The sequence below is a fragment of the Ovis canadensis genome, chromosome 2 (assembly GCF_042477335.2).
Source record: "Ovis canadensis isolate MfBH-ARS-UI-01 breed Bighorn chromosome 2, ARS-UI_OviCan_v2, whole genome shotgun sequence".
Taxonomy (NCBI): Eukaryota; Metazoa; Chordata; class Mammalia; order Artiodactyla; family Bovidae; genus Ovis; species Ovis canadensis.
The window spans coordinates 42960133-43031545 of record NC_091246.1 but is presented as its reverse complement, the minus strand read 5'-3'; the positions used below and the strand labels follow the sequence as shown (position 1 = coordinate 43031545).

Below are 71413 nucleotides of genomic sequence, written 5' to 3'. Positions count from 1 at the left end.
GCCTTGGCGTGGGCATGGGAAGGGCCAAGGGGCTCGGGGAGAGGACAGGGTCAGGGCCCTTGCAGTGGACCACCGCCAAATGCTGGACAAAGACAAGAAATAACAAATGTCATACCTTAAAGTTCCTAAAGAGCCAAGAAGGCCCAGAAGAGTGACCCGGACTGTGCCGTCCAGGTGGGGGAGGGGAGGGGGTGGCTCGCCCAGCACAGACTGGACTGGTTTAAACCTTCACTCCCGGCTCAACTCACAGGAACAGCGACCTCACCACAGTTGTTCCTGGCACTTTCCTTTTAGAAGGAAGAAGGGAATCACAGAACAAGCAAAAACATCCCCATGGGGGATTCCTGGTGGTCGAGGATGCCAAGGGCCCCTCTTCCTCCCCACGGCTGCCTGAGCCGGTGTGTTGGACGTCACAGTCACCCATCTCCGCTGAAGGGCAGCCTCCTAGGTTGTTGGAAGGTTGGCCTCAATGAGGCCAAGCCTGGGGTCCTTAGCTCCCCTCAGAGGGCTCCCAGGCAGCACACCTCCCCAACTCACCCTGACCCCACAGCTGCCACCTACCCCAGAGGGCCCCGTCACTGCCATCAGGGAATTAGGGGTGCCACGTCTCAGGCCTGAGGGTGGTTGGCACGCCTCCATGCCATCTTGTGTGTGCACCCCAACTGGCTCATGGTCCAGCAGGAGCTGTGGGGAGCATGTGTACATGACAGGGACACACAGGACGGCTTCCAAGCACCGCTGGGCCAGGAAGCCGCAGAGCCCCGGTGGGAAGCCTAGTTCGGACTCTGACCACCACAGGGGACTGGTCAACTTCCCCCATGTGCCCTCGGCTTCCTCAGCTCTAAGGATAATACCACCACTTGGAGGGCCTCTGATGCCAGGGCCGCTGTGTGGGAGAGGTCGTATTCTCAAATGTGTTCAAGGCACGTGATGCCTGGTTAGTCCCTAATGACCGGGTGCATTCTTGGCAGCCCTGGGTCCTGTCTGCTCTTTCTGTTGGCCCCGGGGTCCCACGTGGGTGTGAGCTGAAATGCTGGTTCCAGGCTGAGTCTGTCTGCTTAGGTGACAGACGTGCCCCCCGGGAGGGAGAGCGTCTGCCATGGGGTGGGCCTCATCCCCTCCTTCTGATCAGCGCCAGGACCACCCTCCTTCCAGTTCCTGGAGTTGGAAGACAGGGGCCCTTTCTGGGTCACCTGAACGTGTCATCTCACAGGAGCCTTCGTTGAGGATATTTGCTGAGTGATCCATGGGCTAGGGGCACAGTCCTGCTGAGTTCCTACTGTGTGCTGGCCGAGGATGCTCCTGAGGTCCTTCTCCAACCTCTGGCAGCATCCTCGGGTTCATTTTAATACTTGTGGACAAGGGGGCAGGCTGGGACTGCCACTGGGGGCTGACCCTGACTCGCTCACGCCTGCCTTCCACCTGGACGGCTCCCGAAGCGGACAGCAAAGTGCTCAGTCCCTGGGAAAGGATCTGCAGGGAGGCATTTCTGCACTGTGGTTCCTGCTGACCGCGTCTGCACCACCCAGGAGGAGCAGTCACATGGGGTGCTGGCATAAGCATGCTTTCTCCACATCCTGGCCATGGTACCCTTGACTGTCTCCAGTGAGCCAGGACCCAGAACGCAGTCTCTGAGGGAGCTGGGGCTGCAGGACCGGCTGGGGCAGATTTACCACTCAGCTTCGGCATAGGGTCTGGCTCCTAAGGCCTGGCTTGTTGAAGGAATAAAAGACATGTATTCATTCACAGTTCTGCTGTGATGATTGGTGGGCAGGTTACTCAGATCCACCCTCTCATAGAAAACAAAAACAATCAAAAAGTGTCACGCCTTAAAGTTGCTGAAGACCTGAGAAGACCCAGAGGAGCAACTGCCCAAGAGGAGGAGTCCAACAGAAGACCCCTCTCTCCCCATGGAGCTGGACTCCCAGGAGACGATACTTTCAGGTGACCCAGAAAGGACCTCACTCCTCCAGCCTCGGGAATGACAAGGAAGGTGGTTCTGGTGCCGAGCAGGAGAAGGAGCAGGTGAGGACCCCAGTGGGTCCAGGCATGTCAGCCCTAGGATCTAGGCGACCCTATCCATAACACCCTCAGGTGAGTGGAGAATGCAAGTGCCAAGTCTTTCTGGATAAGGACACCTTCTTCCCAGGCTTGGGAACTGCCCCCCCGGGTTATGGAAGCGTGGTGGCCGTTGTGGAAGAGTGCCAGGCACACCAGGATGAAAGACAGCTGGGGGAGAACCAGCAGAAGTGACCCCCTCAGCTTTGGGATTCTGAGAGGATTTGATGGATAATAAATCTAATAAATCAGCCTAGCTCATCTCATTTCGAGAAATGAACCTCAAGATAGAAAGGTCCTGCAAAGGACAGCAAACCATTAAAGAAAATGACACAGCCAACTTGGAAAAGAACCAAACAGAACGAGCAGAAATAAAAAAGTGTCCTAACGAGAAGCGAAAATACACCAGACGCGTTTGAAGACACTTGGCCTCTTCAGGAAAAGGAGACACGTGGCCACACAGCAGGGGCATGCTGATAACATATGCAGGCCCCTGCCCAACCCCCTGCTCTCCAGGAAGAAACCCTGATCTGTAGCTGCATCATTTGCCCATTTCCGTGGTGTAAATACTCCCGCTGTGGCCTGTTTCATGTACCAAAGGGTTAACACCCGGCTGGCAGAGTTCCCGATGAGCCAGAGAGAGCTGACTCTGGCGCACAACCTGCCTAGAGACATGGGAGGACATCAGAACCGCAACCAGAGGGGCACAGAGTTCAGCCGGACTACCTGGGACCAGGGAAGAGCCGTCCTTGGGGAACTTTAAAGACAAGCCTCTTAAAACATGTCCAGAATTCACTTGATAACTTTGCCATTTCCTTCTCCAGTTTAGAACAAGTACGCTCCCACAAAGCCAAGAGAGGCCCAAAGGGAGACAGGTGGGGTGTAGAAAAGCCTCAGCACTTAAGACTCAAGAGACATAAAAACTTTACAGCCAAAGAAATGAATGTGCAATGGTGGAATTATGAATAGAGATATGAATAGCTTCGGGACTAGACAATGGCCCCTGACACCTTACTGAAGGAGAGGCTCATGGCATAGGCACTAAGCCTGGGGGTAGGAGTGAGATGGAGGCTGAAGACCACATTTTGTTGTTGTTCAGTCACTAAGTCACGTCCGACTCTTTGAGACCCCATGGACTGCAACACACCAGGCTTCCCTGTCCTTCACCACCTCCCAGAGCTTACTCAAACTCATGTCTATTGACTCCGTGATGGCATCCAACCATCTCATCCTCTGATGCCCCATTTTCCTCCAGCCCTCAATCTTTCCCAGCATCAGGGTCTTTTCCAATGAGTCAGCTCTTCACACGGGTTGGCCAAAGTACTAGAGCTTCAGCTTCAGCTTCAGCATCAGTCCTTCCAATGAATATTCAGGGTTGATTTCCTTTAGGATTGACTGGTTTGATGTCCTTGCAGTCCAAGGGACTCTTAAGAGTCTTCTCCAACTCCACAGTTCAAAAGCATCAATTCTTTGGCACTCAGCCCTCCCGACAGTCCAGTTCTCACGGTTCAGGGCCAAGAGCCTGACATGAGGACCCAGCACCCAGGTTCAGCTGCCCCTGTTGGGCCCAGTGGCCTTGATCTCCTTGCCCCACCTCTCAGAGCCTCAGTTCCTTCCTTTGGTAAAGGGATTTGACCCTTGTACCACAAGCCAGGTCAGGATGCCCACAGAAGGTGGGGTGGGGATGGGGCTTTGCATCCAGGCTGACAAGTCCCTGAGAACATCTGTTGCTGCATTATCCTTACATATGGAATTGTTGAAACTAGACCTGAGGTGCCTCTAAGTCGAGAACCCCCACCCCAATGTCCAGGCTATGAGGAGGGATCCCCACACCCAACTCCATGCTCATCACCACACTTAGCCAAGTCTGGGAACTGTCTCAGACACCAGCTCATGCCCACAAAGCCTCAGCTGGAAACTGCAAGAAACATGGCCCTCTCCCCTGTCCTGTGTCCATGGCAACCCTGCCCACCCCCCAGCAGATGAAAGCCCCTCCATTTTAAGGTGGAAAAACCAAGGTCCCGAATAGGGAAGCCACTTGCCTGAGGGTCTGGACAGCTTCCTGGTTGAGGAACACATGCAGATTTGGGGAAAGTGAGGCTTGGAGAGCGTGAAGTTCCATGCCTCCCCCACACACACCCTGTCCTATGTATCCCCCTCCATCTGCTGTTCCTGAGTTTATTAACTTTTACAATAAGGCTGTGATCTACTAGGCAACATGTTTCTCTGAGTTCCGTGACCACTCGACAAATTAATAGAACCCAAAGTCATTAGAACCTCTGAACAGGTAGCCAGTGGGTCAGAGTGCAGGTGACAATCTGGGCTTGCAAATGATGGCTGGAGTCGGGGGAGAGTCTTGTAGGGCTGGGCCTTTAACCTGTGGGGTCGGGAACTACCCCCACATAGGCAGGGTCCACACTGAGTTAAGTTGCAGGACCCCCAGCTGCTGTCACAGAAGTGCTGGGTGATGCCGGGGAAACAACGCATGCATGTTGGAACTGGAAGAAGCCTCGTCACTTATTAATACAACTCGATCTTTCCTGGAGGCCATAACCAATGTCTTTATGCTTGATGTTTATTTCAAAGTCAGAGGTTTTAAAGAAGATACGTGTGGCGAAGGATTTAACTGGACTTGGAAAGGCTCTTCTTTCTCCTTTGTGAGCACGGCCATTCCATTATCATATGAGCAATAATGATATATGACTGAATATTCACATCACCAGTGACAATTTCCCAAGTGCCAGACTCTAAGTGAAGTACTTTAGAATAACCCAGTGATATAATGAGTTGTTTCCCAGATGGCTCAGCAGAAAATAACCCGCCAGCCAATGTAGATTGTGAAATGCAGGAGACCTGGGTTCAGTCCCTGGGTGGGGAAGATCCCCTGGAGGTGGAAATGGCAATCCATTTCAGTATTCTTGCCTGAAAAATTCCACGGATGGAGGATCTTGGGTGCTACAGGCCACAGGGCTGCAAAGAGTTGGACACGAATGAGCACCTGAGCATGCACTCAGTCGTGCAAATACTGTTGGTTTCTCTGTTTGACAAATGGTGAGACTTCATTGCTGTTGTTGTTCAGTCATCCGATTTTGTCTGATTCTTTGCGACCCCATGGACTATACATTCCAAGGAATTGTCTAGGCCAGAATACTGGAGTGGGTAGTGTTTCCCTTCTCCAGGGGATTTTTCTGACTCCCCACATATTGGAAGAGTCAACTTGAGAATTCCTGTTTTTTATTTCATTTCAAATAGCCTTTGGTTATCTGAAAGGACAGTGTAGGTACTTTCAAGATGTCTTCTGCAAAACAAAGCCCTTTTGGCAAACGTGGTCAAGATCTCCAGGTCGGCATTGCTGTGGTAAGTGTCATCTCAGCCAGAAGCCAGATCCTAAGCCCTTCCTCTGGCAGAAACAAATTCACAAAATAAGCCAAGAAAGGGAGCTGGAAAAACAAACCACACCAACAACCAGAAACTCATTCCTCAGGAGACAAAGCTAGAGAAAAACCCAACATCCTTGTGGCCCCAAAACCCTCTTGGCAATGAATGTTCAGGAAGGAAGAGACGAAACATATCAAGTTCTAAGGAGAGGCAATGCCCATGGCCAGTGTGGTTTAGAGGTGGCCTGACTGCTCAGATGTAGACACACAGCAAAGTAAACCCTTTGCAGACAGCAGTGATGGTCATCACCATAGTAAGTGTTTACTCTGGTGACAACCTGCCCTGGGCACCACATAAGGGAGCAGACCTGATTCTCTTCCTCTGGCCCCACACCATTCACTCATGAAGGCAGCTCAGGTGCTATTGAGCCCTGCCTGCCTGTCTGGCTCGTCCATGAGCTGTGACCACCTCCAGGGAAGGACTCTGCCTTCTCTTCTCTCTGCACCATGAACCTGCACACAGGGGGCCTTCAGAACCTCAGGAGACTCACCCTACCCCCACTATAGCCAGAACCCTCCCCAGGCATTAAAACAGCTGTGGAGTCACTTTGGCCCAAGCCCTGGTTACGGATCCCTGCAACCTACTACAGCCTCTACAGCGTGAATAATCAGGTCCTTTCTACACAGATTCCCGGCTGTGAGATCCGAGCTTTGGATTCATTGTCAGTTCTGTCCCTCCCATGGCAGCCAGGTGGGCCGCGATGCAGACAAAGGAGCTCATGAGCTGAGCTTCAAGGGAGGCATTGAAAGGACAGCGATGGATGCAACCTGTTGCAAACTGAGGCAGGGTCCCTACATGTCTCAGAAAAGGCCTCTGGTGTGCAGGTGTGGAGGAGGGCTCCCACGATGCAAAGGAAAGAGAGGTACTCAGGGGCAAAGGCTCATGGCCTCTCCTGTAGCAGCCAGTTGGTAGCTCGTGAACAGTGGACAGCCAATGTGGTCACATGAGTGTGACTCTTATTCCCTCACAAAGCAAGAGAAAGGGAGCAGGGTATGGGAGTGCTAGAGGGTGTGGTGGGGCGGATGAAGGGAGGTGTCCTTCCTCTCTTCAGTGCAAATTGCTTTTGTGAGTCTCAGAGCTTCCAGACGGCAGTTACCAAGTCAGGTCCCCAAAGTATCCAGTGTGGGCTGGGTGCCTTAGCCCCTGTCACATGGACGAGCCACACCATATGGTTTCCCTGAGTTCTAACAGCAGGATCTGGGGATTTTGTCTAGGTACACACTTCCTTGCTGTAGCTGTGTTACCTGTTACCCGCTTCTCTGAGCCCCAGTTTTGTCCTCTAGAAAAAAAAACATCGATTGCTACCTTAGCAGGTTGCTACCTTTATCCTGTGAAGACTAATTAGGGTAATCCTACAATTAATAGCTGGCCTTAAGAGATATCAATGAATAGCTGGCCTTAAGAGATACTGGGCTTCCCTGATAGCTCAGCTGGTAAAGAATCCTCTTGCCATGCAGGAGTCCCAGGTCTGATTCCTGGGTTGGGAATCCTGATCCTGATCCACTGCAGAAGGGACAGGCTACCCACTCCAGTATTCATGGGCTTCTCTTGTGGCTCAGCTGGTAAAGAATCTGCCTGCAATGCAGGAGACCTGGGTTCAATCCCCGGACTGGGAAGATCCCCTGGAGAAGGGAAAGGCTACCCACTCCAGTATTCCGGCCTGGAGAATTCCATGAACTGTATAGCCTATGGGGTCGCAAGAATCACACACGAATGAGGGACTTTCACTTCATTTTCAAGAGATATGACCTGAATCCAGATTAAACTGGCATCTCCAAGTGTCATCTGGCATTTCTTCCCTGAAGCCAGCCAAAACCCACACAGCTGCATTTCCAGGGTCTCCACTTAGCCAGCTGGACAGAAAACCCAGCGTGGTTCAAACAAGCTGACAGACAAGCAGGAGAGGACTCACAGACAGACGGCTTCCCTCTGGTTTCAGGTGGAGCTCCAGGACCACAGGAGGAACCGGCGCTCTCAACCCCTGGGCTCAGCAACGCCCTCATTCTCAGGCCAGCAGCTCTGCCCTGATGGGCTCAGGAAGGTCACCAACTGTCCCAGGCTGACCTCACGCCCCTCCCACTGCTGGAGCCTGACCTCACCCAACCCCACCCCTTCTGGCAGAAGGCGAGGTCCTCTTGCCTTGCTTCCAACGAGAGGCCCGGCCCTGGGCCCCGATTGGTCACCACACCAGTCCTGAGCCAATCACGGTGGCCAGGGGGGATAGAACACACCGACTGGCCAGGTTCAGGTCATATGACCATACTCTCCAGGACACGGGTGAGCTGTTCCCCCTGTGTCAGCGGTGGAGACAGTGCGATGCCCAAGAGCAGGGCTGAGAGTCCAGTCACTGTGTCCGTGTGCTCAGTGTCCTGGGACATGCCTGCGCATCCTCTCTACACACCACTTTGTCCTCTGCAGGCAAAATATTCATGACACACCTCTTTCCTTCCCAAGCGCTGTTTCACGCACCCACATTCAAGGGAGCAGGGCGTCCTGTTTGAAGATAGGTTAGGAGATCCTCTCTTGATGTCTGGGCTTAGTACTTGTATCATGTTAGAATAATTTATTCAGTCTAAAAACCCCCACTGGCACCACCACATGCTGCTTTGCCTATTCAGGATTCTTAGCTGTTCTGAGTTGAGGGCATGGCCCACGGGCCTCCCAAAGGGAATGAATTTTGTCCAAGGAAGCACCTGAGAGGCTGAATCACTGAATCACTTTGCTATACACCTTAAACAAACAAATTATTGTAAATTAACAATACCTGAACTTAAAAGATATTCCTTCATCCAAAACTGTTCGAAATTTTGTAAAGTTTTTCTTTCAATCGTTGGTTCTTCAGTTCAATTCAGTTCAGTTCATTTCAGTTCATTTCAGTTCAGTCGCTCAATCGTGTCCAACTCTGCGACCCCATGAACTGCAGCACGCCAGGCCTCCCTGTCCATCACCATCTCCTGGAGTTCACTCAAACTCACATCCATCTAGTCGGTGATGCCATCCAGCCATCTCATCCTCCGTCATCCACTTCTCCTCCTGCCCCCAATCCCTCCCAGCATCAGGGTCTTTTCCAATGAGTCAACTCTTCGCATGAGGTGGCCAAAATACTGGAGCTTCAGCTTTAGCATCATTCCTTGCAAAGAACACCCAGTGCTGATCTCCTTTAGAATGGACTAGTTGGATCTCCTTGCAGTCCAAGGGACTCTCAAGAGTCTTCTCCAACACCCCAGTTCAAAAGCATCAATTCTTCAGTGCTCAGCTTTCTTCACAGTCCAACTCTCTCACCCATACATGACTACTGGAAAAACCATAGCCTTGACTAGACGGACCTTTGTTGGCTAAGTAATGTCTCTGCTTTTGAATATGCTATCTAGGTTGCTCATAACTTTTCTTCCAGGGAGTAAGCGTCTTTTAATTTCATGGCTGCAGTCAACATCTGCAGTGATTTTGGAACCCAAAAAATAAAGTCTGAAACTGTTTCCGCATCTATTTCCCATGAAGTGATGGGACAAGATGCCATGATCTTTGTTTTCTGAATGTTGCACTTTAAGCCAACTTTTTCACTCTCCTCTTTCACTTTCATCAAGAGGCTGTTTCGTTCCTCTTCACTTTCTTCCATGAGGGTGGTGTCATCTGCATGTCTGAGGTTATTGATATTTCTCCCAGCAATCTTGATTCCAGCTTGTGCTTCTTCCAGCCCAGCGTTTCTCATGATGTACTCTGCATAGAAGTTAAATAAGCAGGGTGTCAATATACAGCCTTGACGTACTCCTTTTCCTATTTGGAACCAGTCTGTTGTCCCCGTCCAGTCTGTTGCTTCCTGACCTGCATATAGGTTTCTCAAGAAGCAGGTCAGGTGGTCTGGTATTCTCATCTCTTGAAGAATTTTCCATGGTTTATTGTGGTCCACACAGTCAAAGGCTTTGGCATAGTCAATAAAGCAGAAAGAGATGGGTTGTTTTGGAACTCTCTTTTTTGATGATTCAGCAGATGTTGGCAATTTGATCTCTGGTTCCTCTGCCTTTTCTAAAACCAGCTTGAACATCTGGAAGTTCACGGTTCACGTAGTGCTGAAGCCTGGCTTGGAGAATTTTGAGCATTACTTAAGTAGTGTGTGAGATGAGTACAATTGTGTGGTAGTTTGAGCATTCTTTTCCTTGCCTTTCTTTGGGATTGGAATGAAAACTAACCTATTCCAGTCCTGTGGCCACTGCTGAGTTTTCCAAATTTGCTGGCAACTTGAGTGCAGCACTTTCACAGCATTGTCTTTCAGGATTTGAGACAGCTCCACTGGAATTCCATCGCCTCCACTAGCTTTGTTCGTCGTGATGCTTTCTAAGGCCCACTTGACTTCACATTCCAGGATGTCTGGCTCTAGGTGAGTGATCACACCATCGTGATTATCTTGGTCGTGAAACTCTTTTTTGTACAGTTCTTCTGTGTATTCTTGCCACCTCTTCTTAATATCTTCTGCTTCTGTTAGGTCCATACCATTTCTGTCCTTTTTCGAGCCCATCTTTGCATGAAATATTCCGTTGGTATCTCTAATTTTTTTGAAGAGATCTCTAGTCTTTCCCATTCTGTTGTTTTCCTCTATTTCTTTGCATTGATCGCTGTGGAAGGCTTTCTCATCTCTTTTTGCTATTCTTTGGAACTCTGCATTCAGATGCTTATATCTTTCCTTTTCTCCTTTGCTTTTCACTTCTCTTCTTTTCACAGCTATTTCTAAGTCCTCCCCAGACAGCCATTTTGCTTTTTTGCACTTGTTTTCCATGGGGATGGTCTTGAGCCCTGTCTCCTGTACAATGTCACGTACCTCAGTCCAGAGTTCACTCTATCTATCAGATCTAGTCCCTTAAATCTATTTGGTTGTTAGTATGTTTCTAATTGGTTTGGTGGTGTTTTGTGAGGTAGGGATCCAACTTACTTTCCCATATGGATACCAAATTGCCCCAGTGGGATGATTCTTTTGTCCTTTCTCCTGGAAATGTCCTTTCTGGGTTTTCATATTAAAAAGCTTTTTTAAAAATGCCAAGTATCAAGCGCTTCAGATCTTTTTTAATTTGTAGAGCTCCCCAGAGGCATGTTTCCATTTCTGTATCTTTTCTTTGCATTTCACCATTGCCATTTTCTGGTATACACAAGTACCCTCAGAGGGTTCTCTGTAGTGAACCGTGTATGTTTCTGTGAGAACAGAGGATGTGAGCATGGAGGAGGGTCTGAGTCCATAGTGACCATGTGACCATGCTCAGCAACCCCAATATTAAGTCTGGCTGAGACCTCCTAAGGCAAGGTCTGTGTTTCTCCCTCTTGGTGTCTGGATATGCAGAACGATGTTGGTGGATTGGGACTTGGATCTCTGGGTCCAGCAGTGTGGAGATATATCCATAGCCTCCTTTTCCATTATATTTTCCTCCTGTAGGCTCTGCTGAGCTGGTGTGGAGATATTTCTGCTAAAAGCTTGAGAGGTCGTCAGTCCTTCTGCTTCTCATCCCCTGCCTCGTCTGTACTTCTGTCATTTTTTAAAAATTTAGCTAGTTTTCAATGTTGTCCGTCCTTGTGTCATTCTGACCCTCAGGCCCCTGTGGTTTAATAGACCTCCAGCTCCCAAGAGCTCTTTGCCTGGTGGAGACGTGGAGAACTCAGGGAGCAACACTACATCACACTGGAGCCTGGACCAGAGAGAAAGTTCTTGCCAGGAAGGCTCCATCCCTGCTGTGGGGGGTTCCGAGTTATGACTTCTCACTGTGCATGGCCCTTGGTGCAGGCCCCACTCTGAGATCTGGAAAGGAGGTGGCTTCCCTCATTGACACAGAACTAGTATTTTTTGTCCTCGTCCTTGTCCAGTCCCATTCCGCTCCCAGGCTCTACCCTTGACCCTCGCCCACAGGATCAGGAGAGCCCAGTTCTAGAGGAGTTTCATACAAGGAGAGGCTCCTGGAGACACTCCAACCCCTCGGCCTAAATAAGCATTTCCTTGGAGTTTCACAGCCCTGGGAGGAGACACTGGTTTTGTGTTCATTTTACAGTTGAATATGTTGAGCCTCAGATCATTGTGTGATTTGCCCTGGGTCACTCTGCAGGTCAGTGGGTGAGCTGGGATATGAACACAGACTCTAGGTCTTGGAGCCCATGACTGTACAGGTATTTCTGGCCCTCAGTAAAATTTATTTCAGGGTTTTTTTTTTTTTTTGATGCATTTGTATATGGGACTGTTCTCTTCTCTCCCTGATGGTTCATATCTTGCTATATTGCTGAGTTTATTAGTTTTAATAGTTGTTACTTGGTGGAGTTTTTAAGGTTACATATAAATCCTGTTGTGATCAAATAGTGACAGTGTAACTTCATCTATTCCGATGGGGATGCCTTTAATTTCCTTTTCTTGCCTAGTTACTCTGGGAAGGAGTCTTCCACTACTATGATGAGCAAGATAGATGAGAGTGGACATCCTTGCTCTTTCCTGATCTTTTAGGAAAACCTCTGGTGGCTCAGATGGTAAAGCATCTGCCTACAATGTGGGAGACCCAGGTTGCATCCCTGGGCTGGGAAGATCCCCTGGAGAAGGAAATGGGAACCCACTCCAGTACGCTTGGAAAATGGACGGAGGAGCCTGGTAGGCTACAGTCCCTGGGGTCACCAACAGTCGGGCACAACCGACAGACTTCACTGTCACTTTTCACCTCTTTACCACTGAGTTGGATGTTAGCCGTGGGCTTGTCTTATATACCCTTTAGTATGTTCCATGTATAGCCACTGTACTGAGAGATTGTATCCAAACTGATGTTACCCTTTGTCGAAAGCTTTTTCTGCAATTATTGAGAAGATCATGTGATTTTATTCTTAATTTTGCTCATATTGTGTATCACAGTGATTGATGTGCAGATCATAAATCATGCTTGCAGGCACAGAATAACTTACATTTGATCATAGTGTATGATTCTTTTAATGTATTCATCAATTTGGTTTGCTAATATACTTTTAAGGATTTTTACATCCATGTACACCAGAGTCAGGGTTCTCTGGTGGTTCATACGGTAAAGAATCTGCCTGCAACCCAGGAGACCTAGGTTTGACCCCTAGGTCAGGAAGATCCCCTCGAGAAAGGAATGGATACCCACTCCAATATTCTTGCCTGGAAAATTCTCTGGACAGAGGACCTGGTGGGCTACAGTCCATGGGTCACAAATAACTGGACATGACTGAATGATTCACACTTACAAGACTACTTCTTGACAGTCGTAATATCTAAATTTAAGATTTTCTCTCAGTCAAAAATTACAGTCAAATGCAAAATGTCAAAGTCCAAGAGTCCTTAGAAATAGATGACAATAAGGCATAACAGATGAAAGCAAAAAGGACTCCACATAATTTACTTTTCATAAGACTTTTAGATCTTCAGAGGAATTCTTATTAAGCTGAATTAAAATGCAAGCTTTAGTTTAGAATGGAAACTTTTTTTGGTATTATGTTGCTATGTCGAGACTGAAATTTCATTATTTATGTATGATGTATTAAGCAATACTGTGTGGATATTAAAATTGTATTTTCAAAACCTTTAATGACATTTATAAGTACTTATAGTGGAAAACAACTAGGAAGAGAAGATGATCCCATATAGGTTTAATGACATTGCATATGTGTTGAATGATAGTTTTCAGATTGTATTTATTTATTTTTAATTGAAGAATAACTGCTTTACAATGCTTGGTTGGTTTTCCTCATACAACAACACAAGTAAGCCATAAGTCTATTATCCACTCTTTGGTGAGCCTGCCTCCCGCTTCCCAGCATCCCACCCTCTAGGTCGTCACAGAGCTCCCTGCTGGGCTCTCTATGTTATATAGCAACTTCCCACTAGCTATTTTGCATATGGTAGTGGGTATGTTTCAATGCTACTCTCTCAGTTTGTCCCTCCCTCTTCTCCAGCTGAGTTCATAAGTCCTTCCTCTACATCTGTGTATCTATTCAGTTCAGTTCAGTTCATTTCAGTGGCTCAGTCGTGTCTGACTCTTGACAACCCCATGAACCCCAGCACACCAGGCCTCCATGTCCATCACTAACTCCCGTGGTTTACCCAAACTCATGTGCATTGAGTCGGTGATGCCACCTAACCATCTCATCCTCTGTCATCTCCTTCTCATCCTCTGTCATCCTCTTCTCCTCCTGCCTTCAATCCTTCCCAACATCAGGGTCTGTTCAAATCAGTCAGCTCTTCATCATCATGTGGCCAAAATATTGGAGTTTCAGCTTCAACATCAGTCCTTCCAATGAACACCCAGGACTGATTTCCTTTAGGATGGACTGGTTGAATCTCTTGCAGTCCAGGGGACTCTCAAGAGTCTTTTCCAACACCACAGTTCAAAAGCATCAATTTTCTGCTCAGCTGTTTTTATAGTCTGACTCTTACATCCATACATGACTACTAGAAAAATCATAGCCTTGACTAGACAGACTTTGTTGACAAAGCAATGTCTCTGCTTTTTAATATGCTGTCTAGGTTGGTCATAACTTTCCTTCCAAGGAGTAAGCATCTTTTAATTTCATGTCTGCAATCACCATCTGCAAGGAAAGATATAAGCATCTGAATGCAGAGTTCCAAAGAATAGCAAAGAGAGGTAAGAAAGCCTTCCTCAATGATTCATGCAAAGAAATAAAGGAAAGCAATAAAATGGGAAAGACTAGAGGTCTCTTCAAGAAAATTAGAGATACCAAGGGAATATTTCATGCAAAGATGGGCTCAATAAAGGACAGAAATGGTATGGACCTAACAGAAGCAGAAGATATTAAGAAGAGGTGGCAAGAATACACAGAAGAGCTGTACAAAAAAGAGCTTCACGACCAAGATAAAAATGATGGTGTGGTCACTCACCTAGAGCCAGACATCCTGGAATGTGAAGTCAAGTGGGCCTTAGAAAGCATCACGACGAACAAAGCTAGTGGAGGCGATGGAATTCCAGTGGAGCTGTCTCAAATCCTGAAAGACAATGCTGTGAAAGTGGTGCACTCAATTTGCCAGCAAATTTGGAAAACTCAGCAGTGGCCACAGGACTGGAATAGGTTAGTTTGATTCCAATCCCAAAGAAAGGCAAGGAAAAGAATACTCAAACTACCGCACAATTGCACTCATCTCACACGCTAGTAAAGTAATGTTCAAAATTCTCCAAGCCAGGCTTCAGCACTATGTGAACCATGAACTTCCAGATGTTCAAGCTGGTTTTAGAAAAGGCAGAGGAACCAGAGATCAAATTGCCAACATCCTCTGGATCATCGAAAAAGCAAGAGAGTTCCAAAAAAAAAAACAAACAACAACCCATCTCTTTCTGCTTTATTGACTATGCCAAAGCCTTTGACTGTGTGGACCACAATAAACTGTGGAAAATTCTGAAAGAGATGGGAATACCAGACCACCTGACCTGCCTCTTGAGAAACCTATATGCAGGTCAGGAAGCAACAGGACATGGAACAACAGACTGGTTCCAAATAGGAAAAGGAGTACATCAAGGCTGTGTATTGTCACCCTGCTTATTTAACTTCTATGCAGAGTACATCATGATAAATGCTGGGCTGGATGAAACGCAAGCTGGAATCAAGATTTCCGGGAGAAATATCAATCACCTCAGATATGCAGATGACACCACCCTTATGGCAGAAAGTGAAGAGAAACTAGAAAGCCTCTTGATGAAAGTGAAAGAGGAGAGTGAAAAAGTTGGCTTAAAGCTCAACATTCAGAAAGCTAAGATCATGGCATCAGGTCCCATCACTTTATTAGCACATAGATGGAGAAACAGTGGAAACAGTGTCAGACTTTATTTTTGGGGGTTCCAAAAATCACTGCAAGTGGTGACTGCAGCCATGAAATTAAAAGATGCTTACTCCTTGGAAGAAAAGTTATGACCAACCTGGATAGTATATTCAAAAGCAGAGACCTTACTTTGCCGACTAAGGTCCGTCTAGTCAAGGCTATGGTTTTTCCAGTGGTCATGTATGGATGTGAGAGTTGGACTTTGAATAAGGCTGAGAGCCGAAGAATCGATGCTTTTGAACTGTGGTGCTGGAGAAGACTCTTGAGAGTCCTTTGGACTGCAAGGAGATCCAACCAGTCCATTCTGAAGGAGATCAGCCCTGGGATTTCTTTGGAAGGAATGATACTAAAGCTGAAGCTCCAGTACATTGGCCACCTCATGCCAAGAGTTGACTCATTGGAAAAGACCCTGATACTGGGAGGGATTAGGGGCAGGAGGAGAAGGGGACGACCCAGGATGAGATGGCTGGATGGCATCACGGACTTGATGGACGTGAGTCTGAGTGAACTCCGGGAGATGGTGATGAACAGGGAGGCCTGGCGTGCTGCGATTCATGGGGTCGCAAAGAGTCGGACACGACTGAGCGACTAAACTGAACTGAACAGGTCTACAACAAGCTTGACTTTTGGTCAAAGCACCTCATGTTATTTTCAACTATTATAAAAGGAAATGAAAGGGAATAAGATGTAGTGTTCTGGTGCTATACTCTGTTTTAAAAACAGGATGGTGATGCTGAGTCTTTGAGCACAGCAAAAAAGGTTCATTGTTTTATTTTTTTTTTCCTCCTCCTATTTATACACAGATGAAATTCTTGAGAAATCTAGGTAAGGGGTTGAAGTTGAGGTTAACTGGTGCTAAATCCAGGAGAACTGGAGGAAGCCAGGAAGATGGAAGAAGATTTGGATGGGGCTGCAATCAATAAAATCGGCACCTGCCCCTGCATCACACCCCTCTGCAGTGTAACCCATGGCACTTTGTCTTCAGGCAGTCCCTCCCGCTAGCCCCATGAGGACAGGAGAGCGACTCAGCTTTGCCCACTGAGCACAGGGGTGGTGGGCCCAGTTCATCTGCCCTGTGTTAAGAAATTGGGCCTCCAGCCCAGCACACAGGGCACCAGACCCATCCATTCTGTGTGTTTAGGCAAAAGTGGCTGAGGATCACAGTCCAACAAATACCAAAGCTGCTTCTGATTCCAGACCCACTCCTGAGTGCATTTTCTTTTAAAGTATAATCAGGCTCCCTCCTGATTGCACTTTGTCTCAGATTGCATAATAAACATGCTTTTGTTTAAAAAATTGTTTTGCATTGTCCCTTCTGAACTGTGTTGATGATATCGTATCTGACATAGTGACAGAGTTTGGTTTTTTGTTTTTATTTTCACTCAAGCAGGGTAGAAGACAGAAGAACGATCTGAGAAGTGTCACTCTTTCGGAGGCCAGCGCTCAGGTGAAGGATATTGCAATATCCAGGGAGAGGATAATTCTAAAAGATGAACTTCAATAAGGCATTTTGAGCATATTTCCCATGGGATCTTAGTAGATGAAAAAGATCCAAATACGGAGAAGGGATGGCAACCCATTCCAGTACTCTTGCCTGGGAAATTCTTGCCTGGGACAGAGGAGCCTGGTGGCCTACAGTCCATGGCATCACACAGAGACAGACACAACTTAGCGACTGAACAGCAACAGTGCACAACCAGGCAGATTGTGATTCGGGGAAACACTGCTTGACGGAAACGTAGAATAAAACGGAGAGTGAAGCGACCTAGCAAATGCGGAGCATAGAGTTTTGGAAAAAATTAAAAGTGTATAGAATAATAGTTGCAAATATTCAAACAGTAAAGTCTGTGGCTAAAGGAAAAAAAGAAAAAGATCCCGATAAAGAAAAGCAAGTATTTGTAAAAACAGATAAAGATCAAGCTTCTGAAATTCGGGTGACAATGATCTCACTGAGAGCTGTAAGCTGTGCGGTCTTCATCACAGAAATCTTCTTCCTGTCACCAGGGTGTGTGTAGAAGGAGAAAAGCCCTTGGGGATATTGGCTTACACGAACTGGGGGAATCTTAGATTGTTTTTACCCCAGTGCCAATTAGTAGAGGCCCATAATCCACAGGCGGTGTCTCAACAAGACTTGGTTCACATGACTGTTCAGATTGCCTGAGGAATGAGCTATCTGTCCAGCAGGGAAGTCATCCGCCAAGATGTGCCTGTTAGGAACCATGTCGCTGAGGACACACTTCAAGTTAAGATCGCAGACAATGCTGTCTGCAGAGACGTGTTCCCCATGGACTCTGTCATTGCCTGGGGGACAATGAGAACAGGCGGGTTTGGTGGACGGCCCTTGAAAGTCTGTTAATAACGAGTTCTCCAGTGCCAGTGACCTGTGCGCCTTCAGAGGGAGGCTGTGGGAGCTAGCTTTTGACTCTGGGCCTAATGCCCTACGTGGACAGGGACCCCTTTGACATGGCTGTGTGCCCTAAAAGACGGTTACCCCACTGTCCTGAGGAACTGTTTGCTGTGATGGCTTGTTGCTGGCCCTTCGATCTGGAAGAGAGATCCCAGTTTTAGCAGCTGGTCATGGATAGCCACCTCTGCCATGTCCTAATGATTACAGATGGCTCACTAATTGCACCCCATGTTCAGCTATGTATCTTGAAAGAAAAAGATCAAAGAATTTGTGCACCTGCCTTAAAACCACCACAGGTAACTACTATTAATAATCCTGTTTTTTCCTCTAAACATTTTGAAACACCTTTTTTTAAACACTTTTTCATTTCACTAATTATTTTGCTACAATGTTACTTTTGATAACTCCCTAACATACTGTATGGGTTTAACACCAGTAACTTAACCAGAATCCCACTGGGAACATTTTAATTATTTTGAAGTTTTTGACATTTGAATAATACTACAAAAACATTTTGTCACATAAATGTCTATATGTATGTTAGTCACTCAGTTGTGTCCAACTCTTTGCAACCCACGAACTGTAGCCTGCCAGGCTCCTCTGTCCAGGGGATTCTCCAGACAAGAACATTGGAATGGGTTGCCATTCCTTTCTCCAGGGGATCTTCCCAACCCAGGGGTTGAACCCAGGTCTCCTGCATTGCAGGCAGATTCCTCCTCATCTGAGCCACCGAGGAAGCCCAAATGTCTCTAAAATCCATGATTATTTAACAAGGCTAATAGGTAGACTAAAATGATCGTTCGTGTGGAAATGGTTTCAGCAACTCAGAGAATGGAGCAAAAGCCAAGTGCTTAATAAGACATTGTCTGGACACTCTCCAGGGAGGGAGAGGTGGAAATCCTGGGAAGTGGTTTGCATCAGGAAGATTCTAGACTCCTGTGGGATGGTAGCATAATGGAGGACAGAAACAGCTGTCAAAGCCAGAGACCTTTTGTTGTGATTCAGCAGGGAGAGCATGAGGTGTGCCCAAGAGGACAGAAAAGACAAAAGAATCCAGAGGAAGACAGTCAAGTGCTGAGACACGGTAAAACCTGAGTCTGAGGAGTCAAGAAAAAAAAAGGCCAAGATGACTCAGGACCCAGGAAAGGGATGGGCGAAAAGTCACTTCACGGTTTTGTGGAATCTATTCCAAAAACTGAGTTTGGTATTTTCTATTTGTCCAACTCAAACTATTGGGGGATGTCAAAAAATCTTTAAAAGTTTATATGTATTTAATGAAATTCTATGGAGTGAATGTTTATCATCCAGGCAGAGAGACTGTGTGCACCATGCTTATCTTTACTACTTGGGACAAACTTCTGGCCTTTAATCCTATTATTTTCAATTTATAAAATGGACATGACATTTTTCAGATTTGCTTAAAGTTCAAGTTCTTTGAGCAAAGATTGTGGCCAACTTTGCTTAAAGGCTGTTTGAAGGCTTAACAGGACTCTTCAGGTGGTGCTAGTGGTAAAGAACCCTCCCTTGTCAATGCAGGCGACCTAAGAGATGCTGGTTCCATCTCTGGGCCAAGAAGAGCCTCTGTAAGAGAGCATGGCAACCCACTCCAGTATTCTTGCCTGGCGAATCCCATGAACAAAGAAGCCTGGTGGGCTAAGGTCCATAGGTTGCCAAGAGTTAGACATGACTGAAGCGACTTAGCACGTAACAAGCACAAATAGTTGACACGCCCTTAGAAGGGAGAGATTGGCTACCACTCTGTAGGGGCTCGAGGTTGTCCCCTGCCTATCAGGGCCGTACTCACATTCTAGGCTTCTTTCCTCCGAAAGAGACTTTGTTTCTATTCCAGAAGAAAATACAGGACCTTTCCTACTGAGGAGGAGAGCAGGAGCAGATGCGTCAGCCATCTATTTAAGCTCTGAGTTTCATAACCTGGAATTTATGCATAAACCCCATTGCACACACAGGTACACATGCCTCTACCCTCTCCCCCTGTGGGGAACCAGGGCTAAGTTTACTCGGCATCGAAAGACTCTGATGCTTGATCCAGAGATCTCATGACGGGGTGGTGTGTATACAGTTGGCTAGCATGTATGTTTGTATGCATACATATACACTTGTATACTGGTATAAATACATGCTACCCAGGTATACGTGCACACTCATAAAGACTCATATAAATAACTGTGGTAAGGTAACTCGTTAACTCAGAAGTAGGATCTCAGACCTGTCAGAATTTCAGACAAAATACTGAGAAATGGATCAACAGAAGCAGTGGGATGTCTCAAGATCAGGGTAAAAGGATGGTGACTTCCCCCACCTCCAGTCGCTCACTTGCTCTGATGAAACAAGCTGCCATGTTTTGTGCAGCCCTATGGAGAGGCCTGAGCTTCCCTGGTGGCACTGGGGGTAAAGAACCTGCTTGCCATTGCTAGAGACCCAAGAGATGCCAGTTCAATCCCTGAATTGGAAAGAGCCCCTGGAGGAAGGCATGGCAATCCACTCCAGTATTCTTGCCTGGAGGATCCCATGGACAGAGGGAGCCTCGTACAGGGTTGCCAAGGGTCGGACACAGCTGAGGCGACTTAGCATGTACATACACACATATGGAGAGGACTGGGCTTCCCTGGTGGCTCAGCCGTGAAGAATCCGCCCGCTAATGCAGGAGACTTGGCTTTGATCCCTGGTTTGGGAAGATCTCCTGGAGAAGGAAATAGCAGCCCACTCCAGTATTCTTGCCTGGAGAACGCCGCGGACATAGGGGCCTGGTAGGCTACAGTCCATGGGGTTACAAAGAGTCTGACATGACTGAGTGACTAACAAACAATAAATGGAGAGGCCCACATCACAATAAACAATAAACGGAGAGGCCCACATCACAAGGACAAAGGACAGCCTCCTGCCAGCTGCCCCCAAGAACTGAATCCAGCCCCCACCTCGTGTGTACGCTTGGAAGCACGTCCTTTCCATTCAGGCCTTGAAGGGACCACAGCCCCAATCCGGTGAGACTCAGTATCAGAGAACCAAACTACACTGAACCATTAGAAATGGCGATGTAATAAAGGCTGTGACAAACCTAGATGCCATATTAGAAACAGAGACATCACTTTGCTGACAAAGATCCGTCTGGTCAGCGCTATAGTATTTCCAGTAGTCAAGTACGGATGTGAAAGCAGGACCATAAAGAAGGCTGAGCACCGAGGAACTGATGCTTTGTTTAACTGTGTTGCTGGAGAAGACTCATGAGAGTCCCTTGGATAGCAAGGAGATCAAACCAGTCAATCTTGAAGCAAATCAACCCTGAGTATTCATTGGAAGGACTGATGCTGAAGCTGAAGCTCCAATACTTTGGCCACCTGATGGGAAGAGCCGACTCACTTGAAAAGACTCTGATGCTTGAAAGATTGAAGGCATGAAAAGAAGTGGTCGACAGGATGAGATGGTTGGATGGCATCACCGACTCAGTGGACGTGAGTGAGAGCAAACTCTGAGAGAGGGTGAAGGACAGGGAGGTCTGGCATGTTGCCGTCCATGGGGTCACAAAGAGTCAGACACGACTGAGTGACTGAACAAGAAGAATAAGGCTGTAGTTTTAAAACACCAAGTTTTCGGGTAATTTCCACTAATACGTGCTCTTACCTATCCTGTAAAACACGGCCCGAGTCTCCCTCGCGTCCGTGCACACGGGTGTCCCTCCCACAGCAGCAGTGCTGCTGGCCATGCCCTGCGTGCAGGTTCTCGGAGGGAAAAGGGCCCAGAGCATCAGGGTTCACAGGGCTGCCCTGCCCTGGGCCTCTTCATCCAGAGGCCAGTGTTTAACACAGAAGTGCCCCGGCATCTGGGGGTCAGCCACCGCTGAGGGGCCACCCTCCCTTGCAGGCTCTGGGCGGTCCTCTGGTGGGTCCAGCCCGGGAGCCCAGCCCTGCTTGAGCCACTCTGAGAGCAGGAGGCTGTCTGCTCTGTCCTGTTCACGTCTCAGCTAGAAAGCTGGATTGGGTTTTAAATTTTTTTACCAGCAGCTTTTAGCTATATGTCAGAATAAAGTCAGCCACAGAGTTCTCTCCTTGATCTGCTTGGTCCTTCACATTTCTCTGAATTCTCAAAGCAGCTGAAGCCCAGAATGGGGTGGGGTGGGGTGTCTGGAGAGGAGGGGCTCGGGCACCAGCTGCCGTCCCAGGACTGACTCGTCTATGTGTTTGTTTCCAGTTTATCCGCACTACTTCTGTAGGTGATTATACAGCATCCAGAATACGACAAAGGCTACATTTTGAACTTGATGCAATCTTTAATCTGTCAATACTTGTTATATGGACCATAAGATATTTTATTGGAGTTTTTAATTAGTGAAAAATTCATGAATACCAGAGAAAAAAAAAGTTCCTTATATTTATGTAAACTAATGACTTCATTTATATACTTCCTTTTTCTTGTATATCCAGGCTATGAATATCCTTTCAGATCAGTTCATCTTCTGATACCTGATTTTAGTCTTTCAAATGGTTGTACTGTACTACTTGTCTGTATAAATCCTATGAACAAATACAGGGCTTTTGCAAATGATGCATTTATTGTAATTATTCTTGTTTAATTTTCAAATGTTAAACCATGAGAGAAGGAGTTTTACTGCGATTGTAAAATCATCATGACACGGTGTGCATTATCCTTCCAGAATGTAACCAAGCTCTCCAACAATCACTCTGAAATGAGTGAACTTAATTTCAACCAATTGTTGTATTTTAAAGACTGACCCAAACTGTACTTTGTTTCTGGGAAGAAATGCTTTTTGTCTGCAGCGTGAAGCGATTTAAAAGTACTGGGTGTTAAATGTGAGCTTCTAATGAAATTTGGGCTGAAAGGATAACTAGAAGACCACCATGAAAATCTCTCCTGTAACCTAGTCTCTGTGGACCCAGATCCCTCCTCTCCGGTGAGACTCTTCGAGGACCAATCGCGATGCCCTACACCCGCTGCAGAGCCATCCAGCTGGACAGTAAGGGCGCCACATCCCCGACAGACAGACAGCAGAGTGCAGCTCTGACAAAGGCCTTATTTTTCTCATGTAGATCATCTTTTTACATCTGTTTGTAAACATGTTTAAAGAATGGACCTAGGCATACATTTTTAGATTTTGATGACATAGCCATTTTGGATAGTATAAGTAGCAAATGTAACTTTTACTTTTTCAGCAGCACATTAAAGCAGCCAGCAAGAGATGCGTTCAGATCATGGTGCCTTATTATGCAGCTGATCTCTCAGTAGACACAGACGGCACGTCTCTTTACATGTGTGTTCTGCCTTTCCTTGTACAATTCATTGTTAACATTCTGATTTTCTATTAATCTTTTGTGAACTTCCTGAATATGTGACAAAGTATGTACAGTCTACTTTTGAACTATTTTTTATCACAGTATTATTTATTGCTTTCTTTCAATAAAGTACTGAAGCAAAATTTCCCACTGCCAATAAAGAGTGCCGAGGGTAAGCTGTACTCTCAATGAGAACAGACCAGAGCTGGTCATGGGAGCCCGTGTCATCACACGGACATTCTGTTATGAGAAACGGATGGATACAATGGAAAGGCTAGAAGGCGGAAGTATAGGTGTCCCCAAAGGACAACCAACAAGGAGACAAGGGACTCCATCACTTCAGCACCTGCGGGGACAGGGCCCCTCTGCTGCTGAGGTGTGGGCAGCGGGCCGAGGGTGGGAACAAAGTGCAGGTGTCGAGGCTCACCATGGATCCCAGGGTGGGGAAGCCGAGGGCAACACTGACGTGGACCCGAATGATGCACTAGGGAGTATACGTGTGCACACTTGTGTGTGGGAGCTTTTCATGTTATTTTAGTCAACAGTATTTATTATTCATATATCCATAGAAACAAGAATGTAGCAGGGGGAGGTGGGAGGGAGACTGAAGAGGGAGGGGCCGCACGTACACCTATGGCTAATTCATGTTGCTGTACGGCAGAAATCAAACCGATATTGCACAGCAATTATGCTTCAGAAAAAAAGAACATAGCAAGGTGGTCAGGAAAGTATGAAACAAAGATTTCTCATAGAGATTTATAATCACAACTCTGTGTACATCTGGGAACAGGCTGCCCACCATCATCAGAACTTCCCACCAGCATCAGACATTTAACCCCCAGCATCAGGCCTTAGTCAAGCATCAGGACCTCCCCCAGCATCAGACCCTAGTCCAGCATCAGATGTTCCCGCCCCATCATCAGGGCCCTCCCCCAGCATAAGGCACTCCTCCAGCATCAGGCCTTAGTCCAGCATCAGGACCTCCCCCAGCATCAGGCCCTAGTCCAGCATCAGATGTTCTGCCCCAGCATCAGGCCTTAGTCCAGCATCAGATGTTCTGCCCCCAGCATCAGGGCCTCCCCCAGCATCAGGCCTTAGTCGAGCATCAGGACCTCCCCCAGCATTAGGCCCTAGTCCAGCATCAGATGTTCTGCCCCCAGCATCAGGGCCTCCCCCAGCATAAGGCCCTCCTCCAGCATAAGGCCATCCCCCAGCAACAGGCCCTCCCCCAGCATCAGGCCCTCCCCCAGCATAAGGCCCTCCCTCAGCATCAGGCCCTCCCCCAGCACCAGGCCCTCCCTCAGCATCAGGCCCTCATCCAGCATCAGACCCTCCTCCAGCATCAGGCCTTCCTCCAGCATCAGGCCCTAGTCCAGCATCAGACATTCTCCCAGCATCAGGCCCTCCACCAGCATCAGGCCCTCATCCAGCATCAGGCCCTCCTCCAGCATCAGACCCTCCCCCAGCAAAGGGCCTTCGTCCAGAACTAGACTTTCCACCCCATCAGACCCTAGTTCGCCATCAGGCCCTCCTCCAGCATCAGGTCCTGCCCCAGCATCAGGCATGGCAGCCCCACTTGTCTGACGCTCCTGAGCACACTTAGGCAGCCCCAGAGCAGCAGGACAATAGCTCTTGAAGGATGTGTATCTTTAGGAATCACCTGCAGAGCAGCAGCAGCTGGGGTCTGTTTCAGGCCAAGGAGAGGCAAAGAAGAGGCACTTGTGCCAGAGGCAGCGGTGGGTGTGGGCACGTTCCCCAGCTCTGCTTCCTCCCTGAGGGGGCTTTGCTCTCTTGCTCTTCTCACATGGTCACTCCAGGGCCCCAGGGCTGTGTCCTTCCAGATTCACGGTCTCCTTGATATCTCAAGCCCAAGTCCTGAGTTGCGTCCCAGTCCGCCGTGGCAGAGGGCTGGGAACACCCAAGCTCAAGGGCTGAAAGGATCCCAGGGGGACAGCCGGGCCCCAGCGGGTGGCAGAGCAGGGGATGAGGGTGGCCGCCCACAGAGAGCCCCACAGCAGCACTGGAAGGAAAGCAGGGATGCCTTAGCTCACTCGGGGACGATGCCTGGCCTCAGCACTCAGATGTCACCCCCAGCAGCTCTGGGGACACAGGAAGCCGGTGAGTGACACCACGCCACTCGGGCCGTGTGGGTGGGCACTGCTGACCATGGCCTCGATTTTCATTCCGCTTCCAACTGTCCCTCCAAGGGCTGGCGGGCTCCTCCTCCGAATGGCACAGATATTTTCTTTGTGAGTGAACACATCCCGGCTTGTTTCTGTTGGCACTGTTGTCACTCTTCGTGTGTTTTCCTCTTTTCAACCTGTGCTTGCTGCTCTTCCAGTTTGACTTAGGAGCAGCCCCCTTATTTTCTGCATTTCCTAGTTGTCAGCGTTCCCTGGGGCTCTCCAGGTGGCGCTAGCGGTAAACATCCTGCCTGCCACTGCAAGAGATAACGAGAGATGTGGGGTCGATCCCTGGGTTGAGAAGATGCCCTGGAGAAGGGCATGGCAACCCACTCCAGTATTCTTGCCTGGAGAATCCCATGGACAGAGGAGCTACTGGGCTACAGTCCCTGGGGTCACAAAGAGTCAGACACGACTGAAGCAGTTTAGCACACACTCAGGTTTTAGTTCAGTCACTCAGTTGTGTCCAGCTCTTTGCCGCTCCATGGACGGCAGCAATTCAGGCTTTGCTGTAAGTCACTGTCTCCTGAAGTTTGCTCAAACTCATGTCCATCGAATCAGTGATGCCATAGAACCATCTCATTCCTGCTGCATCCACCAGAGAGGTGGCTGGGGCTCGGCAAAGTGCATGGTCCCACTGCGTGGATGTGAACCTGCCCTCACCACTGCCTCACCGGGTGACCATCACTGTCTCCTTCCCTGCAAATTGGGGGGTGGCAGCACCTGCTTGGAAGGGGCACACACAGCATCTGGTATACAATCAATGCACCATCCAGCCCAGTGTTGTATTTACTAACAAGAGGGATAGCACTGAATAATCTGCTTCTTTTTCTCTCTTCTCCCTTCACTGTGCTCCAGACCACATTGTTTTACTCACCCTGTAAATCCCACACCCAGAAAAAAGAAGACACTCAACAAATATCTGGCTGAAGAGGCAGGAACATACCCTGTCCTTAAGGAGATGAAGCCGAGAGAGACAGGGGCCTGATGATAACACTGCGTGATGAGGAGACCCCAGGAGGACCTGCGTGGCTGTGGGCTGGGGTGGGGGGCATGGGCAGAACCCCTCATGAGCTCCTGGGGATGGGGAAAGTGGCAGGAAGGAGGGGATGCTGTTCCTTGTGGGGTGCCCACAGATTGTACCTCACTCCTCTCCGATGAGCACTTAGGCCGTTTCCAAACACTTGTCACTGTTCTGGAGGAAACAGTCACTGCCCGGTTCCTACTCAACCCATTTCGTAGAATATGTTTCTCATCGGAGTATAAGCATCTGCTTTACTCATTCCATGCTCTGTTCATCCACCCATCCAGCCAGCCATCTGTTCATCCACCCGTCCACCCATCCACTCATCAACTGATCTGATCATCTCGGACCCTAGAGAAGACAGACGCCTCCTCCGCTCCTCCCAGAAGGACACCCAGCTTGAGTGACAGAGGCCTCGTGGGGACAGCGGGGGAGACACAGAAGGGACATGCATGCAGACCCTCCTCCCTCTGAACGGTGAAGCACCCACCTGGTCCTAAGGCCTCCTTGCTGGTGTGTCCAGGCCGGCCCTTTTCCTTCCTGCCAAACCAACGACCGATGGAGGACCTGATGCCCTTCTTCTTCGGGGCTTTCTGCAGCGAGTCCTGGCTGCTGTTGCTGTTGCTGGGCTTGCCCCCGGGACAGTCCTGAGAGCCTGTCACGCTTCGGGGAGAGAAAACAACCTTTAACTGGCACCCTTGTGCAAACACACACCCCTGCATAAGACCTACTGATAGAACCAGCCACCCAGCAACACCCACGCCTCAACCTCACAGCAGACAGTGGAGTCTCCTTCACCAACCACACTCCACACGAGCAATGCAGATTTCCGGCCACAAACAATGGCCCCAGGAAGCTGAGATTCTCTGACTGGAGCCCTCCCCCAAGGAGGGAGGTCTTCACTCCAGAGGAGCTGGTGCAGAGGGAGCCCCGACCCTCCCTCAGGGTCGCTGCTCGGCAGGTGACGACGCTCCCAGAGAAGGCGAGCTCCCCAGTTCTGGGCAGTTCCCCCCGCCTCCTGCAGGGTGACCGTCCTCGGCCGTGGCAGGAGAGCGATGGTCACTGTTCAGGGCTGCTGGGCAGGTGACCACATGTGCCCTCTATCGAGTGCTGCCTGGCTCACGTCGGGAGCTCAGCAGGTGGGGGTCTGAATGAGGACAATGTCAGTCACAGGAGGGGACAGACAGTCTCCTGAGAGGAGGCCCCTGAGGAAAAGGGAGGGACCCTCAAGAGCAAATCCGAGAGGCACGGAGCCGTAACCCTCAGGAACGCGCCCCAGGCTGGGCAGACCTCTAGCAAGGGCAGGAAGAGACCTCCCACAGGAGTCAATACGCAGAGACAGATGTTTTCTAAAATCACTGAGGTCACTGAGCTCTTCTACCCCAGCACCTGAAGTTCACCACTAAACACAGGCACCGAATCCAGTGGGATTCCTTTACAACCATCCTTGCAACTCTTTCAAGACAAGAGCCACAGGGCTCCTGAAACTGACCACGAGGTGAGCAGGCCTCTTACTTGCGGGCGTCCCTGATGTCCTCATCGCTGGCTGTGCGCAGTGAGCCCATGAGCCGGTCCAGCCGAAGGGACCCCAGTGAGGCGGAGGTCGAGGTTTCACATTTGATGGTGTCATCTTCTACCTCTTCCTGTAAGGCTGGCAGCTGAGGGAGTGAGGTAAGTGTAAAATTGGCTAACAATAGACTGTGTCGAAAAAGGCAATCACACAGGCTTTACATTATAACCAGAAACTTACTTGAAAATATATTAGCTATGCTATCCGCCAAGTACAAAAAATGCCTTGTTCTAGCTTAATGCCATCTTAAAGGACTGTTTGTTCAAGAGAAGCCGGGCCGTGGAGCAGCGAGAGCACCCCACTGAGTGCAGAGACCCCGGACGGGAGCCTCCCTGCAGCCGGGCTCTGCACTCCCTGAAATCCAGAGACCAGATGGCCCTGCCAGGCAGGACAGCAGAGCCACGCCAGCACCGTGAACCCTGCATGGCATGAACTGCCCTGATGAAAGGACTGTGCTCATCGCCAGATGCTGCTCAGAAGCACCACTAGCAAGAGTAAGAAACCTCTCAGCAAAGCCGTCCAGACCTTTCTATTTGAAGGAGAAAAGGAAACAGCTTGTACCACCACCCAAGATCATTTGTAGTGATGATGCAGGTTACTGACCCCATGACAACAAGTGAAACACACAAAAGGTACCTAAGCCCTCCGTACGAACACCATGTGTCTGGCTTGTATTTCTCCGTAACATACAGACTGGGGGCTACACACTGAAGTGCTTACACCCAGTTTGAGTGTCATTTGCTCACTGGGGTTTACATAAAGCTCTCCTAGGTCTTCACTAAGAAATAATCTTGTATCAACCTAGAGGGGTGGGATGGGGAGGGAGATGGGAGGGAGGTTCAAAAGGGAAGGGATGTATGTGTACCTATGGATGGTTCATGTTGAGGTTTGACAGAAAAGAACAAAATTCTGTAAAGCAATTATCCTTCCATTAAAAAATAAACTAATTAAAAAAAAAAAGAAAAAGATGATCTCGCCTGGACTCCCAGCTCTTCCGCTAGTCCTGGGTCTGAAGATAGGAAAGACACTGGTGGCAACAGTGTGGGGAACAGATGAACCCCTCGGGGTCCAGACAGGTCTCAGTTATACATTTGGGTGTGTGGTTAAGCAAGGGAGATTTGAGGAAACATGTTGTTTTAATCAACTAACCAGTCCTTTTTTAATGGGATTCTGTAAAGAATACTGATCCCCTGCAGCCCCACAGGAGCTTGGTGACAACAAAGTGACTTAGTGCAAAATACAGCTGAACTCATTTAACAGCAGCTGGATAAACTGGGCACCCTCCCCTGACCTCTACCAAGAAACCTCAGACAACAGAAGGCTACAAAGGCTAGAAATTATCCACATGGAACTGAACAGGGATCAATCTCAAATTCAAGTTAAAATAAGCACTTATAAAATTCAGAAAACAACAAAGAACAGAGCAGGGAAGGGACGCACCTGGGTTGACTATGGACTCAGTGGAGACAAACACCTGCTTTAGAGTCAGGGACCACGGCCAGCCCCTTCCCCCGGGCCTCCTCCCAAGGAAGGCTCTGGGTCCGCAGCCTGGCCGCCCTCCCCTAGGATGGGAGCCGCCCCACTGGTGCCCACATGACTAGGATCAGCAGTGCCTTGTCCTCACTTAACAGGAGGGCAAAGCAGGCCACAGAGTGGGCGAGAGGCACACCCAGGTCACCAACCCCAGGGTGATGGCGCTGCTCTGCTGTGTCCAGCAGAAGGACTCCCGGGCACTGAGCTGCCTGAACTGGAGCACGGCTGCCCGAGTCCTGCAGGAAGGCCCCAGGAGTGCTCCATCAGCGGGCTGGGAGTGGGAGAGGAACAAGGAAGGCCAGCCCTCGGGGAACTGGACTCCAACAAGAGGGGCTCAACCAAGTGACCAAACGGGAGAGGCAGCGAGCTCCCTCCTGATGCTCCCTCCATCAGGGATGCCGTGATGGACACGAGAACCTCTGGAGCAAAGCGGGCTGGACGGCACCACAGGAAGTGTCCAGGCTCTGATCAGACCAGTCCGAACCACACTGCTGGGTGTGGGAGCCTGGGCACGGTGCCCGGCCTCTCTAAGCCTCAGTGTTCCTGTCTGCTGAATGGGGATAACAGCAGCCTGGACCTCACCTGGGCGTCTGCGGGATTAGATGACAGACTCGGGAAGCACTCGACACGGTGCCTGGCGCACAGAGTCTCCTGCACACTGCAGGAGACTACCCACCATCATTAAATTGGCTTCCCCCAAATCTAACTTCTATGGCTCTGATTCAGTCATTTGTTTAAAAAAAAAACTATAAGCGGAAATTCCATGGTGGTCCAGACGTTAGGACTTGGCACTTTCACTGCCAGGACACTGGTCTGATTCCTGGTTGGGGAATTAAGATCCCATAAGCTGTGCAGCATGGCCAAAAATATAAGTAAAGAAAAATTTTAAAATAATAAATAATACTATGTCTATTATAAATAAGCATGAGATGATTACAAGGCAAACAAGTGGGAGACAGGCAAACTGTTACAATTGTCCCAACAAATGACCTATTTCCAACAGAACCATCAGCATACTTTAAGTGGTGGGTGAGTTTCATTACTTCCATTAAAATGTAAATTATTCACCAGTACATAACCACACAGTGTTCATTCATGTAAAATGATAAGGACTCTCTAATACTTTACAGACAAACAGAGGCATGCTAAATTACTAAATAGTATACATTTCGACGATGCTTCCTTAAATCACTAGGCTGATAAATGCATGCAAAGAAATGAAGAGAAACCAGATTTCTTGCTACTTTGAAGCTAAAAATTCAAGAATCAGTACAGACAAACACACTATAGCAAAAATGATGGCAAACATATAAGTGAGATGAAGATTTAGAGAACATGTAACTGGAAACAGAACATTTCTTATGACCACAGAAATTAAATGAGCTATTCAAGATTTACTAGAGAAACACTATAAATTATTACTCAGGAAGATACAATTCTATTACAACATCATGATGTATTAAAGCACAGCATCCTGTACAATAAAGGCCCTTAACAGTTGTCTATTCTCAGCCAAACTTCTCTATAAGTTAGTTTCTCTTCACAGAAAACATGTTATACTTTAAAATAGTAATTTAACTGATGAGGAAGTTACCATAATACCTATTTGAACACTGAACAAATCTAACCGTCTATTGGACATTAACATAAAATGCTTACCTAGAATTTGATTTAAAAGTTCTCAAAATAAATGTATTAAAGCAGGTTCCCTGTGAAAATATGTAAGAAAGAAAGCTAGCATAATAGCAGGTGCAGTCTTTATATTTTATTAACCATAGAAGATGCTTTTTAAAGAGTCTAGTAGAGACATTAACTGTGCAAAAGCTGATGAGATTTATAGTCTTAAAAACAAGCACCAACACAGAAAGGATATTGTGTCAAAAGCTCATTAATTCTACACGTAAGAAGATCATTTCTTTAGGTAAGGATAATCTCGTTTATGAATGACACATGATATGCGGTTTAGGATCCATCTACATTATGCTTGTAACTGCATAGTGATATGCTAATTCAAACTTACTGCTGTGGGGGAAAAACACCATTTGATGAGACATGAAGACAAAGCACAAACCCGACTAAGGGCACACCTGCTGTGGACCACAGCACTGCTATGACCAGAGCAGGTGGGAGGACGGGGAAGTGGAGATGGATGGGTCAACTGCAGCCTCGGGGGCGAGGTGGGGCAGTGGTGGGAAGCTGGGGTCTGGACTGAAAACCACTGAGCAGACAACAGGATGAGCCAGGAAATCAAAACCAATGATGAAAGCAGACACACCGTCAGAGAACTCCAACAGCAGGACAAAAGATACAGAACTGTTCTTTTACAAATACTCGGAAAGAAATCAATTGTGAAACTACAGAGAAATCGTCAAAGAATTTTAAATATCAACTAATTAGCCAATGATGCAAATTTTAAAAACAGTGTCTCCAAAGACCACAATATGGACTAGTTACCACTTCACATGCCGCTAAATGGTTCACAGTTAATTTAATTCTATGCCGACTAACAATGCAGCTAACATGAAACAGGTGGTAACCAAAAAAAGTGAAAATACAAGTGCAGTTACAAAGCAGAGTGTTGTAAACATGAGTTCATGGGGTAAACAGCAATGCACTCCCAAAACCTAAGCTAAACACGGAAGAAAGCTGGAACATGTGCTTTAGAGCCGCACACTCTGTCACCAAAAGCCCTAGGTCGTCATCCCGTTTTCAGACTCGGAAGAGTGAGGAAGCCAGACTTCTTCACTGGGGCCCTGGGGCACCGGGCTTTTAACCTGGTTTCACACGCAGAGCTGGCCTGAGCGCGCGGCCAGGCCCATCAGCGAGCAGACCAGTTGAGATTCCTAAGCCAGGGGTCCAAATATCAAGACTCATTTGTCGCTGTGTGATTATGGAATGATTTCGCTCAGTCGCGTCCGACTTTTTGCGGCCTCATGGACAGTGGCCTACCAGGCTTCGCGGTCCATGGGATTTTCCAGGCAAGAATACTGGAGTGGCCTGCCATTTCCTTCTCCAGGGGATCTTCCCAACCCAGGGATCAAACCCGGGTCTCCTGCATTGCAGACAGACGCTTTACCGTCTAAGGCACTAGGGAAGCCCGATTCAAGACTAGGCAGTTTAAAAAATCTTAGACCTCTGAGCGAGCAAATGTACCTGATTTTCTTCTGGGTAAAAAGAGAAAAAACAAACAAACAAAAGAAAACCAGTGTGCTCGGGGAGGGACGTGGCAGGGAGGAGGCAGACACATACCAGAGTCATGAAGCCCAGCTTGTCTTCTTCTCTCTCAGGGCTGGGCTGCCTCCTTTTGGGCATGGAGCGCCCTCTGCTGGGCGGGAAGGAGCCGGCATGCGAGGAGGCGGGATCCAGATTGAGGGAGTTGGAGGAGTTAAAGCGCCGAAGGTTGCTGAAGCTCCCACTGCCCACCCTGCTCTCAATCCCCTCCGCCCGCTGATCCGTGTTCTCCTTGTCTTTTTGGATCAACCTAAAACAGAATAAAATCATCACCTGCCTTTGTCAGCAGAGGAACAGGTCTGGACAGCAAATGTGGGCTTGCATTCTGTGTCACGATTAGCAAATTCCAGGAAGAGCTGCTCAATTAACATCTCAGCAAAAAGGTTCAGCTTTCCCTCTTTGGAATATTCTCAAACTTAGAATAACTTATCATTGAGTCTTACAAAGTGGCCCCTCATCATTCACGTTTGATTTGACTATTTACTCTAACATTCTGATGGGGCCTGGGGGGTGACTCTCCTGTGAGGAGATACCTGAAGCTGACCTCCTTTACCTTCCCTGCTCTCAGGGCAGAGATGCACGTCAGTGCCTCAGAGCTTTTCCGCTGGGAATCGGGAACTCCGTATAACCAAAACAGCCATTCACGAGCAAGCTGGAGTTTCTAAACACAAGTCTCCAGACCAGATGAAGTGCTGAGTTGAACTTCTCATTTTGTTTTAAGCTTGTGTATGTGCAAACGCATCACTTGATGAAGTTCTCCACCAGCTTTGTGTGAGTTTCTGGATTCAGGTCAATGTGCTGCATTGACCTAGAATTCACAGTTACTGCTCTTCTCCCCTACTGTGTCATGGATGATTTTATATACAGAGTAAATGCATGATTATGCAAATAAAATGATTTTAAAATTAAAATACAAGATTCTTACAGGTAGTAAACTCTCCAGTTTCACTTCTACTTATACATCTTGAAAGTTTTTCACTGTTGACAAGTTGATGGACAGAATTTACCATTTACATCAAGTCAACTTGTTGCATAAGGAAAAATCACTTTTACCTGACAACTTGCTCTAAAAATAAAAATATTAACACATAACTGTTCCAAATTCCCTACGGGGATGAGGAAAGACAATCTTTCTGAGCTTGTCTGTGCTCAAACACGGCCCACAAAGCAGTCTGTCTCAGCATCAAAAGTACAGGCGGCACCATCTGCGTTTGCTGGTTATGCCATTCACCCCTGCCTTTTCCCCGAGACCCCGCACTCGACCGGCAGGAAAGGGCACCTCGCCAGGGGTGACAGGATGAGAACAATCTGAGCAGCAGCTCTGCCAGGTCCTGTGCAGGGTCACCGGCCTGCGGCCACTCAGAACGTGGACTCGGGACAGGAGGCACAGCTGTGAGGGTATGGCACCAGGCAGGCCTCAGGGCCCCCAGCACCTCGGCGGCACCCAGACCCAGGGCCCCCTGCTCACCACGAGGCGGGCCTTTGGGTTCTATCCTGCTTTGTAAACTGTTATAACTGCCAAGACTGGGTCTAAAGAAAACATTTTAAATATACTGATGGGATGAGAAAAACTCAAACACATTTCCTTGGATCACTGTCTTACAACAAGCCAATCTTCACAATGTATTAAGTTAAAAAGGAAAATACAGATCTGAGTGGGAATTTGCAAGCCCAGAACCCCAGCTTTTCTGTTCCAGGTGGCTTTTCACCAGAATGTAGAAGGCTCCGAGGGACACACGAGGGTGAACCCTCAGTGCTGGAGGGTGCACAGGCCACAGGGGACACCGCCTCGGCACCTCACCCACCTTGGGGCCCAGAGCTGAGTGGGGTACACCCCACAACGCCCCCCCACAGAGTGCTGACACCACACTGTGGACAGAATGCCCTGGCTGACTGAGCTCTATAATCAAGGGCAATCTGAGAACGGAAAATTCTCGAAGCAGACCTGAAGTCAGTGTTCTCACTATGGAACACTCAGACTTCTCTAAGCAGGAGACAGCTGCTGAGAGAAGCCGAGTCTCCAGGGAGCTGGGCTCAGGCGCACGCACCAGCTTTCTTCGTTGATCCTGTCCAGCTGCTTCTGAATCCTCCCGGCCGGAGTCTTGGCGTCGGCCTGGCCGCTGGGCGACAGCAGAGCGGGCGCGCTGAAGAGGGTGACCCGGTCGCCCTCGCCGTCTGACACGCCCTTGTCACTCTTGAACAGCTGGCCCACGTTGGCCAGCACGCTGGCTTGCTGCCCGCGCTCCTGGTCCTGAGGTTTCAGGGGCTGCGCCTGGGCACGAGAGGACCACGTCTCGTCAGCAACATTCTGGGCACCTCAAGTCTATCAGGAACTGAACACAATTTTACATGGAAGCCCTGACTTTGGACAAATGGGCCCTGCTTATGAGACACTGCCATCTCTTAAGCGAGCAGTACTGAAGAAACGGGCAGGAGGAGAATCCAGTTCCTAGATGGCCTGGTGACATTCAGGTCTCAGTGTGGATGGAAGGCAATCCTATGAGGTTATTCACAAGGGTGGGCGATGGAGTCAGACACAAAAAACGAAAATTACAAAAATACATCCTTGCTTCCATCAGCCAGGCTGAAGGAAAATTAGAAAAAGAAACCCTTCAGCTCCGCAGCCGCTGGGTCCACCCCACCGGTCATCACTGGTACTAGTTCGCCGAGGAGTGCCGTCCTCGCGGGTTCCCAGCCCTCCGTTTCCCAGGCTGGTCTGAACACGCACAGACAGGAGTGAGCAGGGGCAGCCAGGGGATGGGAGGGCCAGCCTCCCGTGGCTCTCCTCTCAGGGCACAGGCCCTCAGGCGGTTCTGGGGATGGCCCCTCACACCGCAAGGGTGCCTCTGTCATCTGAGCCGCACAGGAGAGTGCCTGCTGGGCCCCGTGCCGCCCTCCCGCTCTCACACCTCACACCCTTCTCTCTGCAAATCTCCCCCCTGCCCCACTCTCACCCAGGTCCTGCCTTGTTTTCCCAGACATGACCTCAAAGCAATGGAGGGGAAGCCTCCAGCTGCTGGCTTGCCGGCTCCCTGTCTCCCGCGGCCAGTACCTTCGCTTTCTGTCTTTGTCACGACCCCTCCCCAGGGCTGGGCCACCCCTTTTCCTGGCTCAGGACCACCTGCCATCTTTCCTGCTCTGCTCCGGTGAACTAGCTGCCTATGGGTTCACCCCCATCAGCCCGATGAGCACATCCTCTCCATTCTCTCGCCTTAAAATCGCACATTTTTGAACATTTTCATTCTGAGAAATTGTACTCTAAGTGTTCCATAGCAAATAGAAACACTCAGAACAATACTAACCCTTCTAAACCATAATGAATAAGAAGTTACATCTCAGGTGTAGAAAAGCTTCTGGAGGAAACATGGCAAGCCATTGACGACAACGAAGTCTATGGAGAGAAGCTGGACTTGGGCTCGGGGTTCGGGTGGTGGGGGACAGGACTCACTCTATTGCCCTCGCTCCTCTCATTGCTTTAGACTGTCTCCATGGACCTCACATTCATTCCTGGGGATTCCTCACATTCTTTCCTCTACACCCCACTTCACTTCCTCACGGGGTAAAACAGGTCAAACGGCCAAGTTTCCGAGTCACTCAACTCAACCTGGCAGCTCTGTGCTGTCGGCCACGGCAGTCACTCGCCTTGTGCAGCACACTGAGGATGTGACGCAGGCCGGTGCAGAGCTCGATGTGGAAATCACACAGATTTCAAGACTTGCAGTGAAAAGAGCATGAAAAGCAGCCCGCTCATTTTTAGGAAATTTTAGATTGTATATGTGGCTCGTATTATCTTTCTGATGGACAGCACTATCCACGTGAAAGGCTCATGCTTTGTCTCAGCTTTTGGGTGAACCCAGAAAGGACTACTTAGAATTCTGAACCACACACAACAGCCACACACTCTAAATCCGCCTATAATGCAAATCACACTCAATGTTCAAAACCAGAAATGCTATACACATTACAGCAGTGGACTAGCCATAAGGAAAATGTAACTCCACTTCCACTAAGCATCTGCAGTAACGGTAACAATGAACCCAGCTCAGTTCAGTTCTTAACACATTTCTAAAGGATTTAGAGATTTAAGGACCTTGTCCTTTTGCATTTCTTCTAAATGCTTTTTTGCATTTTCAACTTCCCATAGGAGAGAATTCTGAAAAAGATACATACAGTGCTTTAGAGTCAATTCTTACCAGACGTTGCGTGGACTGTAGGATGGCTACTCTCCTGTCTGAAAGCATAAAGCACCTCGGGATGAAGGGCGGACCTTGCGCCCAGAGTGAAGTGTCGGCACGAAGCGGGATGACAACTGTTAACACTAACTTGTACACAGAAAAACTCCTCCTTCCCCGACTGATCTTCTAGATCCAAGGAGGCCAGGTCCCTGGGGTAAGTGAAACTGCTTTATACTTGCTTTCAGCTTTTGCAGTTCAGTGGTCACTCAGGAAACTGGCTCAGGTTTCACATGTAAAATTCAAACCTGAGACAAAACTATCCCCACCTCAGGGCCAGCCCACAGGTCAGGGTGAAGTGAGGTCTCTAGTGAGGTGTGGGTGTCATCTTGGGTTTTGTGGGGGAAAAATGTGCCACAGAACTTGTAGTGACCATGGGTCTCTCTCAGACAAGCGTCGCCCAAGCGCTGACCTTGGCGAAGGTTCTGGGCCTCGTCTTTAGGGCATCGGTGCAGCTGGGACAGGTTTTCCCTGAACCTCAACCAGACTGTTGCCCACTGAGCTGCTCTGATAGAGGTTCTCAGACATTTTCCAAAGCAAATAAAAAGAGAGATGGCCGGAGTTGGAATACGAGAATGCTTGCTTTTACTTACTTCAATCTTTTCTATCACATTATATAAATGATCCTGAACTAAACTTATTGATTTGGCTGCATTGGGCCTTAGCTGCATCATGGGCGATTCCTTTGAGGTGATTGCCACGTGGCAGGTGGGATCTTAGCTCACCAACCAGGGATCGAACCTGCGTCCCTGACCTTGCAAGGCAGGCTCCCAGCCACTGGACTGCCAGCAAAGCCCCAGAAATAAACTTCTAAGAAAGAAACGAAGGGGTGAGGGTGGACCTAGAAGAATGTTCTAGCACAGCAGCTGGTAACATCGGGGCCACTGGTGATTCCACCTCACTGATGCTTTCTGGAAGGGTTGCGGGCACACATCTATGTCTGTTCCTTTACACACTGCCTGTGGATGCTGTCACGCTTATTGACTAGCATGAAGGCATAAGGCATCAGCATTCAAATATTTTTAAAGCAAAACAAAAGTTTACTTTGAATTGGCTTAGTCATAAACAGAATCCCAATCTCAACAGCCTCTGAGCAGCAGTTCTGAAAGTAAGGATGTGCACCCCTGATCCGGAGACATTGAGCTCTCTACTTAAGCATAGAGGGAGCCTCACCGAGGTCTCATGATGGGAGTCAGAACCACAGCCCCCTGGGAGCCCACATGTGAGGCTCTGCAGTCCAGGCCCAAGAACACAGCTATGGTGGGGACAGTACTGACACCTGAGGCTGGACCTGGGATCCCCACTCCATTTCCTAGATGGTCGGTACCGCTGTGTGGCCAACCCTTCCGGGAAACCTCTCTCAGGGCTCTCTAATGCAAGCCTCCACCATTGCCCTTTCCTGGCGCGCCTTCTGTCCAGGCGCAACTTCGGTTCTCCTCCTGCCTAGGAGCAGCCATCCTACACACATACACCACGTCTGGACCGGCAGTTTGGCATGTGGGACTCCAGCGCCATGTCGGAGGCAAGCACCTCCACACCTGGGCACCATGCCCTCCGTTTGATGGGCCTCGGGCTGGCTCCCTCAGGTTTGAGGGCCACTCATAAGGTCCAACTGTATTCTGAGCAGCTCCCCGGCCTGGCTGGTCAGAGCAACAAGCGTCCTTCTTGAATGTGGGGACCCCCTGGCCACACCACCTACGGGCGACCACATCTGGCCTTGCTCCCGAGGTCGGGTGCCTGGATCAGCAGACAGGGCCACACACGCACACTGGACGGCAGAGACAGGAGCGGCGGAGAAAGGCATTGCCGGCCCCGCCCAGCCGCGTCTCCGGCCCACACGCCCCTCTCCTCCATGCTGCTGGGTCTCTCTCCCGCCTGTCGGCCAAGAACAGCGTCAGCTCCGCTCGCAACGACCCTGTCCTGACGGCACGCGGGCTGTGACCGCAGGGACAGCAAGCGGGCCATGCTCTGTGCGGACCACTGGCCCCGGGCTCACGGGGCGCACACCCCCACGCCTGCTCAAGCAGCCAGTGCGGCTTCGTGTGTGACACGTGGGTGACGGAGGGTGCTGGTGACCGGCTCGTGAGAGGAGAGGTGCTCCTCCTGGCCCCAGGCCCCCTCCTCAGACTGCCTGGGGCGAGCCAGCGCGGGCAGCAGGCAGTGGCAAGCACCGGACACACGAGGGCACACGTTCTTCCTTCCTAAGCTGGGAGGTAAGTTCCAACAGTTTCGCCTCCTTAGTGGCAGAGCTTCCGGAAGACAAAGGTTCAGACTACAAGGCCGACCGGGGACAGACAGCAAAGATGCCAGGGGAGAGAAGAAACCAGCCCTTGAGGGGAAGATCACAGGCAAAAGGGCGCCCCCTGGCGGCTGTTAGTGACCCTGCTCGGGGAGGGTTTGGGAGCACAGGACACCACCGGCCTCCGGAAACCGGCTGGCCCCTCAGGCGCTCCCTGAGCTCCAGGCAAGGCTCCAACATCCAGGCCAGCATAGGCCCGGCCCGCCTCTCCATGCCCAGCCAGTGGCCACCAGCAGTGCAAGGCAACACCTTTCCCACCAGAAGGATGGGGTGGCTGGCTGGCTGTGGGCACCACATCCCCAGCAGCGCCACGTCTCCTGGACGTGGCCTCTCAACCGCGGACTCCTGGGGACTGCAAGCTGGGAGTGGGGCCCTGGGTCTGCACCGTGCCCTGCTGTGACTTATTCAACAATGTATGAATAAAGACTTAAAACTGTGTTCATGACAGAGCTATTTTGGCCATCTCTTAACGAGAATGGGATTTTTCTCATTCTTTATCCTGCTAGGCTTTGAGTTGCTGACTGAACTCTGAGCAGCAGTGACTGGGAGCTGAAGCACCTGGGGACACACAGAGCACAGGACAAAACTGGAGGGAAGTTAACGCAGGGATGACACGGGAGCGGGGACTGTCTGACACTCAGGGAGCGCTCCCATCTCAGACGGGCAGCATGACCCCCGTGTCTGCGCTCCTTTGTGGACTGAGCAGCACGGGGAGGGGCACGGTGGGAGCGCAAGGGAACAGGCCCTCCCTGCGCCCGCCCCCTGGGGACCAAGAGCAGCACCTCTGAGTACGCAGCCACCCGCTGAGCCAGCTCAGCCTCCACTTCTGTCAGCATCTGCTGCAGCTGCTGCTCTGCCAGCTCCAGGCACTCCTGCAGCTGTCGGTCTTTATCCTCCTTCTACAAAGGGAGAGCAGACCATCAAAACGGGCCAAGCGGTGTAGCCTCTGCCATTGCTAGTAAGCTGAGACAAAACCTAAATGCATGTGTCTACAGGATTAGTTTTGTTTCAGAAGCTGCGTCACGGTAATTTTTCTCTCAGTGTTCCTGGGCTTGGTCTCAGTGGGCAGAACACCTCCTGCCAGAGTATTTGCTTTTCCTAAATGTCTCCAAAGAAGTCTTAAAAAAAAAAAAAGTTCTTTTATATTAAAGAAGACAGGTTTCTGTAGAAGCTTATTCATTCCTATTGACAAGTTAAGGGTCAGTACTGACCCTTCTTAAAACGTCACCAGAATCATCATTTGAAGGGAACCCTACCGACCGCAGACGGCCATGGGCTTGTAAGCCAAAATATGGCTTTCATCTCCTCTGAAATACAGACCTGATCAGGATGTGCCTGGGGAAATGCCAGTCAACTAATATTTGTAAATACATGATTATTCTTTTAATAGATCTTCTTACTCTGAAAACTTTCAGTGTAGTACATTTAGACAGATTCTTTTTTGAAAAAGAAAAAAAATGAAATGATCTATACGCTCGGGTTCCTGAGAGGTTAGCATTTATTTCTAAGCAGCTTTCTTATTTTTTCTGTGTGTGTATTACTCTATGTACATACATAAACAATAAGATGTGCTTTAAAACCCTCAGAAAACAACACCATATGGTACGTAGTATTTTCTGATCTGCCTTTTACAGCCATTCTTTTGTATATCGTAATGCTCTTAATTAGCATTCCACATAATACATTTCAATGGCTTTCTAGTATTTTATTTTTGTAGTGGGGCCAATGATACACTTTGTCACACACCAGACTGACTCACTTTGTTTTGGAAAAGCCAGATTTGGTTTTCCTGGTTAAGTCCTGATGATCTGAGACCACACAGGAACAGGAGCAAGTAAAGCTCACCAAACCACAGGACGTACAAACCCTAACCAGACTGGAGCTCTAACCCTGCCTTTTGTCACAGTGACCCCAGTTCCCAACAGGCAGCCAGCTGCTGTGAAGTTCCCTGCTGCTCTCTGCTCTTTCAGTAAAATGCTAACAAGCCAACAGATTCAAGTCAAGTAAAACAAGAGTCAGGAGTGGAATTCCACAAAATGGTCAATCCAAATCCCAAATAATTCAAACCTCTAAGTTGCAGTCACCCTCAATTTTTAAAAAATGTATTTCCTTTCAGTACAGCTGATTTATCATGATGTACATTGACACTTTTGAACGCAGTGTTTTAGGGTCATAAGAACTTTACACTGGGACTTGATTTCCAACATGGGAGTCACATGAAAAGGTCTTTACCTTCCTTCCTCAGTATTCACTACTACAGAAGTCAGACACAGTTCAGGAAAAGCCATTACCTGTCGATGCACAGAATCCTTCTTTGCGATTTCATTTTCAAGTTTATCATGGAGGTTGTGCACAGAGATGGCTTTGCGCTGTGCAGCGAGGTAGCGTTTCTCAAGTGTAGTGATTCTGTTCTCCATGTCCTCCTTCTGGGCCATAGCCTACACCAGGCATTGCAGAGGAGAAAAGGTAAGTCATTATCATAGAATACTCAGATACAATTAAGAGTAAAGAAGCGGGACTAAATCCTAAGTTTCAAATCAAACATAAAATTAGCATCCTCAAAATTAAAGTCCTAGACTTGGCAGTTTTCTGAGATGCGAGCAAAAACGCGCCTACCTCAAATGTCACATTTGCCACGATGGCACCCATCTGTCTTAACGTCTGTCTGGCCACTCGATTTACCGAGCTTCTTTTCTACATAATAAACCCAAACAGCAAACAAAAAGTACACTAAACTACTCTGTCATTGCAAGAATTCCAGGAGGGAAGGTATCTGGCATGAAATGAGGATCTCTGTCTCCACACTATACAGGCAGGCTTGACCCAGAACAGGGAGGGACCTTCAACAGATCCTATAGGCAGCTCTGAGGCTCATTTCCTCAGGTAAAAGTTGGAAAAATCTCATGCAATTTCCTCAAAATTAAATAAGAATATTAATGAGTAGAAACAGAAGTCAAAGTGTTACACAACTGGGAGCAGCCTTCTCAAGCCTAGTTCTTCTCAAGCAGTTACACCACATGTAGGAAACGCTCAAACCAGGAGCAGAGCTTGCTGCCGATGCGAGTCCTGTCCGCCGGCTCAAAATCCATTTCAGGTCCCTCCGTGCTCACTAAGTAACCGATGTTGTCCTAACATTAAAAGTGAAAGGTCTTAAAAACGCTTTTTCCAGAATTCTCTGTGTATTAATCTCTGCCACCTAATCTCCTCCTGTTGCCAAAGAGTAGTGTGAACACGTTATACAAACATGTGCAAATATTTCTGTTTTGAGTTCTCACACAGAATTACTCACACCAAGCTACTAAACAAGTACACCTGCTGTACCACATGTTGGAGGGGTGCACTCTGAGACGGTCTCACGGGGGAGGGGTGGGGCAGGGTGGGTGCTGTCTCTCTGCACAGAGAGGAGAGGCGAGGCTCACAGGAGGAGGCCTGAGCCCCCAGCTCTCTTCTGTTTTCACAGTGACCGTTAGGGAGCTTCTTATAAATCACGACACCCGCAGACACTACTGCCAGAAATATCCTGATTCTGCATGGTTACACAGCATTGGCCTGAGGATATGAGGGTGAGGAAACACCACTCGACTTGTCTGACTGCTGGTATCACAGTCACACATCCTTTCAAGGAGCAGAACCTCAGAAAACTAGAGAAGATGGCCAGGCAAGCTGCCTCAGCAGAGCCCACACAGCATGTTCCCATCTCTCTGGGAGAGCGGGCTCCACAGATGTTCAGACTCATCTGAGTGAATCAGAAGGAAATTTCAGCATCATTGGGAATATATTCAGCACGCAGGTAGGGGGATGAACTGGGAGACTAGGGTTGACATATATCTACTACTGATACTATGCATCAAGTCAACAACGAGTAAGGACCTACTGAACAGCACAGGGAACTCTATCAGTGCTCTGTGGTGAAGTTAATGGGTAGGAAATCTAAAAGACAGGGATATTTGTGTGTGTGTGTGTGTATATATATATTATATATATATATATATAATATATATATATATGAATGATTGGTTCACATTGCCGTACAGCAGAAATTGACACAGCAGTGTAAAGCAACTATACTCCAATAAATGAATGAGTGGATGAATGAATTTTTTAAAAAGGAACACACTAGGCCCCCTAGAACTTGTGGAAATGAGGAGTCCACACCCAGGGTGCAGCACAGCCATGTTGGTCCACTGCCAACGGGATGCCTGGACCAGGCCTCTTCTACCCCAGAGACCTCGACGCAGAGGCGGGAAGGCAGCCAGTGGCGATCTTGCCAGTGCTCTGCTCTTGCTCACGCAGCCATGCCAAGGCTGAGATCACGGGGAGAACAAGGGACCCACATTCCGCCTCAGGACAACAGACACGTCCACTGTCACTCACCTCACGAACGTCCTGCTGTAGTTTCACGTTTACTTCCTTGGACTTGAGGAGGTCCTTCCTGGCCGTGTCCAGGTCCTTCTCCAGCTCTGTTACGTGGGCAGAGAGGGCTGCCAGGCGGTCCTTCATCTCTCTCTGCTCCCGAGACTTCTTCTCGATGATTTCCTGGAGCTCGATCACCTGAGCCAGGTCTTCGTCGCGGGTTCTCTAAGGGGGAAAGGAAACCTTAGACAGCCTTGTTTTGGGAGGGAGGGAACGCAGCACTTCCGGGAAATTGGTGAAGTCAAAACTGCCTTCTGCGCTCTGGAGCTCACATGACCCTCACGGCCACTCAGACCTACATGATGCATTGGTGAAAGGTCTCAACAGCCCCACACAGACTGGATAGTAAGACGAGAACCAGACAGAGAGTGAGACGGAGGACATGCCTTTCCATTGGCGCTTGGCATGTTTTCTTGCTTGTGATTTACATCAAGCACCCTGTCCATTAGTATCTTTTTTGGGTTATTCTTCTCTTTAAGAATCATCAGCGAAAACCAAAAAATTGCATCAGAATAAAGAAATGAGTAAAGACAGCAAAACTCCATTTGGAAAAACTCAACTCAAAACTGAAAATACAGCATAAAAAGAAAATACATGGTGATGCTATCCATCCCAAATAGAACCAGGTGATTGGAGTCAGAATTTGTCTCCTCCTGGACAAAGGGGTGCTTAAGAGATCCTGCAGCTCTGAGCCACAAGTCTAGTTTACTAGTCATTAAAATGACCCAGGTGGGCTGGTCCTCAATCAGAAAGATAAAGAACATCTGATGTCCACCACGACAGCCTTCATCCTTTCTTAAAATGAAAGGATACAAATGACAAACCCTTGGACTGCAAGGAGATCCAACCAGTCCATTCTGAAGATCAGCCCTGGGATTTCTTTGGAAGGAATGGAAGGAATGATGCTAAAGCTGAAACTCCAGTACTCTGGCCACCTCATGCGAAGACTTGACTCATTGGAAAAGACTGATGCTGGGAGGGATTGGGGGCAGGAGGAGAAGGGGACGACAGAGGATGAGATGGCTGGATGGCATCACCGACTCGATGGACGTGAGTTTGAGTGAACTCCGGGAGATGGTGATGCACAGGGAGGCCTGGCGTGCTGCGATTCATGGGGTCGCAAAGAGGCGGACACGACTGAGTGACTGAACTGAACTGAACTGAACTAACTGAAATTACACGATGAATGATCCAACTTACCTTGTTATGTGTGGCACCTAATTCTTCTAACAAACTACACCTTTCAAGTGCTCCTCGTGTGTTGATGTGTGTATATACGTGAGTGCACTTCTTAGTGTAAGCTGCTGCTGCTGCTAAGTCGCTCCAGTCGTGTCCGACTCTGTGCGACCCCATAGATGGCAGCCCACCAGGCTTCCCTGTCCCTGGGATTCTCCAGGCAAGAACACTGGAGTGGGTTGCCATTTCCTTCTCCAATGCATGAAAGGGAAAAGTGAAAGTGAAGTCGCTCAGCAGTGTCCGACTCTTCGTGACCCCACGGACGGGAGCAGACCAGGCCCCTCCAACCATGGGATTTTCCAGGCAGGAGTACTGGAGTGGGTTGCCATTGTATACTCACCCTAATACGCGGCTACTATAACAGAATACATTTAATGTATCTCATTGATCTTAACATCAAAAAATCTGCTTATTAACAGCTTTAAATTCTAAGTTTGAGAGGAAAAAAAATGTTATCCTAAAATAATTCTGTGACTTAGTTTTTAATTGCAAATTGATATACAGAATGTAATAAATCCTGAGACATTCATACCAACTAATACTTTTTAACTGGCGGCTTCCCAGGTGGACCAATGGTAAAGAATCCACCTGGCAGTACAAGAGGGCAGGTTCGATTCTTGGGTCAGGACAATACCCTGGAGTAAATGATGGCCACCCACTCCAGTATTCTTGCCTGGGAAGTCCCAGGAAAAGAGGAGCATGGTGGGCTACAGTCCGCAGGGTCACAAAGACTCGGACATGACTGAGCATGTATGCAGGCAACACTTTTTAACCATATAAAACTCTGACTTCTTACAGAAAAAAAGTATTTACAAGAATTCAAGAAGCTCAAAAGTCAACTAGTTACATAAATACATGCATCATCCACCTAACAAGGCTGCAAGTGTACAAATCCGGGATGGCCGGGTGGCTGGTACCTTCTTGTCCAGGGCCTTGTGGTGCTCAAAGAGTATTTTCAGCGACTTGAGGACCTCCAGCTCGCTGGTCATGCCCGCTGGGGACTGCGCCTGCCACTTGCCCACCTTCGTCTGGAGGGATGGTGTATACCGGGAAACCAGGAACTCCAGGTGCTCCAGCAGCAGCTGCAGGGCAGGGTCAAAGGAGCACCGTCAACCTCATGCTTGAATTCAGGGCCGATAACCCCTCTCAGCCTCATGATATCGCCGGAAACATGCTAAGGCAAGTCGGAATCCTGCCAGTTCAGTCTAAAGTTAGAGTGGACTTCCCCAGTGGCCCAGTAGCTAAGACTCCACACTTCTGCAGGGGTCATGGCTTTCAATCCCTGGTCAGGGAACTAAGACCCCACACAAACTGTAGCATGGACAAAATTGTAAGTTAAGAGAACTCCCTCCTCAAATGTACTAAAATTATAGTAGCTGTCATCATAAATTTGAAGCAAAGTATGAGACTCCAAACTGATCTACCCTGGTCTGCTCAGTGGGAAGATGTGAAAAATGACTTGAAAACCAGACAGAGTTTAAGGACTGCAACACGGAGCCCAGCGGTGGCCCCCGCGGGGCAATGTCAACACGTGAGATTTCCCCTACTGACCCTGGTGTTATTCCGCTCTGCATTCAGCAGAGCTATTTCTTCTTCTCTTGCAAGAAGCTGTTCCCGGCATATATTGAGTTCTTCCGTAGATGTTGCCAACTCCTAGAAAACAGTGAAATGAGTAAGTAACTAAATGCAAACACAAATTAAAAAGAGAGCGAGACTCTGAAGACTGACCCTGTCAAGTCTCTCCAGGCTCTACACAAAGGGTCTCCCTGCCCCTCCAGAGAAGAGGGGGTCCACTGATCCCAAGACCACACAGACCACCACAACTCAGACCGGCCTTCAGCCTCCACCTCGACCTGGCAGGCACGCGGCAGGGGAGAACCCAGAATCCAAGCCTGCCTTCTCAGGACCCAGGGAAGTCTGAGAAACTTCCCTAAACATAAACCTAACAACAAAGTGGATAAAGAGATTCTTAAACGACACACAGACAAGTGACCTAGAACCGCTGGGAAGAGTGAGGAAGAAAGGTAAGATCTACAAGGCCATCAGGCTTTGGAGTGTTCCTCTGGGAAAAAGGCTGATGGCACCCCAAGGCCATCTGTTAGCCTGACTCCATTGAAGTCACCCAGTCATTCAACAAACTGGAGAAAATGTTAAATTCATGTTTTCTGTATTTTATCACAATTTTCATGCACGTGGTGCCGTCCATGTGGTGAACTTGCTCAAACTGAACCACATGGAATCTTTCATTCTTCTAGTTTTCTTTACACAAATAAAAAAATCCTGGGCTACATATCCCCTACTACATACTGAGTATTCAGCACCTAGAACACTGCCCAACACTTGTTAAGAGGCATGTAGTAGACATGTGAAGCTATGAGGGTGTATGTTATACACACAAACAGTAAGTACCCGTCATTAAGATACTGGACACACTGTTCTGTGCTTTGTAAGACGGGAGAGGTTAAGGGGCTTAGCCTTTCTGCTTCAAGGACTGACTCTATAGCTCAATCCACGTGCCCCAGTGACTCCTCCAGACAGCGTTTCCCTTCCTGTGGGGCCCCCGCCGTCCTCCACACAGCACCTGCACAACCACTTACAAGGTCAACTTGCTGGGGTCGATCTTGCCCAGAAGGCCAAAACACCCTGGCCCGCAGTGCCCACAACCATGCTAACAAAATGAAACACAACTCCAACGCTTCGCCGGGTGAAGGCCAATCCGACGGGCCCAGCCCCCGGCTGCTCTCACCTCAGGCCGCTCTGCTTCCAGGACTTCGGCCGAGGCCAAGTTCTTCCTTGTCTTGGCCTTTGCCTTGGGGATGCAGCACTGGAAAAGCATCCATAGACGGGCCCTCCTGCGACCCATCCTCGCAGATGGGGGCAGCCCCCCACTCAGGGGCAACTGCTGTTTCACGGTTAGATACCTCAACACCCGAGCTATCACCACCGATCTCACACTACGACCACCACTATTCACACTACGAGCACACTACTGTGCTCTCACACGCACCGCTCCCACACACCACTCTCACACACTACTCACACACGACGCTCTCACACACCACCCTCAGACACACCGCTCTCACACACCGCTCTCACACACCACTCTCACACACTACTCACACACGACGCTCAGACACACTACTCTCACACAAGGACCACCGCTCTCACACTACGACCATCAGCGCTGCTGTCTCTAGAAGAAATGGCACGAAGGCTCTGCCTCCAGCACGTCTCCCAGGAGCCTGGCACCTGGAACCCACTCAGTCACAAGGGGCTCCGTGGTAACAGGGGGGCTGGGCTCAGGCCCACCATCAAGGGTGCAGAGAGGGGGGAGGGGCTGCCAAAAAGATGACAGATGAGTGTGGGCTGCAGGAGAAGGAAGGCTGTGCCCACAGCTCAGGCCCGCCATCAGACTTGACCCTGCAAGGGGACTGGTTCACAGTCGAACCAAATAGTAGAAACTGCTTCAGAAACCACCACCACTAGGAATGAGCATGTCTTCTAAGTGGGCTTCTGCCTCCGCCACCCCCCAAACAAGCCTCCAGTGAGGCTACTGAAAGGGCACCACTGAACTCAAGGGTGTCCCCAGAACCCACCCGGGTGACAAGGACTCGCCGCACTAGCTGCCCCTCACTCTCACTCGGAGCTCGGTCCTCCCTGACTGACTCCCTCACTTGAGCTCAGCAAGGGCTTGACCAACCTCGCTCCAGGCACTTAAAATGAATTCACAGTGGGTACAGGGCTTTCGTCAATCTGCTGCGAACTCGCCCTCTTCACTTTGACCCTGGATGCCAGACAACTCTGCCCCGTGGGGGCTGCACGGTGGAGGTTCAGGGGTGTCCCTGCCTTGAGCCGCGACAGCCAGTGCCTCCCAGACCCCACCAGGTGCTACCCCTCCCTCCACGCCCGAGTCTCCCACCCCCTCTCCTGGCCCCACTCCCAGCCTCGCGGCTCTCCACTCGCCAGGGCACAGGCCATACTGCTCCTGGCTCAGCCGGAGCCTCTGCTGTCACTTGAGGACCTCAGTCACCAGGGTGCTTGAGGCCCTATATCCACCCATCTCAGCAATTACACACTCGGGGGGAGACAGAGTACAGTTTGGGGTCCCGCCCCCAGTTCACCCTGAACACATTCTCTTTTTTTCGCTTTATCTGCTGGAGTTCTCAGAGATGTCTTTCGAAAACCTCAACTGTTGCTTTCAAAAAGACTGTAAAATCACTCTGCTCAACTTTAAGAATAAAATCTTCATTTTCAACCTTAAAGTGAAACTGGAGAGAAGAGTATAAGCAGTCATTTTTTCACACTGAAAAGGAAAACCCGCACGTGACCACATCACAGAATACAGTTCACGCAACCCCTTCCTCCTCAGCCTTCTCCTCCACTACCAGCCGCCTGTCATCACAAGGCCTGCCCTGGGCCGGCAGGGGCAAGGGAAGGGGGCAGACTGGCTCCTCTGTCCCCAGGCCGCATGGGCCGCTTGCCCCTCCTTCTTCCCAAGTTCAAGTGGCATTGAAACAGCCCAGGCAAGCTGGGGATTCTGATCAGAAACACAACCGTGGGTAATAAGCAAGGGCCCCTGGTTCTTGTTTACCCCAGTACCAAAGATGATCAATAGAATTCCTGTGAATTTTACATGTGGCTTCAGATGAGAGAAGACACCCGGGGCTTCCCCACTACCAGTTATAGATGCAAGCAGCTTGTGGGTCAGCCTACCAAGAGCTAGAGAAGCTAAATACTTTTCAAAAGAGGTCCTTAGGCAACCACAATCCAAGATTTCAAACAAAAGCCCAGTGAGGGAGCTGGAGACTGAGAGGGCCGCTCCTTCCCTCGGGCCATCAGAACAAAGCTGACTCTGGGAAGAAAAGGCAGGGAAAAAGTCAAGCAGAGGGGACTGGCTAACAGCTCTGGACAGTTCCTTGGGCTGGGAAGACAAAAATTCAACCACAGGCCTGACTAGTCAGTCCGGATGGTAGAGACTAAGCTCCCCAAGAAAAGGGAGACACAGAAAACATACCCAGCACTCTGCCCAAACCGCTGAGCGCTGAGTATCAATCAGCTTGTGGTGCTCGGGAGACAGACGGTGGGCTTCAGGACCGGCCGAGGAGGGAGGGGGCCATGGGAGGCACCCCAGGCTTCCAGATGGAGACGCTGGAGGGCTCCTCCCTGGGGTCAGAGGGGGAAGGTGGGTGAAGGCTGCTGAGACTCAGCTTACAAAGACACCCCAGCCTCAAGTCACTCAGACCCTGAGTGAACAGACAGCTCTGTCCTCACTAGAGGTCTGCATCAGAGGAACCTCTGGAGAAGACAGCATCACCAGAAACTCTAGGGGTTTCCATAGATAATGTCCACCATGCAACCAAAAAAGCAAATAAGGGTGTAACAACAAACAAGACCAAGAGAAAAAGAACTGAACCAGATCCAGAGGTATCAGATGTGTATCAGCGTATCAGAGGTATGCTAGAGGAATCAGATGTAAACTTCACCAGTTCAAAAAGATACTTGACAAAAGGAAAACTTTCTGAGACTCAAAACCAATTCTAGAACTTTCAAATAACAGTGACTGAATTTAAGAACTCAGGCTCTGGGCTTAACATCAAGTTGGATGTAAGTGAAGAGAGGATCAGTGAACTGAGGAATGGATTGGTTAAAAATATATATATGAGGGAAAAAAGTATAGAATATACCGAAGGAACCCGTTGTTAAACTACTTTGTTAAAAACTATAAATGGGGCCCCTCATGGTGGAGAAAAGACAGTCAGGGGAATAAGAAATGCCTCCAGGGGCTGAAACGAAAGAGCCTCTTAATGAAAGTGAAAGAGGAGAGTGAAAAGGCTGGCATAAAACTCAGCATTCAAACAATGAAGACTATGGCATCCGGGCCCATCACTTCATGGCAAATAAATGGGGAAACAACGGAAACAGTGACAGTCTTTATTTTCTTGGGCTCCAAAATTACTGCAGACGGTGAAATGAAAAGATGCTTGCTCCTTTGAAGGAAAGCTATGACAAACCTAGACAGCACATTAAAAAGCAGAGACATTACTTTGCTGACAAAGGTTCATTCAGTCAAAGCTATGGTTTTTCCGGTAGTCATGTATGGATGTGAGAGTTGGCTCATGAAGAAGGCTGAACACCAAAGAATCGATGCTTCTGAACTGTGGTGTTGGAAAAGACTCTTGAGAGCCCCGTGGACTGCAAGGAGATCCAACCAGTCAACCCTAAAGCAAATCAGTCCTGAATATTCATTGGAAAGACTGATGCTGAAGCTCCAATATTTTGGCCACCTGACACGAAGAACTGCCTCTTTGGAAAAGAACCTGATGCTGGGGAAGACTGAAGGCAGGAGGAGAAGGGGAAGACAGAGGATGAGATGCTTGGATGGCATCACCGACTCGATGGACATGAGTTTGAGCAAGCTCCGGGAATCGGTGATGGACAGAGAAGCCTGGCGGGCTGTAGTCCATGGGGTCGCAGTGAGTCAGACATTGAGCAACTGAACTGACTGACAGGACATTGGCAAGAGTTGGTTCAAGAATCAGAGCATTGACTCAAAGGTGAAAACCACACATTGGTTTCAGCAGCTCTGCAGGCGCCTAAGGCAAGAAGAAAATGTTCAAGCTCTCAGAGGAAAAAAGGTGTGGCTTTTAATGGCACAGCAACACTGAGAGCTGACTTTTCAAGAAAAAGGAAGTCAGAAGATAATGGACTGGCATCTGTAAAATGCTGAAAAACAACTAACCACCAACCTGGAATTCGATACCCAACAAAAACACTCTTCGAAAGTGCAAGCAAAATAAAGACTTGTAGGGCAAATGAAAATGAGACAATTCATCACCCACAGACATGAACTAAAAAAATATTAAGGCAGTGCTTTGGAAGAAAGAAAAGTCGTCTCTGACTGAAATATAAAAAACAAGTAAACACCAACAATGAAGTAACTGTCAGGGTAAATATTAACATTACAATGATGATAACGCCCAAAATATATCTAAAATTTTAAAGGATAACAGTGACAAGGAGGAAACAGTCGTGTCAGGGAGGCAGTAAAATACTAAGTTAGACTTCAATGTAAAACACAGGCTGTGTCTGCGAATGTGCACCCACCCACCTGGCAGAGGAGCACAGAACTAGAGAAACACGTCATCCTTCTAAAAGCAGGCAAGAGAAAAGAACACGGAACAGGTGGGACAAACAGAAAACACACAGCAACACGGTATCTACAGACGGAAACATCAAAGTTATAAAGAGAGCAAATGTCCTCATTAAAAGATAAAAGCGTCACCCTGATTAAGATTAGAGCCACACACTGTTCCCAGAGGCACATGTTAAGATGGAAGACCACGGACAGGGGAGAGTAAAAGATACCCAGGCCAACAAGGACAGAAACCTGCCGCGGCAACATCACTGTCAGAGAGAGTCTAAGGTAAGAAGCATCACTAGCGATAAAGAGGACCATCTCATGCTCATGCGAGTTCAGTCTACCAAGACGATGAGGATTCTGAATCTGAATGTCCCTAATAACATAACCTCAAAACATCAATACATACAAACTGACAGAAATAGAAAAGCAGTCACAGCCAAATTCATAATTGCAGTGGGAGACGTTAAAGACACATCTCTCGGGGAACTGGGCTCCCTGGGACGTCGTCACCTTCAGCCACGAAGTACCTGAAATGCGGCTGGCTCTACAATGAGATGTGCTGCAAGCCTGAAACACACACTGGATTTTAAAGACTTAGCATGAGAAAAGGAACGTAAAATATTTCATTAGGTTTTATCAGGTTGATTACACACTGAAATGACAATATTTTGGGAATGTTAAAATAAAATATATTACAGATAACTTCACCTACTTCTGCTTTACTCAACGTGGCTACCGAAATCTGAATTACGATTGACAAATCTGATCTAACTGATACACACGTAACTGCATTCCCACTGATAGATATTATTTTCAAGAGCCCAAGGAACATATAACAAAATGAATATATATTGGGTCCTTAGGAAAGCTCAAATTATTTCAGAGGACTGAGATAATGCAGGGTATACTTACGGATTGCAATGGGCTGCTGGCTTATGTGCCCTCAAACGTCACCCTGCACGTGGTGATGATACCAGGAGGCAGGGACTCTGGGAGGGCTCAGGTCAGGAGGGAATGGGCTCCCATGCTGCCAGGACAGGGAGAAGAAGCAGGCAGTCTAGGAACCAGGAAACAGGCCTCACCAGACGTGGCCCCTGCTGGTGATCTTGCGACTTCCCAGGCTCCGGTATATAAGAAGCAACTTTCTGTTGTGTATCAGCTGGTCTCCGGTATTCATAAGAGTAGCCCCAAAAGACCGAGACGGGGCTCCTCGTGGAATTAACAGAGATCAAAACGGGGCCACTAGAAAAACCTCCCCAAACACTGGGAAGATAGATGACATGCTTCTTGCAGAATTTCATGAATAATCATTTTAAAAAGCACAATGTAAATTAGAAAATACTTTTATATAAAAGATAAGGAAAATTTGGCTTATTCAAACTTGTGGGACCCAGCCAACTGTGTTTAGATGGTAACTTAAAGCCTTAAACACATATACTGGAAAAGAAGGAAGGCCAAAATCAGTAGAGCCTCCACCCAAAAAACCAGACAGAAAGCACAGCGAGTGGAGCACAAGGTGGATGGGAGAAAAGGAGCAGGAAATGAGGGAACACAGGGCAAACAGGGAATTGTTTAAACAAGCCAGACATCGGCTCTTTGAAAGGACCGATAAACCTGATAAACCCCTAGGGAGACTGGTTAAGAAAAAGAGACAGAGCACAAATCACCAGTATCAAGGATCTTTAAAAGGGGGGACAACACATCTTACAGAAAAGAAAGATAGTATGAACCATAGTTCACTTACTAATAGGAGAGTCTACGGGCCTAGCAAAGGGGAAATGCCTTACCTAAATATACCCAAGAAGACATACAAAATCAGAAAATGTTATTTGCATGAAAAAAACGAAATCTGAAATTAAAAGCCTCCCCACAATGAAACCAGCTGGTTTTGTCAATCAATTCTTCCAAAAATCTAGGGAAGAAAATAGCAATCTCACAGGAACTCTCAGGGTAAACAAGGAACACTCTCCACCTTGTTTGACTAGCATACTGCTACTGCTGCCAAGTCACTTCAGTCGTGTCCGACTCTGTGTGACCCCCCAGACGGCAGCCCACCAGGCTCCCCTGTCCCTGGGATTCTCCAGGCAAGAACACTGGAGTGGGATGCCATTTCCATCTCCAGTGCATGAAAGTGAAAAGTGAAAGGGAAATCGATCAGTCCTGTCAGACTCTTAGCAATCCCATGGACTGCAGCCCACCAGGCTCCTCCGTCCATGGGAGTTTCCAGGCAAGAGTACTGGAGTGGGTTGCCATTGCCTTCTCCATGGATTATAAGAACATTAAAGATACACACACACACACACACACACACACACACACACACACACAGAGTTAACTGTGTGAGGTGATGCGTATGTTGAGCAATCATTCCATGATGTCTGTGGGCATCAAGTCATCACAGTGTAGACCTGAAATACACAAAAGCTGTCTCTGTCAATGACTGCTTAGTGAAGCTAGGGTTCTAAAATCAGGGCCTGGCACCTTATAGCTGGCAGGTGTGGGAACTCGGGTTCATGTGCAGGCTGTACACACCCTTAATCACAGGTGAGACCTGAAGCAACCAGGCAACTCTCCATTTTTCTTTCTCTGTTTTTCTCTGTTCCTCTTGCCATTTGTGTTTAACAGATTCCCAGCATCGAGTGAGCAGAGTCAATGCAGCAATAATGTTTCCCCATTAAGGCAGGAGCGAGTAACACCAGCAGACTTCCCAATCGCCCCTGGGTGCTGCATCACACAGAAAAGCAAAGAAACTCGACATTCCCGAGACAGAGCTGCCCGACGGCAGTGGGGACTATGGTCCCCCAGGTGTCCCAAGAGGACCCCCAGGGGCTAGGAGCCCACGCTGGGGCCCCCAGCTTGAGGCCACACTTGCCTTTCCACCATTCTGAAGGTCCTGGCAGAAGAAAGCCAGGCCATGGAAGGGGGTGGTGTGGGACTCAGGGCAGGACGGACTCGGGTCTGTGCTGGGCTCCACACCCAGTCACCACCCTTGGAGTGTACAAAGATCTTGGGATCATTGTAGGTTTCTGGCAAAAAGCAATGGAGCCAAAGTCACTTAGGATGGCTTTTAAGGAAAAAACCTCACTGAAGATTCACTCAGCGCGAGTCTCGGCCCCTCCTGAGATGCAGACTCCTGGTCATCCAAGGCTGTACCTGCAGCCCACCAGGGCAAGGGGAGCCTCCCGGACACAGGGTGACACATGGCATTCTTCCCCCACTTTGAATGAAGGGCTGCACCCCCGTGGATGAACCCGGCTCACCCCTCCACTTCTGATGCTGAGGCCCCCGTGACTCCCACGATCAGAGGATCCAGCCTCTCCCGGGGCCTCTGTGTCACGGCACAGGCCTTATCCATGTGGCCCCAGCAGGCAGGGTGAGTCCTGTGCAGAGCCTCCCAGCTCGTTGGCCTCCCTGCCCACATGAGGGCCGTGCAGGAGCACTGTGTGTCCACTGAATGAGGGGATGAGGGCCCCTAACAATGACAGTGATGACGACGAGGAGGAAGAGGTGAAGGGGGCTGAGGTCCAAGTGTCAGTCCCTGATTCAGGCATCTGTGCGTATTAACTCATTTAACCTCATGACAAGGTTGTGTGTCTGTGTGTGTGGTGCAGGGGCCGGTCCTGCCACTGTTCTCACCTTGGAGCCGGCAAGTTCATTCTCAGTGTCCAGGGGTGGCTGCAGCCACTGGCCACAGACTGGACAGCTTTAACACAAACTCATTCGCCCCCAGTTCTGGAGTCAGAAACCTGTGATCAAGGTGCGGGCAGGGCTCAGCTCCCTCCAGAGGCTCCAGGGGAGGGTCCCTCTGGCCTGGTCCAGCTCTTGGGGGACCCCAGGCCTCCCTGGGCTTGTGGCCACATCACCCCGACCTCTGCGTCCATGTGCCAAACCTTCTCCCCTGGGTGGCTCTGTGCTTCAGATCACTCCCTCTTCTCTTCCAAGCACACCTGCCATTGGATTTAGGGTCCACATGCGTCCCGGGTGACCTGGTGCAGAGGTCAGTAACTTATTTCCATCTGCTGAGACCTTTCATAGGAATAAGGTCACCTTTGCAGGCTGTGGAAAGATGGATGGCTTTCGGGGCCACCACTCAGCCCACCACGCTGGTCATGAAGCCACCGGGCAGAGCCTCCCTGGCCTTGGTGCAGGGAGCTTCGAAGAAGCAGGGCTCCAGGACTTCAGTCCTAAGGCTGCCTTGAGAAGACAGGATCAGGACACTCGGGCACAGCGAACAGATGAGCAGGGCTCCAAGGTGTGCTGGTGGGCGTGGGGCTCACCTGCAGGGAGCCAGGAGCCTGACATGACGGCCCAGGGCTGGGGGAAATAACGCATGGGTTTGGGAATGGACACATCTCAGCACGGACAAGGGGAGGCAGGCATGGGCGCTCAGGCCAGGGGAGCCCAGATCTTCCTCCTGCCCTCAAGGGGCAGGTCAGATGGGCACTGGAGGGAGCCATGGTTTAAACGACCGGGGTCGGAGTTCTGGTCTGCTGCTGTGTTGTGTCTGGAGATTGACTCAGCCTCTCTGAGACCATCTATTGCTCCTCTGCAAATCTTTGCCATACGTTACTTGCTTCAGAGTTGTGGGGAGATCTTGGTGCTCTCAGCACCCCCGCCCAACCCCGTGGCCGCGGCTATGCCACCTCTCCATGACCTGGAGGCCACTAAGACCACCCTTGCACAGACTCTCTTTGCAAAGAAGCTGGAAGCACCTTCCCCTACCGAAGCAAGCCTGAGGCACCGAGACCCAAGAGGCAGCAACGCCTCCAGCCTGGGGACTCCCAGGCGCAGTGTTGACCACATGGGGCACTGGGAATGACCATGGATGGCCCCATACGGCCAACCCTGTCTTTCCTGTTACAGCTCCCATTTATTTCTGTGCGCTCTGTTCAGCCACATGCAAAGACCCAAAATATATTCCTCCGAGTCCATGGAGATTTCTCTCAATGCTGGTCAAGAAGCAGTGCCTGGGCCACATCCATGGGAAAACACGCTCCGCTGTTTACGTGAGCGACAGGGTCCCTCCAAGAAAAACATCTGGCAGGATTGGGAAAGGGTCATGGGACTCAGTGGACGTGTTGGATGTCCTTGTTCTTACACATATAGGATGTTTTAAACCCTGGTGCCTGGCCTGACTGCTGGGAGGAAGTCTGCTCCTGGCAGGAAGAAACCGTAAGATGCTGGTCCCCTCCCCCAGCAGGACGCCCAGAGTGGTGGCTTCTGTCCGGACTGGCCCCTCGGGTGGGGAGTCTGGAGGCCACAGAACTGCAGGGGCCTCGAGCCTTGGCGTGGGCGTGGAAAGGGCCAAGGGGCTCGGGGAGAGGACAGGGTCAGTGCCCTTGCAGTGGACCACTGCCAAATGCTGGACAAAGACAAGAAATAACAAATGTCATACCTTAAAGTTCCTAAAGAGCCAAGAAGGCCCAGAAGAGTGACCAGGACGGTGCCATCCGAGGTGGGGGAGAGGAGGGGGAGGCTCGCCCAGCACAGACTGGACGGGTTTAAACCTCCACTCCCGGCTCAACTCACAGGAACAGCGACCTCACCACAGTTGTTCCCGGCACTTTCCTTTTAGAAGGAAGAAGGGAATCACAGAACAAGCAAAAACATCCCCGTGGCGGATTCCTGGTGGTCGAGGATGCCAAGGGCCCCTCATTGTCCCCACGGCTGCCTGAGCCAGCGTGTTGGACGTCACAGTCACCCATCTCTGCTGAAGGGCAGCCTCCTAGGTTGTTGGAAGGTTGGCCTCAATGAGGCCAAGCCTGGGGTCCTTAGCTCCCCCCAGAGGGCTCCCAGGCAGCACACCACCCCAACTCACCCTGACCCCACAGCTGCTGCCTACCCCAGAGGGCCCCGTCACTGCCATCAGGGAATTAGGGGTGCCACGTCTCAGGCCTGAGGGTGGTGGGCATGCCTCCACGCCATCTTGTGTGTACACCCCAACTGGCTCATGATCCAACAGGAGCTCTGGGGAGCGTGTGTACATGGCAGGGACACACAGGAGGGCTTCCAAGCACCGCCGGGCCAGGAAGCCACAGAGCCCCGGTGGGAAGCCTAGGTCAGACTCTGACCACCACAGGGGACTGGTCAACTTCCCCCCTGTGCCCTCGGCTTCCTCAGCTCTAAGGATAATACCACCACTTGGAGGGCTTCTGATGCCAGGGCTGCTCTGTGGGAGAGGTCATGTTCTCCTCGAATGCGTTCAAGGCACGTGATGGCTGGTCAGTCCCTAATGACCGGGTGCATTCTGGCAGCCCTGGGTCCTATCTGCTCTTTCTGTTGGCACCGGGGTCCCGCGTGGGTGTGAGCTGAAAGGCTGGTTCCAGGCTGAGTCTCTCTGCTTAGGTGACAGACGTGCCCCCCGGGAGGGAGAGCATCTGGCATGGGGTGGGCCTCATCCCCTCCTTCTGATCAGCGCCAGGACCACCCTCCTTCCAGTTCCTGGAGTTGGAAGACAGGGGCCCTTTCTGGGTCACCTGAACGTGTCATCTCACAGGAGCCTTCGTTGAGGATATTTGCTGAGTGATCCATGGGCCGGGGGCACAGTCCTGCTGAGTTCCTACTGTGTGCTGGCCGAGGATGCTCCTGAGGTCCTTCTCCAATCTCTGGCAGCATCCTCGGGTTCATCTTAATACTCGTGGACAAGTGGGCAGGCTGGGACTGCCACTGGGGGCTGACCCTGACTCGTTCACGCCTGCCTTCCACCTGGACGGCTCCCGAAGCGGACAGCAAAGTGCTCAGTCCCTGGGAAAGGGTCTGCAGGGAGGCATTTCTGCACTGGGGTTCCTGCTGACTGCGTCTGCACCGCCCAGGAGGAGCAGTCACATGGGGTGCTGGCATAAGCATGCTTTCTCCACATCCTGGCCATGGTACCCTTGACTGTCTCCAGTGAGCCAGGACCCAGAATGCAGTCTCTCAGGGAGCTGGAGCTGCAGGACTGGCTGGGGCAGATTTACGCCTCAGCTCCCGCGTAGGGTCTGGCTCCTAAGCCCTGGCTTCTTGACGGAATAAAAGACGTGTATTCATTCACAGTTCTGCTTTGATGATTGGTGGGTAGGTTACTCAGATCCACCCTCTCTTAGAAAACAAAAACAATCAAAACGTGTCACACCTTAAAGTTGCTGAAGACCTGAGAAGACCCAGAGGAGCAACTGCCCAAGAGGAGGAGTCCAACAGAAGACCCCTCTCTCCCCATGGAGCTGGACTCCCAGGAGACAACACTTTCAAGTGACCCGGAAAGGTCCTCCCTCCTCCAGCCTCAGGAATGAGAAAGAAGGTGGTTCTGGTGCCGAGCAGGAGAAGGAGCAGGTGAGGACCCCAGTGGGTCCAGGCATGTCAGCCCGTGACCTTGGTTCAAGGTGACCCTATCCATAACACCCTCAGATGAGTGGAGAATGCAAGTGCCAAGTCTTTCTGGATAAGGACACCTTCTTCCCAGGCTTGGGAACTGCCCCACGGGTTATGGAAGGGTGGTGGCCATTGTGGAAGAGCGCCAGGCACACCAGGATGAAAGACAGCTGGAGGAGAACCAGCAGAAGTGACCCCTCAGCTTTGGGATTCTGAGAGGATTTATGGATAATAAATCTAATAAATCAGCTAAGCTCATCTCATTTAGAGACATGAACCTCAAGATAGAAAGGTCCTGCAAAGGACAGGAAACCATTAAAGAAAATGACACAGCCAACTTGGAAAAGAACCAAACAGAACGAGCAGAAATAAAACAGTGTCATAACGAGAAGCGAAAATACAACAGACGCATTTGAAGACACTTGGCCTCTTCAGGAAAAGGAGACACGTGGCCACACAGCAGGGGCATGCTGATAATGTATGCAGCCCCCTGCCCAACCCCCTGCTCTCCAGGAAGAAACCCTGATCTGTAGCTGAATCATTTGCCAATTTCCGTGGTGTAAATACTCCCGCCCTGGCCTGTTTCATGTACCAAAGTGTTAACACCCGGCTGGCAGAATTCCCGATGAGCCAGAGAGAGCTGACTCTGGCACACAACCGGCCTGGAGACATGGGAGGACATCAAAACCGCAACCAGAGGGACACAGATTTCAGCCCGACTACCTGGCACCAGGGAAGAGCCATCCTTGGGGAACTTTAAAGACAAGCCTCTTAAAACATGTCCAGAATTCACTTGATAACTTTGCCATTTCCTTCTCCAGTTTAGAACAAGTACGCTTCCACAAAAAAAGAGAGGCCCAAAGGGAGACAGGTGGGGTGTGTAAAAGCCTCAGCACTTAAGACTCAAGAGACATAAAAACTTTACAGCCAAAGAAATGAATGTGCAATGGTGGAATTATGACTAGAGATATGAATAGCTTCGGGACTAGACAATGGCCCCTGACACCTTACTGAAGGAGAGGCTCATGGCATAGGCACTAAGCCTGGGGGTAGGAGTGAGATGGAGGCTGAAGACCACATTTTGTTGTTGTTCAGTCACTAAGTCACGTCCCACTCTTTGAGACCCCATGGACTGCAACACACCAGGCTTCCCTGTCCTTCACCACCTCTCAGAGCTTACTCAAACTCATGTCCATTGACTCCGCGATGCCATCCAACCATCTCATCCTCTGATGTCCCCTTTTCCTCCTGCCCTCAATCTTTCCCAGCATCAGGGTCTTTTCCAATGAGTCAGCTCTTCACACGGGTTGGCCAAAGTATTGGAGCTTCAGCTTCAGCATCAGTCCTTCCAATGAATATTCAGGGTTGATTTCCTTTAGGATTGACTGGTTTGATGTCCTTGCAGTCCAAGGGACTCTTAAGAGTCTTCTCCAACTCCACAGTTCAAAAGCATCAATTCTTTGGCACTCAGCCCTCCCGACAGTCCAGTTCTCACGGTTCAGGGCCAAGAGTCTGACATGAGAACCCAGCACCCACGTTCAACTGCCCCTCTTGGGCCCAGTGGCCTTGATCTCCTTGCCCCACCTCTCAGAGCCTCAGTTCCTTCCCTCGGTAAAGGAATCTGACCCTTGTACCACAAGCCAGGTCAGGATGCCCACAGAAGGTGGGGTGGGGATGGGGCTTTGCATCCAGGCTGACAAGTCCCTGAGAACATCTGTTGCTGCATTATCCTTACATATGGAATTGTTGAAACTAGACCTGAGGTGCCTCTAAGTCGAGAACCCTCACCCCAATGTCCAGGCTATGGGGACGGACCCCCACCCCCCAACTCCATGCTCATCACCACACTTAATCAAGTCTGGGAACTGTCTTAGACACCAGCTCATGCCCACAAAGCCTCAGCTGGAAACTGCAAGAAACATGCCCCTCTCCCCTGTCCCGTGTCCATGGCAACCCTGCCCACCCCCCAGCAGGTGAAAGCCCATCCATTCTAAGGTGGAAAAACCAAGGTCCCGAATAGGGAAGCCATTTGCCAGAGGCTGCTCAGCCTTCAGGAAGTGGCCAGGCTGGGTCTGGACCTGCACAAATGGCCACATGGGCTGTGTGGGGTCTGAGCCCCTCTGGGAGCTCAGGTACCCTTACTGCCTGACCAGCCATCCTGGAGTCTGGTGTGGAGGTGGCTCCTGTCCTCCAGTAGGCAGTTGCTTGATTGCTTTTCAAAAAGCAATATCCACAAAGACGGGAAACAGATACCGCCCCGGCCCACACCAACTCCGGGAAGGAATGAGGAGAAACTACAGCCTGCCAGCTGTGGGGTGCGGTGGCAGTCCTGTACAGCAGGTTGAATGCAAACTGACCTTGTAGGGTTCATATGTCTGCGGCCTTAACAATTGGCCAAATCTGGAGTCAAGTTCAACATCAGGGATGTGTGGGCCTCGGTCACACCCAGTACATACCCGGGATTTTCCTTTGTGGCCTTTTCAGCAATTACCAGTGGACATACATAATGCCCTGGCTTTGAGTTTGCAGATTTACCCCTCAGCTTCAGCATAGGGTCTGGCTCCTAAGGCCTGGCTTCTTGAAGGAATAAAAGACATGTATTCATTCACAGTTCTGCTTTGATGATTGGTGGGTAGGTTACTCAGATCCACCCTCTCATAGAAAACAAAAACAATCAAAAAGTGTCACGCCTTAAAGTTACTGGAGACCTGAGAAGACCCAGAGGAGCAACTGCCCAAGAGGAGGAGTCCAACATGAGGGAGAGGAAGACCCCTCTCTCCCCATGGAGCTGGACTCCCAGGAGACAACACTTTCAGGTGACCCAGAAAGGACCTCCCTCCTCCAGCCTCGGGAATGACAAGGAAGGTGGTTCTGGTGCCGAGCAGGAGAAGGAGCAGGTGAGGACCCCAGTGGGTCCAGGCATGTCAGCCCATGACCTTGGTTCTAGGCGACCCTATCCATAACACCCTCATGAGTGGAGAATGCAAGTGCCAAGTCTTTCTGGATAAGGACACCTTCTTCCCAGGCTTGGGAACTGCCCCACGGGTTATGGAAGGGTGGTGGCCGTTGTGGAAGAGTGCCAGGCACACCAGGATGAAAGACAGCTGGGAGAGAACCAGCAGAAGTGACCCCCTCAGCTTTGGGATTCTGAGAGGATTTGATGGATAATAAATCTAATAAATCAGCTAAGCTCATCTCATTTAGAGAAATGAACCTCAAGATAGAAAGGTCCTGCAAAGGACAGGAAACCATTAAAGAAAATGACACAGCCAACTTGGAAAAGAACCAAACAGAACGAGCAGGAAACCTTCACCAGCCTCTGGACAGCCTCACCCACCAGGGGGCAGAATGCAAGAAAACCACAGTCCTGCAAACTGTGGACGCAACCTGTACACAGCAGGTGACACCCTGTTCTAGGACCAACTAGGCCCCAACCCTGCCTATTAGCAGGCCAATACAAGCTTCAGGACATGCCAGATTCGATCCCCAACTGTGTCAGGAACTACCTCACTACCCCTACCCTGCACCAGTGATCTGACACCAACTTGGGATACCTGGGCCCTGTGGCCAGACTCCAGGGCATGGCTCTGCCTGCCAGTCATCTGGCACTAAGCACAGGACCTGTCTTCACCCACCAGTGGGTGGGCAACAGCCCTGGAGTTTTCTGGACCCTGGCCATGCCCACCAGTGAGCCAGCCCTAGCTCCAGGTCCCATGGGGGTCTGCAGCCAGCTTCCTTGTGACCAGGTACCACTAATGAAGAGCTGGCAGCTTCCACACAAGGTAGGCCCTAGCAACCAGGCCTATGACACCGCCTACCTAGTCCACCCCCAACAACAGAGGGAACACCCCCTAGAGCAGGGGTCCCAAACCTCCAGGATCTAATGCCTGATCATCTAAGGTGGAGCTGATGTAATAATAGCCAAAATAAAGTGCATAGAATTGCCAATAAGATATTGAATAGAAGCAGTAAAACAGGGCATCCTGGTCTTATTCTTGATTTTACAGGAAAAGCTTTTTGTCTCACTACTGGATAAACTCTTTGAAAAAGCCCTTTGATTTTTTTTTTTTTTTTAATGATGATTACCTTGTCTTTCTAAAACTCAGGAACAATATGAAGCAAAATGAAGAGGCCAAGACTCAGAGAAACATGGCTCAGTATTTTAAGAATATGAAGAGATATTTGGTCCCTCAGAGGATTTACAGAACAAAGAATTTGGACCACAGCTTAGTTTGCCACTTCAAGCAGAGCTGTATTGGAGAAGCCTAGAAGTTTTAAAAGCAGATACGGTTTTTTGGAATATCTTACCAAAACTTTGAGATCGGCTTCGAGAAGTCTTATAATAAGAAGGAATGACTTGCCGATATTACAAAACTGATTTCCTAGCTTCCCTTTTATTCTAGTGTGAAAACCAATAGTCCGGTCAAGATTGTAAAGTAATGGAAAAGTATGTTTAGTCACTGGAAAATTCTTTCAGGGGCAATATAAGCATATGTATCATACAAAGCAACCAATTGTCTTTTTCTTTCTTGGGAAAGGTAATAATATGAACAGACTTGTTCACAAAGGAAAAAATCGATCAATGTTTTAAAGAGACAGCTGGTATTAATTCCCTGTGGCAGAGTGGATGTGCACATAAGGAGGGAAAAGCCCAAGAACTTTTGCTTTGGTTAAAGGGACAAGTTGAAAAGAATTGTTTGTGCAAGGATATAGATCAGTGAAAAAAATTACAATAGCCATCATACCTGCTTTTTTGGATCAACTTAGAAGTGGTAGAAGCATAGAAAAAATAATCTTTATAATACCTGGGGTTTTCCATTGGAGACCCACAGGCTTTTGACAGGTTATGTGAAAGTCTAATCTTCTCCCTCCAGTTATGTGGACACAATAGCACTTAATTTTTTTTAGACCCAAGATCTAGCCTTTAATTTGACAGATTTATAGATACGGCCTCTGACTTCTTGGCCCTGTAGGTGCAACATTTATATTTCTTCTTAAGCATGCTGTGAGTCCCATATGGACTGTGGTGAAAAAGGAAGGAATGAGAGATACGGAAGCTATCAGATATCTCCCTTGGTGTGGACAACACCACTGAAGGCAAACTAAGGTGGAGTTATGGATGGAATTGAGTGTCCCTGGTGGCTCAGATGCAGGGGAACCTGGGTTTGATCCCTGGGTAGGGAAGATCCCCTGGAGGAGGAAATGGCAACCCATTCCAGTATTCATGACTGGGAAATCCCATGGACAGAAGAGCCTGGTGGGCTACAGTCCACAGGGTCACAAAGAGTTGGACATGAGTTAGTGACTAAAACAACAAGCTCTTCATATCCAGACACCTTGGCAAGCCCACATTGTACATGAAAAGGAAAGGCACAAGAACCTTTCCTGTGATGTGAATGGAAATTAAAACCACAATACTGTGGTGCCCCATTTTTACTTCTTAGACTAGCATAGAATTTCAGTTCAATGTGGTGAGGGTATCGGGGAACAAGGAAACTCGTTTGCTCTTCAGTCCAGTTCAGTTGCTCACTCGTGTCCAACTCTTTGCGACCCGATGAACTGCAGCACACCAGGCTTCTCTGTCCATCACCAACTCCCAGAGTTCACTCAAACTATGTCCATTGAGTCAGTGATGCCATCCAACCATCTCATCCTCTGTCATCCCTTCTCCTCCTGCCCTCAATCTTTCCCAGCATCAGGGTCTTTTCAAATGAGTCAGCTCTTCGCATCAGGTGGCCGAAGTATTGGAGTTTCAGCTTCAGCATCAGTCCTTCCAATGAACACTCAGGACTGATCTCCTTTAGGATGGACTGGTTGGATCTCCTTGCAGTCCAAGGGACTCTCAAGAGTCTTCACCAAGAGCACAGTTTAAAAGCATCAATTCTTCAGTGCTCAGCTTTCTTTATAGTCCAACTCGCACATCCATACATGACCACTGGAAAAACCATAGCCTTAACTAGATGGACCTTTGTGGACAAAGTACTGTCTCTGCTTTTCAATATGCTGTCCTGTTTGGTCATAACTTTCCTTCCAAACAGTAAGTGTCTTTTAATTTTCATGGCTGCATCACCATCTGCAGTGATTTTGGAGTCCAAAAAAATAAAATCTTTCACTGTTTCCCCATCTATTTGCCGTGAAGTGATGGGACTGGATGCCATGATCTTACTTTTCTGAATGTTTACTCTTAGTGTGAGTTAAAATGGTCCAGCCTTTTTTTTGAGGGCTTTGTCATTATCTGAGCAAACGTATAAAATTCTCTAACCCACTGACACAACAATTTCACTTCTAAGAATTTACACAATAGACAATACACATACATGTATGACTCATACAAGTATATGCTACCACTCCAGTATTCTTGTCTAGGAAATCTCATGGGCAGAGGAGCTTGGTGGGCTACAGTCCATGGGGTCACAAAGAGTTGGACACGACTGAGCAACTAACACATACACGTACGCGCACACACAACATACACACACACAACAGCTGTTATCTCCCCTACTCACTTGACAAAAGCATGTATTGTTGTTGCTGTTGTTCAGTTGCTCAGCTGTGGGCAACTCTTTGTGACCCCACGTCCTGCAGCACACCAGGCTTCTCTGTCCTTCAGTATCTCCTGGAGTTTCCTCAGACTCATGCCCACTGAGTTGATGATGTCATCCAACCGTGCATTACCTTCTATTTCATTTTCGTTGTGTAGACTCCTTGTAGTCTGACCAGACAATCCTGTTAATATAATAGCGTTCTTATTCTCCCTTCCCATTTTTTACTTCAGAAGTCTTTTTCTTTTCCATACTGTGTCTTACATATGTTGTCTAACACAGAGTTTGTTCAGTGGTCATGGATCTTGATTTTATGGAGACATTTTTCATTTTCTGGATCTATTTAAGCTTCCCATGTGGCTATTATTGGGCTTCTCGGGCTGAGGCAGCTGGGGGCCGTGTCTGCCCTGCAGAGAGGACAGTAAACCGGAGCAGGTGTGCTGCATCTGCAGGGAAGCGGGTGCGCGTTTCCCAGGCTGGGTAACTTGAGATGTCTGCCTTTACTCTTTTGAGGTATCAGCTGGGGTCAGCTTCCTCTGTAATTCCGCCCCGTCCCCCTTGTGCCCAGATGGGACTCAGCCCGGAATGACAGGGCTTGTCACACCCGTAGGCCAGCACCTGCTTGAGAGAGGGACGCCCCCACGACCAGAGTGTCATCCCTGCTTCCTGCAGTGCTCTGCCTGGTGCTGACTGTCTAATAAGAAATAGAGTCTCATCAGTGTAGGACCAAGGCCAGTCTAGGGGAGAAAGCTGTTTTGATCAGAAAGTTGGGAGAATCGCTGAGCTTTCACTCTGGCCATAGTTTGGAACAGTTCTTGCTGACTTCTTAGTGATGAAGAGTCACGCTGGGGGATCCTTTGGGCATGCTGCTGCCTCCGTGTTCCCTTGCTGATGTTTTCTGGGTGCGACCCCTGAAGCTGCAGATGGGTGGTCTCTGTCACAGGTTTTTGGAGGCCATGGTGCTCTGGATAGGCTATTAACTGTGGGCATCGGATCCAGCCTGGGAGGGAGAGAAAGGAACAGCTCCAGAGTGGAAAGTAAAACCCGCTTTGCTCCTCGGCCGTAGTAGAACACGCCCCTGAGCTGCCTGCAGGGTTGTCAGGTGGTGGTGACCCGGTGGGGGTTGGACCCTAAGCTGCCGCTGAAGTTCCAGATAGACAAGTGGGAGAGGAGTTGGTAGTGTGCAGGCAGGCCCCTCGCTTTATTGGAGGAGGGAGCCAAGGTGGGGGTGACTCCCTGAGTAGGAACTAGGCTTTGGACGAGCTGCCTCCTCACCCGGCATCGGGTCATGCGTCAGTCATCTGTCCTGTGTCCTTAGTGTCCACAGAGAGGTCCATGACCACTCTCCATTCTGCTGAGGGAGCCTGATGCCTTCCTCTCAGGGTCGGGCCTGGGCGACTAGGGCAGCACCGGGCCACTCAGAGTTCAGGGTGTGAGTATTTTTAGCTCCCTGGCCACCACAGGGTCTCGAGCGGCTCCTGAATTAGCTGTACTGTCTTGACACAAAGTTAGGCATAGATTTTCTGTAAATGAACAGATGTCCTGAAACATCTGCATGTTCCAGAAAGCTTTATTTACAAAGAAGCTCGGTGCTGGATGTGGGCCACGGGCCATGGCTTCCTGACCACACAGCGGAAAGCTCGGTGTGGACTGCTCGGTCAGCACGTGGCCTTGAGAGGTCACCAGACCCACTTCCCTGACTGGGGGGTGACGAGGTGGTGGCAGGTCCCACTGCACAGCTGGGCGGGCTGGATGTGTGGCAGGTGTTGACACTGACCGTGCCGTGTGCCTGAAGCCTGCCATCTGTGTTCCAGTGTGGCCCTGATTCCTGGGTCACGTGCTTTGACAGTGTCCCACCTGAAGAGGGTGATCACTGCCAGCAGTCTTCATGGAAGTGGGCTTAGGAGTCGTTGGCAGGCTGCTGGCTCTGTGGTTCTGGTTGGGGGCTGGCCTTCTGTTTCTTCAAGCCCAGGCACCTCAGAAGGCCCCCTATGGCTGGGGTTCTTGGGAGACTTCCGGGGAGCCTGGTGTGGAAAGGGTTCAGGAACACCTTACTGGGGGGCCCTGGTGTTGCGATGCCCCCTGGAGTTACCTCCCTCTGGGCCGGCTTCCACGTTGAGTGATTTTGTTTGCATCACCCACACTGAGCAGAAGTGCAGGCTGCCTCAGGGTCGGGCGGGATGGGGGTGCTGTCCAGTGTGGCAATGCTGGTGGGTGTCTGATGCTTCACTTTTGCCCCTGTTCCAGTCAGCTGTCGGCCACGAGTATCAGTCAAAGCTCTCCAAGCACTGCTTGTAGGTTGACTCTGTCTGGGGGTTTGGAGGCAAGTTTGGTGTCCAGGGGGACAGAGTGGACCGGGTGAGTGAAGCGTTGTGAGCAGACAAGAATTGGGCTAGTGGTTTCCCCTTGGGGGTCAGGAAGGGGGCTACCTGGTGCCGGCCACGTGCAAGTACTTCATTGCCAAAAAGGTATCATGTGTGCCTGTCTCTGGCACGTGTGTGAAGCTCCCACAAGATGGTTTTAAGACCTCAGGAGAGGGCAGTACTGGAACCCACCACTGCTTCAAGCTACCTCGGCATTCTTGCCAACCACATAATCCCACCATGGAATTATCTATGACATGGCTTCTGTCTACAGGGGGTATCCTGTGTTGAGCTTGCCACCAAACCCTATAGGATAGATGTCAGGCAGCTTCTGGGGTCTCCTCCTGCAGAGGTCCATAGAAAAGCCTTGGTCAGAGACCTGCTTCTCAGGAACAACACCAGTCTCAGAAACCCAAACTCACTCTTTATCAAGCAAAGAGTTGCATACATTTTAAGGAGGGTATCCAGTAAACTAAGAGGTCTATGCTAGTGGGATCTTAGAGTGGAGACAACTGTGCCAGAACCTTAAGTCCATGAAAGAGAACAAGGTGACATGGATGAACTCACCACCCAGAGCCACCATAAGAAGTATATTAGTTAGCTTGCGCTGTGTAACAAACAACCTCAGAGCCTAGTGGCTTAAAATAATGTGTATTTATTATTTCAGGTTCTTTTGGTGGGGTCAGAAATTCAGAAATGGCTTAGCTGTGCGATTCTTGCTTGGGAGTCCCTCATGGGGTTATCGTCAAGATGTCATGTAGGGCTGCAGGGATCTGAAGGTTGTTCTGGGGCTGGAAGACCAGCCTGCCAGACGGCACACTCACAGGGCTGTTGGTGGAGCCTCAGCTCCTCACCACATGGACCTCTCCTCAGGCTGCCTGAGCGTCCTCACAACACGGCGGCTGGCTTCACCCAGGGCAGGAAGTCCAGGAGAGAGTGAGCAAGAGTCTGAAATGCCTCTGACGGCCCTCTTTTCAGTAGTTACATGCTGTCATTTCTACCTTATGCTATTCATTAGAAGCGAGTCACTAAGCTCGGTCCATACTTAAGGGGAGGTAGATTGGGTTCCCTTCTGAGCAGAGGAATACCCCCAAACTTGAGGACATAATTTAAAACCACCACAGCAAAACCCCAGGGACAGCAGTATTCTGGGAGCTTCTTTCAGCTTAGACTTTGTGACCAGCTATGGGATGGTACCAACTGTCGCTAGCCCCCCTCCCACCTCCCCAGTCAGAAAGTGGCCTCAGCTGGCTTGTCTATGGGGCCTAAGACCTCTGGGTGTCAGCCACCGTGTCCTCACTCTGGAGATCACACTCATTCTCCTCTAAGCATCGCACACCTGGAACCCAGCATCCTGGGCAACCCAGGGACCACACCCCATCCTCTCCCACAAGTTGACCCCAGCACCAGTTTTTAAATACTTATTTATTTGGCCACGCTGGGTCTGAGCTGCATCGTGCTGGATCTTCTAGTCACAGCATGTGGGATCTTTAGTCGTGGCACGTGGGATCTAATTCCTTGAGCAGGGGTCAAACCCAGGCCCTCTGCATTGGGCGCATGGGGTCTTAGCCACTGAAGCATCAGGGAAATCCCAGTAGCAGCATTTTTTGAAGCAATAAAACAAAACGAGCCTTCAATTTTATAAAGTCTCAGCCAATTCTGATCAAGAGTGCCTGGTCACATTTGCTGAGTTTTTGGCAACTCGGCAGCATGTCCAAAAATTGGGCCCAATCACACATACAGGCTCATTGTATGTTTTCCAGGACACAACAGAAACATCAGTTCATGTTCAACAGGCCAAAAGAGAGCAGCCATTGTGTGATTATCTACTGTTGCACAGTGAACCACCCAGAACTTAGTGGCTACAAACAGCCACCCATTATCTCTCATCAGGCTGTGGGATCGGGGAGCTGATTGGGGCCAGATGTGTGGTCGATCTCCAGTGGGCACACTCCTGCATGTACAGTCAGCTGGTGGGTCAGCTGAGCTTGGCTGCTCAAGGGTAGGCATGGTTCATGATGGACAAGCTGGCTGTTGGCAGGGGTGACGATGGGAGTCTTGTCCTCCAGCAGGCTGGCCTGGGCTTGTTCACAGGGAAGTGGCCAGAGAGCAATGCTCTCAAGGCCCTGTGAGGCTTGTCATTTTGCCTCTTTCTGTTGGCCTACCCAAGTCACAAGGCCAGCCCAGAAGCTGCAGAAATACGCTGTGCCTCGTAACGGGAAACGTTGCAAAGTAGTGTGGCAAAGGGGGCAGTTACAGGCCAGGGCAGGAGAGTCAGGGCCTCCCACAGTCTACTCCCCGTGTGGTCTTCCGGACTTGATGCTGAAGAAGAGATTCCATAGACCTCAGCACCTTCCCGCTGTTGTTATTGTTGTTCTGTTGCTAAGTCATGTGTTACTCTTTGCAACCCTGTGAACTGCAGCACCCCAGGCTTCCCTGTCCTTCACTATCTCCTGGAGTTTACTCAAACTCATGTCCACTGAGTGTGTGACAGCAGATGACAATATCATCCTTTGTTGCCCACTTCATTGGATAGAACTGAACATCTTCCCACTAAAAACTCTTTAAAAACTTCTATAGAAACATCTATTTCAAGCCAAGGGCCAAAATCACACTGAATCCTGATGTGTTCCAAGCGGTCTCATTAAAGTCAGGGACAAGCTAAGGATGCTGTGATCACCTCTATTAATTATCAATGCTCTGAAAGTTCTAGCATGTGCTATCAGACAAGAAAATTCCATAATAATCATGGTTGCTGAAAGAGGAAATAAAATAGCCACTGATTAAGGATGATAGGATGGCCTACCTGAAACACCCGAGAGTGTCAGCTGAAACACGGTGATAATAGAATAGCTCTGCCAGGGGCTCAGATGCTGACACTCCCCAGAGTCACTGTTGGCAAGAGACTCACGTAACTGCTACAAAGTGCAGTGGAGAAAGGATGCAATCCCAAAGAGCAAGGTGGTGGGGGAACAGAAATACCCTATGATTAAACTTAAGAGGAATAAAATACCAATCTGCACAAAAATGTAAAGTTCTACTGAGGAACAAAAGATGGAAGGAAGGGATCGGGGAAGGGAGGAAGGAAGTTTGTATAGATAGATGGATGGATGGATGGATGGGTGGATACATGAGTGGATGGGTGGGTGGATGGATGGGCAGATAGATGGATGGTGGTTGCATAGATTCATGGACAGATGGGTGGTTAGATAGATGGATGGATTGATAGATGGCAGATGGATGGATGGGTGGATGAATGGATTAGTGAGTAGATAGATGGATGGACAGCTG

General features: G+C 49.4%; 1 protein-coding gene across 1 annotated transcript; it reads right to left on the bottom strand.

Moving 5' to 3' along the window:
• Positions 1–23540: 23540 nt before the first annotated feature.
• On the bottom strand, positions 23541–47592 carry LOC138432339 (liprin-alpha-1-like). The gene is made up of 16 exons (XM_069573704.1): positions 47476–47592; positions 46281–46382; positions 45641–45811; positions 45066–45081; positions 44695–44743; positions 43880–43982; positions 43455–43658; positions 41372–41518; positions 39863–39979; positions 38970–39053; positions 38481–38549; positions 34598–34821; positions 32568–32799; positions 27731–27873; positions 26706–26878; positions 23541–25448 (listed from the first exon to the last, which is right to left on the bottom strand). The coding sequence occupies exons 1-16, from the start codon at positions 47590–47592 to the stop codon at positions 25387–25389; spliced, it is 2013 nt and encodes a 670-aa protein (XP_069429805.1). The 3' UTR covers positions 23541–25386.
• Positions 47593–71413: the final 23821 nt, after the last annotated feature.

Coding starts and splice junctions, on each gene's coding strand:
- LOC138432339 (XM_069573704.1), bottom strand. CDS start 47,592: ATGGGTCGCAGGAGGGCCCGTCTATGGATGCTTTTCCAGTGCTGCATC. Junction 45,812..46,280: donor CAGAGCGGAATAACACCAGG/GTCAGTAGGGGA, acceptor CCTGCCCTGCAG/CTGCTGCTGGAGCACCTGGA. Junction 38,550..38,969: donor AGCTTAGGAAGGAAGAACGT/GTGCCCTCGTGT, acceptor TCTGCCGTCCAG/TGTGCGTGTGTGGCCCTGTC.